This window comes from Danio aesculapii, chromosome 2, assembly GCF_903798145.1.
Source record: "Danio aesculapii chromosome 2, fDanAes4.1, whole genome shotgun sequence".
Classification (NCBI taxonomy): Eukaryota; Metazoa; Chordata; class Actinopteri; order Cypriniformes; family Danionidae; genus Danio; species Danio aesculapii.
The window spans coordinates 28954319-29026407 of NC_079436.1; the positions used below are offsets into that span (position 1 = coordinate 28954319).

General features: G+C 34.1%; 1 protein-coding gene and 1 long non-coding RNA gene across 2 annotated transcripts in view; one reads left to right on the forward strand and one right to left on the reverse strand.

Moving 5' to 3' along the window:
- Window positions 1–37032: 37032 nt before the first annotated feature.
- On the reverse strand, window positions 37033–45780 carry cahz (carbonic anhydrase). The gene is made up of 7 exons (XM_056476620.1): window positions 45661–45780; window positions 43975–44172; window positions 41837–41955; window positions 41501–41593; window positions 41338–41400; window positions 40627–40782; window positions 37033–37851 (listed from the first exon to the last, which is right to left on the reverse strand). The coding sequence occupies exons 1-7, from the start codon at window positions 45692–45694 to the stop codon at window positions 37732–37734; spliced, it is 783 nt and encodes a 260-aa protein (XP_056332595.1). The 5' UTR covers window positions 45695–45780; the 3' UTR covers window positions 37033–37731.
- A 5791-nt stretch (window positions 45781–51571) lies between these two features.
- LOC130236163 (uncharacterized) overlaps window positions 51572–72089 on the forward strand; it is a 120968-nt gene continuing 100450 nt past the window's right edge. The window contains exon 1 of the long non-coding RNA XR_008838444.1: window positions 51572–51659. This is a non-coding gene — a long non-coding RNA (uncharacterized LOC130236163). The remainder of the gene's footprint in view (window positions 51660–72089) is intronic.

Below are 72089 nucleotides of genomic sequence, written 5' to 3' on the forward strand. Positions count from 1 at the left end.
TTAACAGTCGACAGCGGCCTCTGGTGGATTTACGCAGGTAGGAACGAATGGCATTCACGAGAGAAATTTGAAATCTGAATAAGCGTACACAGCAGCCTCTGGTGGATTCACGTTAACAAATACTGCAAAAAACTTCTCCAGAAATGTACATGGGGGTGCATTTTTATAATGAGCCTGGGTTGGATATTGTATTTAAACGGAACTTATTTTGTGATCTTTAGAAAAAAAAAAAGGTTATAATTATTTAGCGATAATAAACAACTTTAGAACTTCAGAGTGACTTATCCCATAGATAATTTTGTAAAATAAAAATAAAATGAGACTTTTTTTAAATTTAATTTTGTTGGGGCCTCAAGAAGAACTTTGCTTATAACCTCCACATAAAACAATAAATAAATAAATAAAGAACCCTGATCATCATACTGTAGGTTTTTTTACGTTAAGTGGTTGTAAATAGTTTATTTAAGCTGAATTTAAACAAACAAATTAAGCTAAACATTGCTCAATTTAATTTGTTTGTTTAAATTCAACACAAATAAATTGTGTGCAACAGTTTTGCATGCAACACTTTTTTCAGTGTGTCAGTGTGAACAATCATTAACTGACTATTAATGTATCCACCATTATTTATTTATTGTATTAATTGTTTACATCATTTAATTAAAATGTTCATTGTTTATGTGAGCTCAGTAATATTGTGTTAAGTATATTTACAGATTTAGCTTTTGCTGTTCAATAGTGCATTGACATTTAGAAAATAAGCTATCGATAATAAATGCTTATGAAGTTTTAGTTAACTAATGTAGTTTATAAATATTACAAAGTACAACATTTTTAATTCATAAACAGCATCTTTTCAAACTTGCTTAATTTTACCTACACTTACTATATAATAACAGTAAATTATGCATAATTACATGCAATAACCAAAACCTTAAGTAATCTTACCCAATCCTAACCCCATAGCACTTACATGCTTAATATTCAGAAATTTATCCTGATTATAACCTTTGTTATACATTTAAATACAACCTAAAGATATTGTATTAATGTGCTTCCCAAGAATCTGAGAGCCAATTACTTATATACTTGATCAGTCTGCCCTCTGGTGGAATTTATATAGTTTCCCCACAAGCTTCCTTTTGATTCCTGACACTTCATAACATATTAATGCATGTAAACTAGAGTATGTTTACATTACAGAAGGGAATCTTCTGGCTGTCCATCAGGATGAAGTTTTATATCCTGCTGAAAATATATATATTAACATGCTTTTGTGTCTTTTCGTTAATAAAATATGTTCATGTTTGATTTTTAAACTGTCCCAGATAGTAAATATCAAAGTAAACCTAGGGCATAATGATAGGTTCGCTTGGCCTTTATTGTGTGTTGATTTGTTTAGCAGGAGAGGATGAGTAGTGTTTATGTGCACTGGGCTCTGCTCTGTATCTTCAGAGGTCTTTTCACCAAAATTGGCCAGTTCTGCTCTCACAGCTGGAGGTCGATAGCTGCTTTACAGAATAGATGGCTTCAGGGCACTGTAACTGCATCCCAGTCCCCACAGGCTCTCTGATAAACACACACACACACAGAGAGAGAGACGCCAACACACACACGTATCTCAGCAAAACAGCGGCTTTACACCTGCAAAATGAGCTCTGCCGCCTGGAACAGCAGTGCAGACACTGAGATCCAAAAGTCTGAAAATATGGGCTTTCTTTCACTTGAAAAAGTTTGTAGAAACTTCTCTGAATCTCTTTGGAACCAAAATAAGCAATTCTGAAATGAATGCAATGTTTTCAATGTGTTTAAGTTTGCTCCATTTAAAAGTTTAGATCTACTTTTAAAATTAAAATTGTTGCTGTTATTATTATTATTACACTGTAAAACCCAAAAGGTTCAAGTAACTCAAACCATTTGAGGAAACCAATTTCAACAAACCATTTAAGTTCAAAAACTAATCCTAACGAGTACTGTGAACTTAATCCATTTGAGTAAATGAAGCAATTTGAGCACAGTAAAACCCAATAAATGTAGAAACCCAAACCAACTAAGTACTGTATACCCAATAAGTTAAGGCAACTCAAACCGTTTTAGGAAACCGATTGCTACAAACCATTCGAGTTGAAAACTAATCTTTATGAGTACTGTGAACTTACTTCATTTAAGTTGAAGTAATGAGGTATTTAATTAACTCATTAACTTCAACACTGAGTTCAAAACTCTTTTCAAATGAGGAGAATTAACTTTCAGTCAATTTTGTGTTAACTACACTTGATAAAGTCGACTGTTGGGGTTTACAGTGTATTATTATTATGGCTGTTGTTGTTGTTGTTGTTGTTGTTGTTGTTCTTGTTCTTGTTGTTGTTGTTCTTGTTCTTGTTCTTGTTGTTGTGCATGTACATCTCAAGAAAAAAGAAAAAGACCAAAGTTAATATTAGCACAGACTAAGTATTTTGTAATTTATTGATTTTGTAAATTATTGATAACTTTAAAGTAAAAGTATCATCGAATAGAACATTTATTTAAAGAAAAGGATTTGTAAAAATGAGCAGCTGATTGTAACTATGCTTAATAAAATAATAAATGGACATGTATGATGTGTTCAGTTATCTTATTACACGAGTAGAAGGAAATAGTGACATGGTTTAATGTAAAAATAAACAGAATTGCAGAAAACAGGAATGGTTTATTAGGCATTGCAGAAAATACATATTAACATGCAATGCTGTGTATGTTGCAATAGTTTTTACATTTTTATTTATTTATTTATTTTACTTTTTCAGTGTTTATGAATAAATACATCATATTTTGTTACATTGTTTAAGACTGCAATAGGAGGATGCTACAGTAGCTTCTGTTGGTAGTAATAAAAAGCATCCACCAGGTGGTGCTGTTGGACATGATAATGATAAAAATTACTCAAACAACACTATCTAGCTTGACCATTTCTGTTATACTGGAATTTTTTTGTATTTTTTTTTTTTTTATTGCAGCTTGCTTTATCAAGATAAGTAAAAATAAATAAATAAATAAAAAATATCTAAATAAACAAATAAATTTTTTTCTTGGTGACTATCTGAAATAAAAGGTGAATAGTTTTAAATATTTTTGTATAGTTGTATAACATTCATAGTATCCTAAATAACATCAATTGTTTTAGTATTTGACCTAAATAATAATAATTATTATTATTATCATCATTGGGATAATAATGAATAATTATGATTGTTCTATTTATTCTTTTTATTTTTTTATTTGTGATACTAAGCAACAATGATTCATTCGGGAAAATGAGGCAAATTGTCTGGCAAATTAATAAATATATATATAGTTGTACATATTTCTGCATTTATTGAATGTTTTATTATAATAGTTTAACTCCTGTATTCCTGATAGCACTCCCTGAAGAGATAGCACTATTTATTGATTCATGACTTGATGTCTGTTACACCTTGTGAACTTGTAGCTTACCTGCTAATCTTTTATTGTGTCCAGCACCTGACCCGTCCCATATTTCACAAATATTGTCACTGCAAACAGGATTTATTTATCAAGCTCTGCCTATGTCTGTGGCCTACTTCATTGTGACCTTCTTTGAATATACTACTTCAGGCTGCTTTACTTTATAATGCGCAATTCAAGCCAGCTGATTTTTATTCAGTGAGTGCTCTGTGGTGCATTGTTGCCAAGTTCAAGGACAGCCTCTTTTACACAAACTCAAGGCTAACTGCACTGTTTTTCTTCTTCTTTTTTTTCTTTGTTTTCTTTTTCTTTCTTTCTTCTTCTTCTTCTTCTTCTTCTTCATCTCTTTCTTTTTCTTTTTCTTCTTTTTCTCATTTGGACTGCATTGCCTCTGATGTTTTTCAATGTTCAGTCTCAGCAAAGTATCTTGAAGCGGTTTCAGCTTATATAAAAGCAGTTCCAAAGGTTTCAGAATCCTTACAGGCTGTTTTTCTTCCAACATATGAATAGCAGAAACATGTCCATTGTTCAGAAAAGTTTTGAATACATTACATGCCTCTCTGTTTGAATTTAAAAGGACATTTTTATTACTTGTTTTTTTTATTTATACACTACTGTTTGTAGTCATGCTTCTACCATGGAGTTTAAAAAGGAAAAGAACGGGAAAAGAAAAAGAGAGAGAGAAATGTACAGTATCAGCTTCAATGTAAATGTACTGTCTCAATGTATTTCAAATCAAAGTACTGACTTTAATACACTTCAACTGACTTCAATACATTTTAAATCAACGTATTGGCTTCAATACACTTCAACTAGTTTCAATTCATTTTAAATCATTGTATTGGCTTCATTACATTTCAGTTGGCTTCAATAAATTTCAAATCAATGTTCTGACTTTAATACACTTCAACTGACTTCAATACATTTTAAATCAACGTATTGGCTTCAATACACTTCAACTAGTTTCAATACATTTCAAATCAATGTACTGATTTCAATACACTTCAACTGACTTCAATACAATTTAGATCATTGTTTTGGCTTCAATACACTTCAACTGACTTCAATACAATTTAGATCATTGTTTTGGCTTCAATACACTTCAACTGGTTTCAATACATTTTAAAATCAATGTATTGGCTTCAATGCACTTCACCTGGCTTCAATGCTGTACATTTGCTATCAACGTATTGGCTTCAGTGCACTTCACCTGGCTTCAACACTGCACATTTCCTATCAATGTATTGGCTTTAATACACTTCAACTGGATTCTGTCCTTGATTTCTCACAATTTAGAGTTTACACAATTGCATGTTTGTTTTTTCTTAACAGTTGCAAGCTGTAAAGTTGTTTTATATATATATATATATATATATATATATATATATATATATATATATATATATATATATATATATTTCAATTCTGACTTTTTAATGTCACAGTTTTAAGAAAAAAAGTTTGTATTGCGAGATAAGGTCAGATTTGTGAAAATGATTCAAACATGCGATTGTGAGAAATAAAGTCACAGTTCTAAGAACAGAAAGTTTTTATATTTCAAAAATGTGACTTGTAAAAAATCTTTTTTAGGTTTGTATCTACTTAATTGTGAGAATAAATGTTATGATTGCAAAATACATACTGTGAAATTATGTATTAAACTGTAAATTATGCAAATAACACATTTACACTGACTGAACCCACAAATGTAAATTTGTCAACCATAAACATTTAAAGCCTTATAAAGCGTTTTCTGAGTATTTGTATGCTAGTGTAACTTGGATCTTATTTCTCATTGTTGGGTATAGCTGTATGTTGCTTTTTTACACTGTCATATTGCAAAAATGTTTTAAAGTTGCCTTACAGTGATGACAAAGGAGGACAGTGAAAGAGTTAAAGAGGTTTGGGTCAGCTTCACCCAGCAGCAGTGTGTGTGTCTGACGAATGATAGTTGCACAACAGTCTCGCCTCAGTAGACAGCAAGAAAGGCCAGTGTCAAACAAAGAGGGGGCAGAGCGACGAGAGATGCAATGCCGGGGGATGGTGATGCGTAAGTCACAGACACCAAAAATTGTGTCCTTGTGGTCATCATGTAGACGACATCCTCCTTAAATCCTGAATCTGAGACAACTATATTTACACTCCCCGAAATAAAAATAGAAAAACTGTCACTGTGGCAGTACCTTTTTAAAAAGTACACTTCTATACTTTTAATGTAGGTCTTATGTACACCTTTGGTTCTAATACTATCAATGAACCTCAAGGTACAAACCTAAAATTATTTTAAAGGTCACCATCTACATGTAGATGACGATTTTCTATTTTGAGAGTGTATAGCTGCCAAACTTAAATTTTTTTGTTCCTACTTTAATTTACACATTCATTGACTGTTGGCACATATGGTTCCGTGGAGAACTTTTAAAATCTGTGGAGTCACTTTGGATGTTTTCACCCATGATTTTGAGTCTTAATTTAGCCACAACGTTCTCTGTGTTTCAGCAAATAGAATGATTTTTGACAAATCATGACAACTATTATTTTGACACATATTTTGGAAAAATGCTTTGAATTTTTTAAAAAATTCAACATTGCAATCTGGGCAACTTGATTAGCATTTTGTTATGTTTGTGGCTGTTTTTGCCCCATTGACTTCCATTATAACTACATTTTTTGATTGCAAAGCCATGGCACCCTATAATCATACATTCTTGATTGTTGCTGGCTGCTGATTGTTGCTCTTCACTGTTGGGAGGAAGTAAAATGTGTCGTTTGTTCTAAAAACAGCCACAAACACCGAAAGGGTAGTAAATTTGAACAGTACACATGGGTTATTACAGGTTTTATAATTATTATTTTTAATAGTAGAAAAAGAAATGTTTAAATAGTTATTTTTTACAAATATGTATTTTTAATAAAGGTACCACAGACTCTTAGTGGACCAGTTTTTCATATTGTGAAGAATATTTTCATCATTTTAAGAACCTTTTTTCATTTTTAAGAACATTGGAATAACGTAGTTCCATGGTCCTTCATTAGAACCAGCTGATGCAAATAAGAACCTTTATATTGAAGGTCAGTTGGCCAAAAAATAAACATTTACCCATTATTTACAGTACTCACTCTTGTCTTGGAAATTCTCTACATTAATCTAACTTCATCACAAATAATTCAATTGACTATCAGTTAACTACAGTATATCAGTCTAATTCCCTGAATATAATACAGTACTTCTCTGAAGTATGGTGACGGCATCCCATCAAGAAGCTGCTATCACTACCTCTATCACTCATGATCACAAAGATCTTTAACATCTCCACATTCTCACCACCTTTCTCAACTGTACACTTTTCTTTGATCTGAATGTCAACAGTCTGCACTTTTATGAACTTTAACCTCCAGAATCTAAGAAGGCTTAAGGCTAGTGCCACAAAATTGTAAGTAAGAACTGTCTTAACTTAAAAATAACATGCAGTGACATTATGTAAGTGCTCTAGAACAGTTTTAAAGAAATACCAGTAATGTTTTTTTTCTGTATTTTTTTATTTAAAAAATGCTTAATTATATTTAGTGACAACCTAGTTGTGGAGTCCATGTTGGACATACCCTTTTAAATTATTTTGAAGCTATTTTATTTTTTCATCACATTCTCAAGTCGTTCCAAACCTTATTTGGAGTTTATTTATTATTTTTATTTCTTTTTGAGAAAAAAAAGAAAAAGAAAACCAAAAGCCACTGAGATTCATTGAAAAAAGATCATTGAAAATAAAATATTGATAAAGTATTAAATACTTTAACTAGAAAAGTAAAGTTCGTTGACAAACTTTATGGTGGCTTGAGAAAGCCTCGTGTGAAAGTTTGAAGTAGTTTTAAAGTTTAAATAATTGAAGTAGTTTTTAAGTAGTTTGAAAACAGTCGCCATAGATAGATGAGTATATATAGGTTTATAGTATGGATTGGCATGTTTCTTGCTATGCAGTTGACAGGGGGTTCTGAGTGGTTGCTAAGGTGTAACTAAATGGTTACTATGGTGTTCTGAATGGTTGCTAAGGCTTGCTAGGGTGTTCTGAGTGGTTGCTAAGGTATTGCTAGGCGATTGCAAGGGTGTTCTGAATGGTTGTTAGGTGGTTGCTAAGGCATTGCTAGGGTGTTCTGAGTGGTTGCTAGTCGGTTGCTAGGGTGTTCTAGGTGGTTGCTAAAGCATTGCTAATGTGTTCTAGGTGGTTGCTAAGGTATTCTGAGTGGGTGCTAGGCAAATGCGAGGGCATTGCTGTGTGGTTGCTAGGTGTTGCTAAGCGATTGCTAAGGTGTTCTGGGTAGTTGCAAGTCAGTTTCTAACATACATTTGCATGGTTCTAGTATTAGCATGTCGCTAGCATATTTCTAGTATAAACTAGCATGTTGTTATCATGAATTTAGTATAAATTAGCATGTTGCTAGTATGATTAGTATGCTTGTTAGTATGGTTCTAGTATGGATTAGTATGTTTCATACTTAATATATGTTTAATATTTCAATGGCCGTTTTTTACATTGAAAGTCTATGGGACCGTTGCTAGGGTGATGTAAGTGGTTGCTAGGCTGTGGCTAGTAAGTTCACGATCAGTAAGGTCATCAGGGATTGCCAGATTGGTAGTCTGAGTTGAATGAGCCAACCTTAGGTCTATATGAATAATTCGTTTATGTAGTACAACAGTTGGAACACATGTTGGAACAAGCAGAGGATAAGCAAATGATGAAAAGAGTTTGTTTTTTTCGCTACTCCTTTAACTTTAACTGCACAATATGTGACTTAGACTGACATTTTTAAAGTCCACAATGAGTATTAAAGCTGATTTTGTTTTTACAAAAAAGAGCACTCACCGCAAGTCACAATAAGACAGAATGACATATTTTAACGTTGCTCTTGAAGTAATGGACTTTCTCTCAACTTCTCCATTTCCTGCTTGCAGCTGTTTATCAGTATGACTAACTCCCTGGTGTATCACTCCTTGGTCTTTTCTTTCTGTAGATAATTGATGGGCTTTGGTGGAAAATATTTCTTTTACATCTCTCAAACATATCTAGCTAAATTAGACTGGCTCCTCCCTAAAGAGAATGTTAATTGCTTTTTGGCATAATTTCTCTAGATTTGTGCTTTTTGATGTTTAGTTAAAAAAAAGTTGTATGCTCTAAGTTCAACTTCAATCACTTTGGTCTGATTGTGCTGTTGAATGCTCGCAAAATGAGCAGTAAGTACTGGCTGATGCTTAATCTGATGTTGCAAACATTCCTTTTCTTCTGTTGCAGTCAGGCTGTCCATCAGGGCTATTATTTTAACAAATTATCCCCTAAAGAAAAGGCAGTGATTTTGGAGTCAAAAGCATGATTGGTTGTAGATCTATTCCAGAACTATTACTTCATATGCTTTATTCTCTTTCCTTGACTTCCCAGTTTAAAATAGTATCATGTACAAGTAACAATATTATTTAGTTATTATAATAATATTATAATTTAATCTTCGGCCATTCTTAACAGCATAATAGTTCTTTCCATGTACTGTAGCATCATAAATCATATGTGTTATAAAATATCATGAACATAATATATGATTTTCGGTTCTCATGGTCTCCGTCTAATGTGAACTTTGAGTAACCTTTTCTAAACAAGCTTTTTTCTGGTTTGCATTTTATTTTAACTGTCCTCTAAGCTTTTCGATTACTGATATAATCTGGATTACATACAGTAATCAGATTCCAAAATTAAGTGCTGGTCATTTCAGCAGGCTACTTACAGTATTATTTAGAAAAATGTTTAATCACTTTGCAGATTTTTATAGATAACACGATTGCAAATGATTTACACATGACAGTTAATTGTATAATTTACTGATTCTTGCAAATTCTTGTTGTTGTTTTTTCTTTTCCCAGAAACAATACTGTGTGTGTCTAATGTAGCTTTGAATATTAACAAGTTTCTTAAATAGATTTTTTTATCAAGGCTTTTGAATTTTTGGGACACACAATTAAATGCATAGTAATACATTATATTAGCCACTGCTGACACATAATGTAAGAATGGCTTTCTGACCAGACTGAACTCAATAATTGAAATAACAAATACTATGCAACATAACAATAAACCAATCTGGAAAAAAGATCTTTGAGAAAGCCAGTTGGTCAGCTGTCCCTCCACTCCACTGTCGTCATTCATTCATTATGTTGAGGAGCTGAAGCTGATGAGATACAATGAGAAACAACTGTTTCGCCAAACTGAATAGTTCTAACTACTGATGAAGCTTAAAATTAGTTTTCACAGTATAAAATGTGTGTAGTTTGGGTGAAATAAAATAACTAATCAATAAAATGTGTGTCATATCAATGTAAATACATGTGAATTATTCAGAAAAACTTAAATTGTACTAACTTGATATGATATAGATATCTAGACATATTTATATGATATACAGTAGCCAGTCACATCTGTTTCTGTAATAAAGTTATGTTAAATCACAGTGAGTTCATGCATCTAACTTATTATTTTATAGCTATATTCTACTAACATGCTATGTCAGTTAGCATCGGAATATAAATTCACTTTATTTTTTTATGAAAATACTTAAGATGGCTGGAAGAACACATAGTCCTTTTTTGGCCGCAGTCATGGAAATGGTAAGTTAAAGCCTTTTTAGGCCTTTTTAGCTGGGTGTGGAGCGGGGGGAATTAGATCTTCTTTTTTTTTGGGCGGGGGGAGACTTCTTTGGCGCTAAGCCCCTTATCCCATTTGACCCTAGCAATGCCCCTGGTCCATGCAGAATGACCATGTACAGCATTTATATGCACTGTAAAAAATGCAGGGTTCTACATAATTGATTCAAGTTGACCCAACGCAAATCGATTAAGTTAACTTAACAATTCTAACAAAATGTATGTGGATTGAACATAAAAAAATTAAGTTGTCCCAATGAAATATCAAGAATTGTGTTGTTTCAGCTTATTTTAGTTAAGTAGTTTGAACAAGCAAAAAATATACATTTTTTTGAGTGTGCGTGTCTTGTGGATCTATGGTGTGTTTCTCTTTTTTTGTTTGACGTCATTTAAGTGCCATTTCAGTGTTGGTGTGATTGGTAAAATTATCCATTTCGCAGTAGTCACTCTTATGAGAATTCTGTTCTATGGATCTTGTTGTGCCTCTGATAAGATCTTTCCCAGATGCTGTTTTTTTATTCTAGCATACAAATGGTCTTCGTGTTACCTCATGTCTCAGTGAAGGTTCTGTGAAGCTTTTGTCTTGAATTTTTGGTTTGTTGTTCTGCGTTACACCCCATTCTAGGAAAGGTGCGCAACATGAAAGGTTTCTTTCAAAACAAAGAAAATATGCATTAACAAATTCATTTGGGATTTGTCACAGCTTTTACATTTCTGTAGGTCAATCATCCCACAATAATCAATCGGATGGCTCTACTAAGCAGAGCAGAGAAATGTACTCTTCTTAATCGTGTATAGTGTTTGTTATAAATGATGTATCTGTGTACTTCATTATTTCGTAACAAATTCATTTGCGTTCATAATCTTTAATCAAATGCCATAACCATAATCACACTCACATGCTGCAGCACACAGTAATTATGGTCGCTGCAGTGGAATGAACCGCTAACTATTCCAGCATATGTTTTACGCAGTTGATGCCCATCCAGCCAGTACATACTTATACAGTACATACTCATTCCCACACACACACACAAACACACTCATACACTACGGCCAATTTTAGTTTATTCAATTCACATACAGTATAGCGCATGTCTTTGTACTGTGGGAGAAACCAGAGCACACAGAGGAAATTCGCGTGAACATGCGTGAGAGAGAACTTCACAAAGAAATGCCAACTGGCCCAGCCAGTTATTTAATTTGGTGTTACCACAAACTTTGTCCATGATTGTACTTACAAGCCTTAGGAATGGATGGAGAGCTCAATGTCTGGGACCTGCTTTTGCAATCACTGACTTCCTTAGAAAATAGTGGCTAAATCAACTATTCTTTATGCATGAGCAGCCATTGAGTGGCCTACTTACAGAATATTAGTTTATAGTAATGACTGAGATTCAGGCTGGCAAGGTTGTGTTCATGAGCATGGGTATTTGGCCGGCTTAAGACTCAAATCGGGGTACATAGAGAACAATAATTGAAAGGATGGGATTTTGATGATCACTTGAAATTTAAGTCAAATGAAACTTACTGGAAACTGAAAACAAATTGTAAACAAATTATAATTAATAAAGTTCAGTTTTGCAGAAGCATGAGACTTACTTAAGAGACTTTTATGTTTGCATACAACATTAAAAATGTTACAAATGATAAAATCACAGACAGAGATTTAGGTTGACAGATTTTCTCTCTTTTCATAAATTACCCACAAATGTAACATCTTTTAAAAAGACCAGTAGAGGACTTCAGTCATGACATCAAAGCTCAAATAACTAATTGAGCCTTTTGCTCAGTTGAAGATTTTGTAATGGGACTTCTAATAGTTTATTTTTAATAGTATAATGGCCTCTTTTAATAAAAGATCAGGTAAAATTGAATTATTCACTGCATGACCCCAGGATGGCACAGTGTTTAAGGCAGGGGTGCCCAAACTCGGTCCTAGAGGACCGGTGTCCTGCAAATTTTAGCTCCAACTTGCCTCAACACACCTGCATGGATGTTTCTAGAAAGCCTAATGAAAGCTTGATCAGCTAGCCCTGGTTTGCCTGATTGGGGTTGGAACTAAACTTTGCTGGACACCGGCCCTCCAGGCCCGAGTTTGGGCACCCCTGGTCTAAGGGGTTAGCACTGTCACCTCACAGCTAGAATCTCGCTGGTCCCAGCTGGACCAGGAGGCCTTTCAGTTTGCATGTTCTCCCTGTCTTTGCATGGGTTTCATCCAGATGCTCCGGTTTCCCCCACAGTCCAAAGACATGTGTTATTGAACTTATTCTACAATGCGGAAGTGCACTCATTTTTGTGATTGTTTAGAACTTTTGAATCAGTTGCCTATGGGAGAAATGACTAGGAATAATAAACGACAGAAAACAATCAAACTACTTGCTCTACAAACAAGTGTTTGCATGATTATACATAAAAAGTAGATTAATATAATAAGAAAATATCAGTTTGTAACATCACGCAGCATAACAAGCTGTTTTTAACCTCTAAAAATGTATGGAAGTGAATGAGACTGGAAGTCTGGAGCCAAAAAGATTCAAATGGCTGCGCCCACTCGTAAGCGGAGAATAAGCTGAATACTGTAGGTGAACTGGATGGAATAAAGATTAGAAACACTAGAGTGTTTTCCAGCACTGTGCTGGGTTGTGGTAGATTGCAGATGGACATACGCTGTGTAAAACACATGCCAGAGTAATTGGCGGTTCATTCCGCTGTGGCAACCCCTAATAAAGGGGTTACCCCAAAGGAAAGTGAGTGAATTCATCCTTTTTTCTTTAACTTTTTTTTTAGTTTGATTGTTTTTTTGTTGTATATGTTCTTGTCTCAAATACACTGGTGATCCAGCTCAGTTAACAAAGTCTCTTTCCAAATGGAGAGTGAAAATAATCTTCAGAGCTGAAAAGGATCAGTGTTCAGGCTCAGCTCTGCTGCTCAGATGAAACCTGACAGAAGGTTACTTTAGATTTGTGAGTAGTGTGGCTGTGAAAACCACAGAAGAAACATTGTATGTTTAGTGTTTATTTATTTATTCTCAAAATGCTGTAAGCTCATATGTTGCTTATAAAGTAAAGCAATAAAAAATGAGGATTGTACCTACAGTGTACAGGCAGGTCACCAATCTTAGTTTAAATATTAAAATATAGATAAAAAAAGACAAACAAACAAACAAATACATACATGCATACACATACATACATACATACATGCATACATACATACATACATACATACAGTGCTCAGCATAACTGAGTACACCCCATTTTTAAAGTGAATATTTTTATCCATCTCTCAGTGAATATAGGCAATAAATTTTGGTGCGTTTAAACAAAACAGATTTATTAAACAGATATATTTATTAAAATTGTATTTTAGTCTCTAAACATATTTAGAAATTGAAAAATAATACAATTAAATTCAAGCAAAATATTGCTAAAACAAATTGTAAAATTTTTTTGCTTCTCTTGATTTTTCCCCTTTTTTTAATTTTTAATTATTTAATATTTTTATATAACATACATTTGGGTGTACTAGTTTTTGGACCGTTGTTATAAGTTATTTTTTAAGCTAAGCTCCAGATTTGGCTTCAGTACAGACTAATCTAATGCTAATGCACAAATTTAATATTGTTTAGCTATTAAAATTATGAATTTAAAAGATAGATCTGTGAGGGGTGGACTTACAGTATATATGCTGAGCACTGTACATATATATATATATATATATATATATATATATATATATATATATATATATATAGATAAATACATAAGTAACGTAACCTGATAGAAGTTAAATCTAGCAATTTTTAAAAAGACATTGTTAGTTTTAAGATATGTGCGAGTGAAAAGTATTTGTCATAAGAGTTTAAAACATGTAATATGCTTGTAGTTTTGCATATCTGGTCCAAGCTTTAGGTAGATGAGTGAAAGTTTCACGAAGTCGATCTCAAGTATCACTTTTAGTAAGCATGATAAAAAGAAAACTTTAAAGTCATAGACCAGAGGATATTATTATTAGTAACTTTATCCATCGCCATTAATGTCTCATTATCCACAAAGAGGCCTTTAGTCTGAGAAAGGCTGATTCCTGCTGAGATTGTAATGAGGTCCTTCTTCTGTGCCTTCAAACTCTATGGAGTCGGAAAATTGTCTTCCTTGGATTTCTACCTCTATCCACTGTCATTTGCAAGTTTAACCAAATAACTAAGTGATATTTTAAAGTATTTTATTGATGATATTTCATTCATTCATTTTATTTTCGGCTTAGTCCCTTTATTAATCAGGGGTCGCCACAGGGTCTTCAAGCTGCAACCCATCACTGAGAAACACCCATACACTCTCATTCACACACATATACGTCCAATTTAGCTTGCCCAATTCACCTATACCGCATGTCTTTGGACTGTGGGGGAAACCGGAGCACCTGGAGGAAACCAACACAGGGAGAACATGCAAACTCCACACAGAAATGCCATCTGACCCAGCCAAGACTTGAACCAGCGACCTTCTGAAATGGTTCATAAAAAAATAAAAACTGCTTTTGTTCTAGCTGAAACAAAACATATAAGACTTTCTCCAGAAGAAAAAATATTATCAGACATACTGTGAAAATTTCCTTGCTCTTTTGGGAAATCATTTCCCAATCAATCCAAACATAATTTGGGAAATATTTAAAAAAGAGAAAAAAATTTAAAGGGGGGCTAATAATTCTGACTACAACCAAATGTATTATAAGGTGAATTGTGTCTTTAAACGAGAAATGGCGGATCAGCTCTGCTGCCCTAAATATTCAGGTGAGTAATGATAAAGATGAGTTTTATATAGTGCACTTTAATAATCAAATATGCTTGGTTTGATTGCAATGCAAAAGTATCAAATGTTGGTTTGTGCAAATCATATTTTCATTTTTCTATTACTGATACAAAATGCAACATAAACACAAATGAGAATTGTCAGTGCATGAATGCTTGTGTTTCATGACAAATGATTCAGTTTGGAGTTTTCGTGTGGATGGTTATGTCTGGATGGTGGATGGTATGTCTAAACAGAACTGTCTCTCAAAGAAATCTCATGCCTGCCTTAATTCATATTTCTTGCTTGCAGCAACTTAGTGTCCTGATTTCAGAGTGTTCAGTGTGTGTGTTTGTGTGTGTGTGTGTGTGTGTGTGTGTGTGTGTGTGTGTGTGCGTGTGTGTGTGTGTGCGTGCGTGCACCAACCCTTGTGGCAGATCTCCATTTGGGCGTGCAGTCGTTGCTAGGATACAACAAACCCCTGTAGTTCACCCAAAGCCTTCTTGTAAATATGTACAGGACTTTAAATTGGCCAAAGATTTAGAGTTACAGAAATGCTGAGTCAGAGGTAAGGGCACTTAAATCTCCCAAATGACATTAGAAAAGACATGTATTACAGAATGAGTCACTTGAGCTAAACATATAGTCTGCTGATGTCATAGTGGAGGAAACTAAACCCTTTCATAAGAATGCTACAACCAATCCTACATTAGCATCTGTTGTATGCCATTTTCGAAGAAAAGCTTATGTTGTTTCAGTTATGAATCCATGGAGATTTTATGAGTTTGGATATTGTTAAAAGTCATTTTTTAGATACTACAAACTACTTATTCAAAATGAGCTGAAACAACACAATTCTTGAGGTTTTATTGGGGACAACTCAGTTGTTTTATGTTCAGTCTACTTCAATTTGTAAAAACTTGTAAGTTAAACTAATAACTTAATTCCTTCATGTTGTCCAAAAAAAATCGATTGTGTGAAAACACAAAATTTTTACAGTGTTACAAATTCAGGGCAGCTCAATGGATAGCACTGTCACCTCACAGCAAGAAGGTCGCTGGTTCAAGTCCTGGCAGTTGACATTTCTGTGTGGAGTTTGCATGCTCTCTCCATGTTCGTGTGGGTTTGCTCCAGGAGCTCCGGTTTCCCCCACAGACCAAAGACAGTACAGTGTGTGTGAATGTGAGAATGTGTGGGTGTTTCCCAGTGCTGCGTTGAGGCTGGAAGGGCATCTGCTGCGTAAAACATACTGGATAAGTTGTCGGTTCATTCCGCTGTGGTGACCCCTGATAAATAAAGGGACTAAGATGAAGAAAAATGAATGAATGAATGAAATACAGTGCAACTGAATTGGCCAATAATTGGTATTAGACATTAAACAATCCGTGTGGGCCAGTTAGATAGCTGGTATAAAATAAGAGTTGTACACAGTGCTACTACAGTAACATTGGCACGCTTAGTAAAAATAAACAAGAAGGCTGGCAAATCTGTTTAACATTTTGACCTGTTAATAATATTAACAAAAAACGTTTTTTAAGTGAGAATTAAGATTATCCTTTTTATTTATGTATTCATTAATTCATAATCCTTTAAGGTGATTCATGGAGGTGTAGTGATGTTGGATTGTAGTTTTTGGAAATTTATGAACTTAAGACGCAGTGCATTAGGACTTCCATTCTTATTCATAGCACTTTCATTTTACAGCAGTTTCTTAGTTATTGTCCTGAGGATAGAAATGGGCTTTTTCCCCATTCTGTGAATATCTAAATCTCTTAGTCTAAATTATATGTATTACCCCGTGAAACAGGAGATCATGCTTGAACAATTTCATGTTCCTCATCACCAATGTGTACTTAAATTAAATTGAAAAAAATAATAATTGAAATTCAAAGGGGTAGCACACATAAACTGAACAAACAGGAGATAGAAGATATTGGTTTCTGAAAAAACCACTGTGTTTACAGCTGTTTGTTATCAAAGGGAGCCGATTTCATATTCCTCAAGGGTTCCAAAAATAGTGGAATTGGGAACTAATTTGAATAAAATAGTATTTCGAATTTTCTATATTTTTTATTACAAAACTTTTTTTGTTTATTTATTTATTTACAGTGTTTGTTTGTTTGTTTTGTTTGTTTATTGTACTTGTATCTTTGTATCTTTTGAGCAGAAAATGCTCACCCTTCAGAGCAGTATACAAAGCATACCAAAATTGACCTTATCTCTGGCCACTCCCATGAAGCAATGCATATGACATAATCCAGTGTTTCCCCCAATGCTATTATACATACAGTATGCATTTAAACATACATATGTATTTATATTTGCAATAAATGTAAAAGAAAATGTGTTTATATACAGTAGATGCAACCAAGAACACAATATTTTTCCTTCTTTGTTTTTAATTTGTTACTGGCTCTTGAAGTTCTGTCCCTCATTAAAATTACACTGTACATTGTACATAGTTTTGCCTGATTTTCATATATTATTTACTTCAAATGAATGTTTACAATGTTGTGATTCACATCATAACAGGTTGGTTTGGTTTGCGGCTTAAATTACCATGGTAAAAAATATATAGAAAAAAATACTTTCGGAATCAGTGCTGCAGTAAAAGTGTGGGCACCAATTCAGTCTTGTTACAGGCAGTACAGTAGTGTGTTATATTTAATCATATTTTTATTGCCAAGTCAATGGGACAAATTATTACACCTGCATTTTCATTTGAAGCTCCACAATTACACTCTCATTTAGACTAACACAAGATTTTTAAAGTGTAAAACATGAAATGACATGACAACCTGAATGTTGTCCCCACTGTACAATAGATTATTCCTCTTCTCAGCATGCAGAGGAAGACTGTAAATGTGGGGGCAGGAGCAGTAGAACGACACTGACAGGCTGGTGCTGAAATATCCAGGTCATGTTCAGACCACTGGGAATGTTTGTCTTCTTCACGGGTCACCTCTAATGGAATGGCCTCGCAGGAAAATAAGCCATCAGGCAATGTTTCTCCCTAAAGTTAACTTCTTTAAATGCAGCGTGTGAAAAATTAATGAAGTCCTGAATGATTCACAATGAGTACTGTCAGCATGGGAAATGTATTTAAACATCTAAACTCCACCTACATCGAAAGCTGAGATTTGTTATTCTGTAGCCTTGTGGCAAACGCTGGAAATGAACTCTATTCCATCTCAAGCTAAAATAAACGTAATCGGCTTTTGGCAGACATGAAAGATAAGCATGTGGCTTGAAGATGTTGTGGCAATCAAAACGCTGTGTTGACAGATTAAACAATGACCCCATTATGCCAGACCCTCTGCATTATATCCCAGTGTATTTGCAGCTCATGATAAATGATGAACAGACAGTTGCCATGGCAACCGTCTCCAGTCAAGCATTCGGAGAGTAAAGTATGACAGAGATATAGAAATGAACAGGGGGAGGGTTCGGGACGGGGCAGAGGGGGAGAGTTTTTCTGGGTCTTGGCTCGTGTCTGGAAGGCCTGTGTTTGGCTGAAGATGCAGTATTTCATATAGCCACATATGACCGGGAGAAGTCTGAGGAACAGAGCTAATGACATGCACAGCTATCTGTCTGTCTTTACTGTGACACCGCCAAGTTGGGATATGCAGATATATTAGGGCATGCATGATTAATCGAAAAGATTTTCTTGCGCATTATGTCAGTAAAGCCGGTTCTGTAATCAAATGATAATCTCCAGCAATTGCTTTCGAAGGGAGTGCTGTTTACTACACAGAGCCACAGTTATACAGATAAAGGTGAATTGAATTGAATTGAATTGAACAGTTCTGAAAATGAAAATTTTAATTTAAATTGTGTTGCTACTACATCTGAAAGTAATATCATATTTAACTCCAATCTCACTTCATAACGCCAGTCAAATATTTGAAATAATGACTTATGCTGCGGTCACACTAGAGTTTGTGCATGCGCAAATACAGCACTGTGAAAAGGGGCAGGGTTAACCAAGAGGATTAGTCCTTAAAAAAGCAAGCGATTGGTCCATGTTTTAAATTTCTGTCCGGAGAGGTCATGTTTTGATCTTCGATTGGTCTCACGCAATCATGTGGTGCAATTTCACAGGTCAGAGTTCACCAAGCTTGAACTTTCCAACGCAGCGAACTGCAAAAACTTGTCTCACAAGCTTGCGTTTTCGGTCTGGGGCATTCACGTGCGTATGAATGGAAGTCTATGGGGAGAAAAGAGCAGTGTGACCGCAGCTTTATTGAGATGATTTTGATGTTGTATAATCTTGACGTTATATAGGATTTTGACGTTGTAATGGTCACATTGAATCAATGAAAGCAGTTAAATTTGTTAAAGGGTCACATTTCTTCTTCTTCCACTTGTTTAATTACAGTTTGCAACACAACCTGGTGTCTCTCTGCCCTCTGAACATTGTAACAGGTAAAAACAACAGTCTTCGAAGCTATATCATGCATATTAATGAAGTTGCGCTTCATTCACAATAGAGCATGCTGATTGGTTTGAACCAAGTCTTTCTCATGAATTAATGCTGAAAACCTAAAGGCGTCATGTTGTACCGGCCGGTACAGACATCCAGTCTCCACGCTGGATTTTACGCAATGATCTCTTCGCTGACGTAGCTTAAACATTTATTTTTAACCTGGAAGAACGAATTAGCTCAAAATAACGCAAAAACAACCAATTTTCACTTTTTTGTGAAATATATGTGTCCTAATAGTGTTTTTAGCAACGTGGCACATATATATGACTGTCAACATGTCAAAAAGTGGGTTTTGGTGTTTCGTGACACTTTAAATATTTGTGATTTCCTGAGACGCGTATCTGTATGTAATGTCCTGGTTTCTGGTTTTGTATATTTCAGTTCTGTGTTCATGTCACTTCCTGTTCACATTAGTTTACGCTTATCTTGTTCATCTTTGAGTTAATTGTCTCTACCCCCTTGTCAGCTTGTTTAGTTAATTGTTTCCTTGTGTATTTATAGTCTGTTGTTAGCATTTCGTTGTCATTAGTTTTTATGTCATCCCATGATATCTGCGTGTTTCACTCGTTGGTTTGTTTTAGTTTGTTTAAATAAATATTTGTTTGGCTGCATCTGGATCCTCACCTTTGTTTATTCCCTGCACTATGCTAGATGTGACAATGTAAATGTCCCTGTACCATTAAATAGTGTGCTATTTGAGGGAGCAGCCATTTGTAGTGGTGTCCAAAACTATAGTGGACATTCTGAAGTGACAATCCTGCAATGCACTGCAATAACGAGTGTACAACCGATGTACACTGTGATGGTTTATTTGGTTTTTTTTTTCTCTGTAAAGCACTTTGTGCAGCCTTGTGGATGTTGGAAACGTGCTATATAAATAAATTGAACTTGAACTTGAACTACTACAATAAGATTACATCCACAGAGGAATAGTATTGGTGTAAGTTTCTAAATAAATTATTATTTAATTGTTTAATTCAAAAAAGTCTCATTCTGAAAACGTAGAGATTGTGAATTATGTAGCCAGAGCTACATATGGCTGCATTTTGTTTTTTAAAATGAACGCTACGGGGCAGTATGATGCTGTTTCTTTTCTCACTAATCAGCTGACCACTTACCTGCATGTGGACTGCTTTCCCGCAGCTTTCCAGTTTGACCGGTAGATCGACACCTACGTGAGATGCAGAGCAGAGTTGACCGCGACAACACTGAAAAACAGTTCCAGAAAGCAGGTAAGACAAAAACAAAAGCCAAAAAATTTAATAAACAAGTAAATAACAGAGTTAGAATGTGGTAAAATCTGAAAACAAATCAGAATTGAAATTTCTCTTCCTGGATTGCTTTTGAAAACACTGCAGTTGGATTTAGGGAATGGGTGGGCGGGTCAATAGGTGCTTTTTAAAATACTATTGGTTGGATTTAGGGAAGGGGGAGGGTGTGAGTTATCGGTCGGTTGGTCAGTCAGTCAGTGAGTGAGTTAGTCAACAGTGGCCTCAGTGGTGGATTTATGTGAGAAAAGCAGGCGCGAATGGCACTCGTGCGATCTGAAAAAGGATACACATCGGCCCATGGTGGATTTGCAAGAATAAAAAATGCAAAGAAAGGTAGAAATACTCCTGGGATGTATTTGGCTCTCTCCAGAAATGTATATGGGATACGTAATCAGAATGAGCTTGGGTTGGTTTAATTACCATTCAATTACATGACAGAATTTAAAATACATCAATCATTACTTATAGACAGCTTGCTAATGTTTTGTAACTATCTGAGGGACTGACTAACAAGTTGAAATCTAAGGTTTTAGACCTATCATGCTCTAAATTAGAGCAAATTCTTAAACAAAACTTATTCTGTTCTACTTTTATTTTTTGTATGCTGTGAGGGAATGAAATACAGATTATAGATTTAGCACATGATCTAGACATACTTGTGTCTGTGTTTGTAAAGGTCTGTAAATGTATACTTCTGTTTTAGGCAATAAATTAATACTGTTGTGTTCCAAGAAATATGATACTGATAAAAAAAGAAGTTACAAATCTACTTGAAAATACAAAACATCATTTGATTTTTATAGTCACCTTGATGGCTGAATGCTTAGCATTTAATAGCATACGTTATAATTATTTACACAATGTTTATGACTCTTTTTTAAACAATGTCATGTATTATGCATTTATTGATTTCAATTCATTTGGCTACAAAATAAATGTTGATTTTTTAAAGAAGTCATGAGTTAATGTAAACAAGTAAATAGGTTAATGTGATGTAAAATTAGCACAAAACCTTTTATATTATATTATATTATATTATATTATATTATATTATATTATATTATATTATATTATATTATATTATATTATATTATATTATATTATATTATATTATATTATATTATATTATGGGGCGTCACAATGGCACAGTGGGTAGCGCGTTTGCCTCACAGCAAGAGGGTCACTGGTTCAAGCCCAGGCCCTCCGGTTTCCGCCAAAGACATGCGCAATAGGTGAATTGAATTAGATAAATTGGCCGTAATGTATGTGTGTGAATGCAAGAGTGTATGGTGTTTCCCAGTGTTGGGTGGTGGCTGGAAGGGCGTCCACTGCGTAAAACATGTGCTGGATAAATTGGCAATTCATTCTGCTGTGACGTCCCCAGATTATTAAAGGGACTAAGCCAAAAAGAAAATGATTGAATGAATATTATATTATATTATATTATATTATATTATATTATATTATATTATATTATATTATATTATATTATATTATATTATATTATATTATATTATATTATATTATATTATATTCTTTCTGTAAATAATTCATGTTTTCTTCCTGTCACTGTAAATGCTTGAAAACACACTACAAAATGTTATTACTAAATCTGACAAAAGGGTTAGTTGAAATTATTAATATTTTCTTTAAAAAAGGAAAACCCGAGTTTGCAACATTCTGTGTTGATTTGATGTATTTTTGAAAGTGCAGCAATTAGTGGTCTTTCCTGCCCACAGGATGATCAATAGAACATCACAGGGGCTATAAAGTGGTACAAATGCAGTTTGAGGTCAAATTAATGGAAGCAATTTGCACATCTTGGCATACTGTATGACAATAAATGTGCTTTCATGAACACAAAAAGTGACCCATTAGCTAAAAGAAAGAACAACACCACATCGTTTAAAGAGATCATTTGTTGCAGTGTTGTGTGTGTTTTGTAAGGGTGTGTAAAAATGTATTAGTTTCTGTTTGCCTTCACCCGGATCTGGTCTTTTGTGTTGTGGGAGCAGCTTGTGTTGGAAGGCTACTGGTTGTTGTCTGCCACCATTAGAGTGTAAGATAAGGCTTTGCCACAGCTGGGTTCATTGTACCTGCAAAATTACCATTATGATCAAAGGCATGAAAGAGATGTGGGCAGCCGGAGTCTGAATGGACAGCAGCAAGCCGAGCTCACACAGCCACACACAAAGTGCAGATTTTTTTTTACACTTTATAATATTACACAGCCATATTGTATTTTGTGTGTTTAATAATGTGATTTTCTTGATGATTAATTTGGTTTTACAGTATTTGGCTGGGTTTATGATTATATTAAGGCTATTCACAGTCTTACGCTGCTTGCAATCACCTATTATGAAGCCACATGCAGTAACTGACCTGTAGAATAAAACACATGTCTCACAACCATGCATTAAGCAAAATTAAACTGCAATTGTAAAGACTTACAGTAACATGTTGTCTTTGGTTATAGTTTGTGTAATGTACCACTCATCAGCCCAACAATGGAATCTAATGGTGTGAGTGAAGTTTAACTGTGTGTATGTGTTTTTTAGTGCTAGTGCTTTTCTATGTGCTTCTGTCTTTTAACAGCTGATCATACAATCTGTTTTCAGTGCATATTTAATTCTATTACTATTTAATCATTTTTCCGCACCCACAGGGGGCAGTAGTCTGTTTCCAGAACTTGTGATGTGCACATACAAACTGTAAACACGGCAGTGTTTAATACCATTTACTCAGTATTCGTCACTTACCAAATAAGGATTTGCTTGTGCAATTATGTCTGATAATATAACAACTTTTTGCAAATATTTGAGTAATGCAGGCATCACGGTCATGCAGTGGGTTGCATGAGAGCAAGAAGGTCTCTTATTCGAGCCCCGGTTGGGTCAGTTGGCATTTCTGTGTGGAGTTTGCATGTTCTCCCTGCTCCGGTTTCCCCCACAGTCCGAAGACCTGCGCTATAGGTGAATTGGGTGAGCTAAATTGGCCTTTGTGTATGTGTATGTATGGATGATTCCCAGTGTTGGGTTGCAGCTGGAAGGGCATCCGCTGTGTAAAACATATGCTGGATAAGTTGGTGGTTCATTCCGCTGTGGTGACCCCTGATTAATAAAGGGACTAAGCCAAAAACAATATGAATGAATGAGTAATGCAATCAAATGGACCCTTTTCACAAGCTTGTTATAACGCGTTTAACGGTCATCAGCATCTTAAGTCCTTTAAAGTTTTTAATATTTTAATTTTTTTTAGAACGTATGAACACTTAAATGTATTTATGTATGTATTATATCATGTATATGCTTCAAATTAGAAAAAAAAAAACGATTTACTGCTTGTGTGAGGGGTTTCTAATGCAGCGTCTATGGCACAGGACAGTAAATTTGAAGTTATTCTCTCCTCTGTTGTCTCACACAATTTTTTTCCTCTTTCTGAACGTCTTTATAACATCATTGTGGGGTTTTTCTTTTATTATTTGAGCAAATAAGATTGTAAAAAAAATATTTGTTGAATTCTCCCATTCACTGAGCTCTAAGTTTTCCCAACTTTGACGACTTCCGCTACTGAGAATCCCGGAAGTGTGAAAAGGGTCTATTACAGCCGGCTTCTTTGTTCATTCATTCATTCAATCATTTATTTTCTTTTCGGCTTAGTCCCTTTATTAATCTGGGGACGCCACAGCGGAATGAACCGCCAACTTATCCAGCACGTTTTTATGCAGCGGATGCCCTTCCAGCTGCAACCAATCTCTGGAACAACATCCACACACACTCATTCACACTCATACACTACTGATAATTTAGCTTACCCAATTCACCTGTACCGCATGTTTTTGGACTGTAGGGGAAACCAGAGCACCCGGAGGAAACCCACGGGAATGCATGGGAGAACATGCAAACTCCACACAGAAACGCCAACTCATCCAGCGGAGGCTCAAACCAGCGACCTACTTGCTGTGAGGCGACAGTACTACTACCTACTGCGCCACTGCGTTGCCCCCGGCTTCTTTGTCTTCTCTCTTAACTTGAATTGTTTATTTGAATTTCTTTGATTCAGTTTTTGTTTTTGTGCTTTAATTTATTGCTGAACAACCAATCAGAGTGCTCTCTTTCACTGACAGCCAACACTGATTTTACAGACTGTATCGGGGGGATGTTAGCCTGACAAGAGGCCATGTGTGGACCACGCCATTAGCTTTGTCTGTCCCAGCCTTTACATACACAAAAAGAAATATGTTACACCAAAATATTTCTGAAGCTTTAGTAAAAGTTATACTAGTTATTTTTCTCGCACCGCCATGGGTCACAGGCTTGTTTTTTTTTTTTTTGGAATGCACACAAAAGGTTATCGATGGTCTTGAAGGCATTCCTTCATCATGACAACCAAGGGGAAGAAGAATACATCCTTATATTCTTCGTCTAGACTGACAATAATGTACTGTGTAACTTTATGATCAGTTTTTTTTTTTTGATAATTTATTTTTATTGTATTCCATATGGTTGAAGAATATTTAGATTAGCTTTGAGAGGTGGGATTAGGTGCTTTGTATTGCTGAACAGTGTTTGTGTTAAGAATAAGAATATGGAGATCTATATATAGAAATAGAATAGAATAGAAGAATAGAAATATAGTATATAGAAATATAATATATAGAAATAGTATATAGAAATATACTATAGAAATTCCTTTATACAGAATAGCTTATTGTACTACCAGTCACATTGCTAGATGCCTTTGTCATCTATATAATGATGCACAGTGTTCTTATATGATGCCTTGAGGAGACATATACTGTAGTCTGTGCACGTCTTGTATCTTGTCTATTCAGACATTCTCGCATATACATTACTGATGAAATGTATTGATAGAGCAGAAAAGCCTGTAGTGTGCATGTCCAGGTGCTGGAGTGTGATTAGAGCGGACTGTAAACCGCACCCTCTCACACCCAAACACACACAGTCTTAAAGAGAGTATTCACATTTTAACACAGCTGATTAACTCATCAAATACGGCAAGAGAAAGAAACCAAAAAGGGATGAGCAATTGTTTTTAGAGAGTCAATAGGTCAATAATTTAACTATAATGAGATTTATCACTGAATTCTCTCATCTATGGTGATTCACTGGAGAAATTACAAACTTTAGCTTCTCAGAAATGGTTCTGTGGAAGAGATTCAAGTCAATGTGATTCAAGTTTATTTGTATAATGCTTTTCACAATAAGTATCATTCCAAATCAGCTTTACAAAAGGTGCACATTGTTACATCACAGTCAAAATCAGAATTGTTTTGTATTGGGTGGATAGTTTATATACCTGCAGTTATACAGTAAGTAGTGTCCTAGTAGAAGTAGATTCAAGCACAAATTCAACTTTTTTTTGTCTCTCAATGCACAAATAAAAATTACAAAACTTTAACAAATCTGTATTTCTTTCTTCCGTCACACACACACACACACACACACACACACAATTTGTTTTGTGAAAAGTGGGTACCTTACATAGGTTTCCAATAATTTTATACTGTCCAAACCGTATATTGTATTGCCCTCACTCCACCATACCCCTAAACCCAACCATCACAGGAGTGTGTGTGCAGCTTTACTCTCTGAACAAAACTCATTCTGTGTGATTTATAAGCATTTTGAGAAATGAGGACGTCAGCAATGTTCTCATATTTCACCTCCTGTGTCATACCTATGTCATTATACAGATTTGTGTCCTGATATGTCACAAAAACATGTACACACACACACACATATAAATATACATATAAATATATATATAAATATATATAAATATACATATATATATATATTTATATATATTTATATGTGTGTGTGTGTGTGTATATATATCTATGTATATATATATATATATATATATATATATATAACCCTAATTTAAAAGATTAGTGAGGGGTGTACTTATATGCGCTAAGCACTGAGCACTGTAGATACAGTTGAAGTCAGAATTATTAGCCCCCCTTTGTTTTTGTTGTTTATTTTGTTTTTATTTTAGTATTTTTTAAATATTTCCCAAATGATGTTTAACAGAGCCAGGAAATTTTCACCGTATGTCTGATAATATTTTTTCTTCTGGAGAAAGCCTTATTTGTTTTATTTTGGCTAGAATTTTTATTTTTAACAAAAACAGCAACTGTTTTATTTTACACTATAAGTTAATTTTATTTAACGATTTTATTTAAACTAAATTAAATGTTTATTTTACTACTCCTCACTGCTTGCTTGAACAATGCTGCCACACTTTAGAATAAATTCGTGTACATGAAATAAATTATTACTGGCATGCCTTTAACACAGACTAAACGATCAAGCCTGTGTTTTGTACAAATTCCTTCTTCTGCTCAAAATTCATTCCTACAGCTATGCTTAATATTGCTACAGTACATTTCTAAATAGATACCTTTTACACTTTTTTTACAGGGTGCTAACGATACTGCTTGAAATAAAATCATTTATGTATCAATTTTGTAAGAAAGTACCATTATATTTGACAAGGATAAGATTACGGAATTAATGGACAACAATCTCAAGGTCCTTCTTTGAATCTGTATTGATATTGTGTTGCAGTTGTGTACTCCCATTTAGATCTGCACAGTGTTGCCTAAATAAGTCAAATTAATTAGTTATAAATAAAAACATTAAACTGTACTAAAATGACCTATCCACTTGTTATATCTGAAAAGTAATTTAATTTCTCAAGAGTACATTTAAAATATCTATACATTTCAACACAGAGAATAGAAATTAAACTTTTAATTCTTTGAATCTGAGTAAAAATGGCCTTTTAGTTTTATTTTTTCTTTAATAATCTTTAATCTTTAATAAACAAACATAACATTCTTTATCTAACAAATAAAATCCTACATCAAATAAAAAAGTTAAACATATGTATTAAAACAAAACATTTCAATGTAATGATTCATGCATACCATATATTATAATCAATTCATTGTTTATTAAGCATGTGCAATTATCAGACACAATACATCAAAATAATTATCAGAAATATAATGCAATAAATATAATGCAAAATATAAATATGATGCAATATACTAAATAACAATAAAAATAAATTAACAATTGCTCTCCTTCTCTGAATTTTTACCATATATTTTGAAGAGCCAATTTTGACTCATTGTTTCATAAGATTGTTCAATTGCCTTGATAAATGCAACCTTATGTAGTTGAAAAAACAAATATGTTGTGCGAAATATGTGTATAACAAAAAAATTTAATTACTCTGCCTCTCTCGACTGATTTATACACAAATGAAGAATTGTTAGGTAACACTTTATTTTGATGGTCCATTTGAGTATTATCTGCTTAATATATGTTGAAACTGCTCCTTCAACAGACATTTAACTGACTATTAGAAACTTGCAACTTACTTGCAACTTACACTAACCCTAACCCCAACCTTACAGTCTACTTATAATCTAATGAGAACTAGTTGGCATGTAGATGCAATGTAACTTAAATTCAACAAACAGACAATCAAAATAAAGTGTGAACAATTTTTAATAAGCATTTAAAGCAAGTACGTTATAATTAACTAATTAAATTGCCTCAAAATTAACAGTAAGACGTATTTAACCTTTTTAGATACATTTAATTACAGTAACTAGACACTTTATAAGTTTACTTTGTAAACGTAATAATTTATCACTGCTATAAATATTCCTTCTTTCTCCTTACTGCAAGCAACAGCCTCAATTGGAAATGAACACTGCATTAGTGGCAGAACCCCTGGAGAGAGAGAGAAAGAAAGAGCGAGAACAGAACCACTTACGCAATCATGATAAAAAGATGCAGTGTTCTTTGTCTAATTGCAGCAACACATCAATTCCCCCACATGCCTGCAGTATAAATCTAACTCTATTTAGCTGGTGTCTTTTCAATTCTTTGAAGGTGGCTATTAGAACTTATTTCTCGGAGCTTTGCTGTCATGCTGATTTCTGAATCTTTAAAATATCACAGATGTGAAGTGCTTGATATGAACTTGAGGGACCCACATCTAGCGGACTTACAAACATGCACTGAAATCTTTAAAAGTTGTTCTGAGAATCTGCTTGCCTAATGTAGCATTGGGTGAAAAGGTAGCATACAGCCTGGAGATTAAATTACTGGGCTGTTATCATTCATGGTAGTTGATTGCATCATGGGTTAAGGAAATTGTTATGCTACAGACTGAGTGATCTTTTGTAGATTAGCTGTCTTCTGTAGTGTTGCATAAGAAGTTTGGTGACCCACCCTGTTAATCTCACCGCTGCCTGTTTTCTTATCTTCTGTCTGACAGTCATGTGTGTGGGCTTTCCTAACCTTGCATGACTCTAATGACAAGTTGATTACTTGTACACTGTTTTCAGCGGTTTAGGGGTAGGGGTAATGTTACCTTTTGAAATGCTGTTTATTTTAAGCTTGTTTGTAAAAAAAAATGGGGGAAAGTTTACCAAACTTTCTAAAAAACTTTGTTTTGTTTTGTTTTGTTTTTTGTTTTGTTTTGTTTTGTTTTGTTTTGTGTTGTGTTGTGTTGTGTTGTGTTGTGTTGTGTTGTGTTTGTTTTGTTTTGTTTTGTTTTGTTTTGTTTTGTTTTGTTTTGTTTTGTTTTGTTTTGTTTTTGTTTGTTTTGTTTTGTTTTGTTTTGTTTTGTTTTTCTTTTTTTTTCTTTTGTTTTGTTTTCTTTTGTTTTGTTTTCTTTTGTTTTGATAAGAATAAAGTGCTCCAGTAGGTAAACAAAAGTTTGTTTCCATAGAATTAAAAAAAATAAGACGCTTTTGTTGAACCTGTAAAGTTGCATTAATTTATCTTAATTTTAAAACAATCATGTTTAAGAATAAACTATGTGCAGCAAAATTCCATGAATGAGGGAGCTGCATCCAGCAAATGCACTGGCAATTATTTTCAACCCAGGTGCATTGATTATGTACCCCTATGTAAATTTCTGGAGAGTGCCAAATATGTCTCAGGAGCTACTTTTTTTGCAGTTACGCCTGCTATTTTTGTGTAAACCCACGAGACTCTGTTGTCGACTGACTGACTGACTAACCAACCGACCAATCCCCAAATTGACAGTGTTTTCAAAATCAATCCAGAAAAAGAAAAGCCCTCGCAGCAGCCTGATTTTTACCATGTTTCCAAACTTTTCCACATTCTCACCCTGCTATTTACTTGTTTATTTAATTTTTTGGCTTTTGTTTTGTCTTACCTACTTTTTTGGAACTGATCTTCGCCAGACTTGAACCCCGTCATCACAGTCAACTCCGCTCCATGTCACAAGTCATGGCGAGCTACTGGACAAACTGGTAACAGTGGAAAAGCCGTCCACACAGAGGTTAGAAGTCAGCTGGTAAGCATAAAACGGCATTATACTGCCCCATATCGTTTATTTTAAAGATGAAGTGCAGCCATGCATACTTCTGGCTACATAATTCGCAATCTTCAGAAATGTATATAGAGGTATGTTTTCAAAATGAGCATGTGTTGGTTACTTGGCTGTTCCATGCTCAAGGTTAAAAACCAGGGACACCTTGGAATAATTTGCTTCTCCATGTTAGCTGGCCAAAATCCTTTCTGTTTTCAAATCTACTCTTAAAACTCACTTCTACTCCTCAGCTTTTATCACCATATGAGAGTCTTATGTCTGTTTTATTTGTCCTTTGTTTTAAATGGTCCATGCTTGTACAGAACTTGTTTTTAAAAGCGCTTTATGAATAAACATTGACTTAAAAAAAGCACATCATAAGAGACCTTTAGCTCTGCCCACTAACATGGATTATAATGTGCACAGTCTTGTAACTTGATCTTTTCATTGGATTTTCTTCTCTTCAAATTAGAGTTTGTAATTTTGCGTGGCTCCTCATTTAACCAGTTGTTTTGATTTATGGTCCTGCTAAATAAAAACAGAAAGACAATTATTAAAATTACACTGAAAAAAAAGCCAAAATTAAGAAATATAAACTTTCTATCTACTTCATTTTGTGGTGTTCTTGCTAGGTTCTTGTTACATAATACTATATGTAATATACTAAAAAATGTTGGGTGGTCGAACTTGTCACAACTTTCTTTGTTCATAAACACTTGAATGTTTATATGATAAAGTATGTACAGTAGTAAAGTAGGACATTTCATACAGGTGAATCAAGAGTGCTTCTAAAGAAAAAAATCCCCAAATCTTTTCATTTGCTGTCTAATTTTTTTTGCATGTGGTAAAGATGGATGATGTTGGTGCTTGTGAGAAGAAAAGGTGGCCTGTTCTGCTGGTCATTTTAAGGTGGGGTGTTGGTTGACTTCTCAGATGATGCTTCAAAAGCCAGGCAAAATGAAACTGATCTGTCCACTGAATCCTGTCCTCAATGCTTTTATTGTTTGGATAAAGAGGCTTTCTTCTAAAGCACTCGTCCACAGTTCCCCTAATGGTGCTGTCCATTTCTGCACAACTATAAGATCATTTTCAAGAAAAAAAGAGGGTCTCATTTACTTGGTTGGTTTTTCTTTCTGCTAGTTTCAGTTATTTCTTGCTTTCTTTCTTAATTTACTAATATATATTATATGTTCATATGAACATTCCGGATGGGAGAGTGTATGGATCTTTCTCAGTGTTGAGTTGTGGTTTAAGCACGAAAAGCACTTAAAAAAAACACTTAAACTTCCTGACATAAGTCTTGTCCCTTATCCAAGTTTTAGGAACAACAAATAATAACTTGACTTCTAGTTGATCATTTGGTATCAGAATGGCTTTAAATAAAAGGCAAAGGCCTCTAGATTACAACTCTAGATTTACCTAAATAAAATATGATCATGCCTTGATTTTTTAATGATTTAATTAGGACAGTAAGGTCTGACTTTGCTTAGACAAAAGTCTTGTTACTTAACAGAAATAATGTACAGTATAGTATATAAAGTCATGGTGCAGTGGAAAAAGAATTAATATTGTGTATGACTCCCATGAACCTGGATGACGGCCTTCATACATCTCTGCAATGACTCAAACAACTTATTAATAAAGTCATCTGGAATGGCAAATAAAGCATTCTTGCAGGACTCCCAAAGTTCATCAAGATTCTTTGGATTCTTCTTCAATGCCTCCTCCTTCATCTTACCCCACACATGCTCAATAATGTTCATGTCTCATGACTGGGCTGGCCCATCCCTGAGCACCTTGACCTTCTTTGCTTTCAGGAACTTTGATGTGGAGACTGATGTATCAGAAGGAGCGCTGTGGTTTGAAATGTAATGGGTATTATATAATGTATTTATACCTCAGGCTGTTGATGTTGCCATCCTCTCTGCAGATCTCTCTCACGCCCCCATACTCAATGTAACACCAAACCATGATTTTTCCTTCACCAAACCTGACTGATTTCTGTGAGAATCTTGGGGCTATGCGGGTTCCAATAGGTCTTCTGCAGTATTCTTGATGACTGGTTTGCAGTTCACAGACGATTCATCAGAAAAATCTACCTCCTGCCACTTTTCCAAATGATCAACTAGAGGTCAAGCTATTATTTGTTGCTCTTACAACTTGACGACAAGACTTTTCTTAGGCAGTGTAAATATTTTATTTGAAGGAAATCTGCAAATATGTTAGTGGCCCACAGTGTTCATGCTCACGTGTTCAAAAAATCCGGATGAAATGTATTGCATATTTGTTCATTTTACAGTTAACATGCTACATGTGGGCCGGATTAAAATGAAAACATCTGAAAACAAAAATAAACTTACAGTATATTTAGGAATACTCAAAATGATGTATGTTCAAATAGTGTGTGAGCTGAAAGAATGAGTCAAAACTGTCGATTCATTGTCTGAACTGTTATTGTGTGCACATAGATGAGGTGGCTGAAAGCATTAAGGTCACTCATGTCCCCTGTTAGTTGTGTAGATCCACAAACACTTTCACTGTAAAAAGGAAACAGATAGTGAGGGTGGAGCTGGTCATTTCAATACTTCTTTGTCATTTTTTTTTACATTAGCCTAGATTAAGAGAGAAACTCATAGAGATGTTCTCAGAAGAACATGCACAAACATGACATCTTTCTTTTTCTCTGTGGAATGTAGACTAGCCACCACCATCCCTAGACCACAGATTGGACAAAGACTTGAATAGCAAGGTCTACCCTTTACTTTTTAGCTCAAACAACACTGATTTTCACAATGGGGTGTTATTACAGTGCTTAAAACATGACTGGTGGACTTTTCATCAGCCACAATTAAAGGTCACAGTCACACAACCTATTTACTCTCGCAACCAGAAAGACCCTCTGATACCTCCAGACTGGAAGGAGCCAGATGAGGAGCAAATGTAAAAATAGCAACCAGGGTGAGATGCAAAACCACCCATAAACATCACCAAAAAGCTAACTATAATCCATATCACTCCAAATTTGACTGAAAATCAATCTGTGGAGTCGGGACAAAGGGTTGAAAATCTGACTGTAAAGCAGAGGAACTGTTCACCATGTTCACAGGTGTTATACTGTAAATCCAGCCATGTTTTTTATGCCAGAGCAGCACAGACAGGATGCAGAAGTATAAATGCTCACAACAGCATTGACTACATGCAAGGTAGTGTAGGGTATGGCGATCAGAATTTATACTTCTATGTTGAGTGCACGTGGTAGGTCTCACATAGCCTTAGCCCAATCGTATACTCTGATGAAGACCCTGACGCAGCAGAGTACAACTACACATCAAAACAATGCAGAGAGCAAGATCTGTGCTTGGTTGACGGTAACTGTGAGGGCAGGTCGAGAGCCATGGGAGCAGAGCAAGGCTGGTGGCTTGAGTTTTTAACAAGGGATGAGTCTCTGACTTAGTATGGATACTTTTTTGTGTGTTTATTGATGATTAAACATTTACTGGTTCCTGCCTCTTTCTTCCTTAAATGAGTGTGAGTTTGAGCTACTTCTACAGTTGCATCGCACGTATTTCAAGCATAAACCCAAAGGCCAGCTAGTAAGTGCTGTGCAGATAAACCTCACTTCCGTCCTCTTACATTGTGTCCTAACTACACACAACACGAGAAGATTCTAGAGACAAGCAATTTGTCTGTTCGCAACAAATGCAACACAAAAAAACTATTTAAATACTGGCCATTCAGAGGCACAGAATAGTGCACTGCACTCCCAACCAAATGGTAAGACTTATAATCAATATGTGAAGTTTATGTATAAACTAATTTCAAGAGGATCATGTGCTTATGATTAATCACAGTTGGACCCGCATTAGCTAATACATGATTCTCCAATCAGATGATTCCTAAGACACTATAAATAGCCATAGTCTTCATACCACAGTCATCTACATCTTGAAGAATCCCCCATCCTTCCATATTCCTACCCCTTTTTTCTAGATTGGGCGACACGGCGGCCCAGGGGTTAGCACTGTTGCCTCACCGCAAGAACGTCAATGCTTCCGGTCCTTTCCGGGCCTTTCCGGGCCGGTTGGTGTTTCTGTGCAGAGTTTGCATATACTCCCTGTGTTCGTATGGGTTTTTCCTGGGTTTGCAGGTTTCCTCCGACCGTCTGACTTGCGTCAAAAGTAAACTGACTAAATAAAATTGGTACTATAGTCAAGGTCCTAGCCAACAGTATTTTTCCTCATAAAGCAATTCTTCTTGAGATACCTGAACTCAATCTTCCCTCTCGCTTTGCCGACGGGAGGGAGCCCAGGGATCGAGAATCTTTTGAGCTCAGGGCTGTCTCCCGGGACAGCATGCTGAACTAGCTTATAACCAATCATCAGCTAAGTGTTAACCCATGAAATATTAAATATCTTCAACATTATTGAAATTACAGTACATGGGCAACTGAGTGATTGATGTTGTTGGTTTGCATGGATTCATAATACTTTTATTTTCAAACCTAGTTATTTTTTTAAGTTCTCAGGTATAATATTTGCTGCAGATTTCAGCAATAAATGTCAACTAAAATGGTTTTAAAACTCACATTGTTAACATTTAATACAGAAAAAAGTACATAATCTGTACCTGAGGTGATCATTGTCATTGTTTTTTTATGTTGCTCTTCAGTTGCGACATCAGAAAATAGAAACCATTTCTAGAACAGAACTTTCCTGTGGAGGCGACGCAGTGGTGCAGTAGGTTGTGCTGTCGCCTCACAGCAAGAAGGTCTATGGTTCGAGCCTCGGCTGGGTCAGTTGGAGTTTCTGTGTGGAGTTTGCATGTTCTCCCTGCATTCGCGAGGGTTTCCTGCGGGTGCTCTGGTTTCCCCCACAGTCCAAGAGATGTGAATGGTGAATTGGGTAAGCTAAATTGTCCGTAGTGTATGAGTGTGAATGGATGTTTCTCAGAGATGGGTTGAAGCTGGAAGGTCATCCGCTGCATAAAACATATGCTGGATAAGTTGGCGGTTCATTCCACTCTGGCAACCCCGGATTAATAAAGGGACCAAACCAAAAAGAAAATGAATGAATGAACAAACTTTCCTGTGATATTGTTGCAGATTGGGAGGACAAAAACCCCATTTAAAATTGATATGATACAATTATTACATATCACAGCGTAGTTAGGATATCGTGTTATAATAGAAGAAGATGCAGTCTTTGACATCCTTGTTAAGAGTGTCTATCTTGTGCCAAAATTGCCAGTTTTACTGGTGCTATAATTATAGTTTTAACTGCATTATTTTTGTCGCATTTTATTTAATATAATTTAAATAAAATTTTATTTAATTTTATTTTTATTTTCCCCTGGAAATGCTTAATCATTCTGATTTATGCATAAAAATTATTTGACCTTACTCTATGTAATGAATGACATGATCAAATTTCATTTTCCATATAAAAGACTACTGCATACTTTGAGCTACAGAAAGAAAGATATTAATAACTCTCACGGATTAATAATTCTCACTAGAAGCTCTGATGTTGAAATGTGTTTTCAAATGATTTACAAATTGCCAAATGATTACTAAGTTTCACTTTAGATAATGCAAACCAAGATTCAAGCAAAAACATGTGTCAAGCAAAGCACTGATTGCGTAAGTAAGGCCAGACACTAACAAAGACCATTAGCTGTGTGTTAATGAGGCACTGACCGGCATCCAAAACTGTGCTCATCTGCGATGATGTGCCAGTTTTATAGATAAAGGCCTCTCTCAGCCTGAATGACAGTATCTGTGGCTAATGATCTCATTATTTCTCCATGATAACAGAGCAAAGAGTCGACATGGACAGAGAGTGCTTGACTGATGCCGATTTTCCATTTTCCCACAATTCTCAATTTTCTCTTTTGCTGCTGAAAGTTCTCAATAGAGCTTGTGCAATTAAATATTTAGAAATGGGACATCAGAAAATTATTTAAATTTTCATTTTAAACAGTGGTTAGCAGAAAATAGTATGAGGTGAGGGAAAAGTATGTAAAGTATGTAAGTATGTAAGTGAAAGTCTGAAATGCAGAACTGATTTTATTTCTAATCAAACCAAACAGTTTGGTCATCTACTATTTTACACTCAGTGTTTTTTTTTATGTTTAGCTTTTTTTTTTTACACAATTACTGGAAGATTTGTTTAGTTACAGTAAAAAAAAAAAAAAGTCAATATTGAGTTTGCTCAAGCTTGCCAAACTTTTTTAATGCATGAGGTAACCAATAAATAATGAACGATATACTTTTCCAATATTTATCAACGTGTTGATTTATAAATATACTATTGTTCATTGTTCATTTATGTTTGTTTATAATACGTTATGTTAATGTATACAATGCAAAATGTTACCACTTTGTAGCTCAGTGAAGTTACATTTTAACATTTGTTTCTAAAGAAACATTTTTGGTGAAAAACAAAACTGCTGAATATATTATGTGAATCAAACTTGTTTTTACTATAATTTTTTATCAATTGAATGCATTGTACTGAATTAAAGTACTGTACTACTGTGTTATAACATTTAACAATTATATTACAAGATAAACCACTGAAAACATGCCATATTGATAACATATAGTAACATAGTAATATAGTATATGGAATAAAAATATGGAATATTTCCATAACGTTATTTTAAAAATAAAAAAGTGTAACACAAATCTTCTGGATTAACCAATTCGGGATTAAAGCTGAATCTTTTAAACTCAAATTACGTAATCTAAGAATATAACTGAAAAAAAAAAAAATCAGGAACAGGAAAAGCAAACATTTTTTTTATTAATGGCCTGCACAGATCAATTTTTCACCACAAAACTGGCAATGTCAGCTAACAAAATCATATGGTTAGTTTTGATTTCATGTGGACCTTAATAACGTGATGAATTGTGCAGCAGACAGACAACAATAACAGGAAGCATGGTTTAAAATATATTCATTTATTGCAGATAAAATTCTTAATACATACTGATTTACATATCATATTTGTTCGCAACACTACTCAATTAAATATTTATTCTGAAATATCTAAATTATATTATCTATGGCAGGAGATCTTGGTTCAACATTCTCATAAACGATTTAAAAAGATAATCCCTTGATATTCCTCTTGATAAAAAAAGGAATCACTTTAAAAACAGCAACATATTGCTGTAAATAAGTGCTTTCCTGCAGGTATTTCAGGGTCAACACATCCCCTCAGTCACACATTGCCATAAACCCACACGAAACCATGACGATTTTCCTATTGTATAACATATATTATATAGTGCAATTCTGCAAAAGCTAAAAGAATGACCTATAAAATGCAAAGTGAAGCAGTCAAAAATGAGCTAGAAATGAAGCAGTCTCCTTATTTGTCCAGTTTACATAAAAGCTGCAGGATATAGTATGAAACTAACCACTGTTTAAGCATCTCACGATACTATTTTTCCATGTTAAGCAATCATTACATGGGCATTTATGACAAACGCAGACAGTTTTAGAAGATCAGATTCAACTTTCCTGTTGTCAGTACTGCAATGTAAGCAAGAGCCTGGATTGAGAACAAATACTGTGATGTTTCAGTAGCAACCAGTCAAAAGCACCATAATCAGAAGGCAAGTGGCATCGATTCTGCGGTTTACTTGAAGGAGGCGCGAACTTTGCGTCCCTTGAGAGCTTGAGGAGGTCTGTAGTTGTCAACCATGCAGCAAGGTGTTTCTCCTTCAGATGAGAACAGCAGGCTGCGAAATTTAGCCATCTAAACAACCGACAGACAAAAAGAGAGAGAGACAGTTAGATTGTGGTGTTTAGCGTGTCGGTGGCAGTCTCGCAGAGCCTTATTACAGCCTATGGTTGCTATATTTGGCTCAATGCTCATTCATACAGCACTTGCCAGAATTCCAGACTATTCTGACTAACCACTGGAGACTTAAAATAACCACTGCAGGCAAACGGCAGTGCCTACATCAGGGAAAGGTTATGTATGGGACATTTTGTCAAAGCATAATTTCACTGTTGATACAGTCTTGCTGAGGTAGCATTTTTAAGAAGATTTAAAACTGAATAATTATTGTTTTGTAACATATTAAACCAAAAAAAGGAAATATGAATATGCCAGCTATAGAAATTATAGGATGTAACAGGCAAAAGTATTATTTTATTTTATTTTATTTTATTTTATTTTATTTTATTTTATTTTATTTTATTTTATTTTATTTTATTTTATTTTATTTATTTTATTTTATTTTCGGCTCAGTCCCTTTAGTCATCAGGGGTCACCAGAGCGGATGCTCTTCCAGCTGCCAACTGACCCAGTCGGGATTCGAACCAGCGAGCCTTCTTGCTGTGAGGCAACAGTGCTAACCACTGAGCCACCGTTTCGCCTTTATTTTATTTTATTTTATTTTATTTTATTTTATTTTATTTTATTTTATTTTATTTTATTTTATTTTATTTTATTTGTCTATTTATTTATGTTTTTATTTTTTATTTAAAAATGGGAAGGAGGTGTTTCCTTTCCTTTTGATTTATATTTTAGTTTGCTTTATTTGGCCAGCTTACATTTATGTTTAGATTTATCAAAGAGATTGGTAAATATTAAGCACATTTTAAACATGAATCATTTCATGATATATTACAAGACTCTATTTAAAGATCACAGTGCAGCCTGAAAATACTATATTTTTGTTGTACTTTTATACTCTTACTGTTCTTACTCACTAGATTAAAATATATGTACATTTGGTATGATAACTTATTTATTTTATATAATTTAATATGTATAAAATAAGAATATTGTTTCATTTCAGCATAAATATAACACACGTGATGTAACCATGACTTTTTCACAAAAGTTTTTTGAAACATCAAAGCAGACATTTTACTTGCATTTGATATGTTTTAATCTATATAAAACCACTTGAAAACTGAATCTAATGCAAACAAAAATGAGACATCTCATCTATTGGGTGTTAGCTTCTATCTTAAACATGCAAGCCTGACTTAAATATGATATTGGCTGTCAGGCAAGCAATATATATAAGATAAAGTAATCTTTTAGAAACAGAATTCTTTTGGACCACCGACCCTCCCAGTTTCAGAGTCTGAGTGCTTTAAAAACATTAAGACACTTTCTGTGCAAAGACAGTATTTGATCCATCAAAGAGCCTCAAAAAGCATTCATTGTCTGAATTCCCTGATACATTGGACAGAGAAAGATTTTTTTTCTTTTATCGAAAATGAAGCACAAAGCCCCTAACCCCCTAGTTTATTTTTTCCCTAATTTCTGTTTAATGGAAAGAAGATTTTTTTTCAAAACATTTCTAAGCATAATAGTTTTAATAACTCATTTCTAATAACTGATTTATTTTATCTTTGCCATGATGACAGTAAATAAAATTTTACTAGATATTTTCACTTCAATACAGCTTAAAGTGACATTTAAAGGCTTAACTAGGTTAATTAGGTTAACTAGGCAGGTTAGGGTAATTAGGCAAGTTATTGTATAACAATTGTTTGTTCTGTAGACAGTCGAGAAAAAAAAATTGCTTAAAGGGCACATAGGTTACCCCTTTTTTCATATTTAATATAAGTCTTTTGTGTCCACAGAATGTGTCTGTAAAGTTTCAGCTCAAAACACTCATCAGATTATTTATTATAGCTGTTTGAAGTGTCTATATTATACAGTAGCTGGAAAAAAGTTTTTGCTGTTTTTTTGTACTGGCCCTTTAAGGCTAGTCCTCCCCGCCCACCGTTCCCACGTGTCTGTCAGCAATTTTATTTTTATTTTATTTTATTTTATAAAAAATATTATCAGACATTGTGAAAATTTCCTTGCTCCATTCAACATCATTTGGGAAATATTTAAAAAAGCAAAAAAATTCAGAGATAATAATTCTGACTTCAATTGTATATATATATATGTGTGTGTGAAATAATGTGGAACACATTTGAAACATGTGAAACGTGTATTTTGAAACATTTTCATGTAAAACCCATGAGAATAGATGTGGACATCAGTTGAAACATGCAATTACATAAAGAAATGTTTCAAAAACACAGATTTCATGTTTCAAATGTGTTTCACATATTTCATTTTTTGATTTTAACTTTTTTATTACACATGTGGAGTTTGTGTGAACTCATGTGTTTTTATTAACAATATGTGTCATTAATGCAAATGTAATTGCCTAAGAAAGTTCTGGGTTATAAAAGGTAGCTATACTGTACATGGTTTAAGGTTAGGTTCAGATGTAGGTTTAGGGATAGTATACCTAGTTATAACCTATTTCATACAGTATAATGACTATGATACATAGTTTTTATACTGTATGCGAAATCGGACTGTAAAATAAAAAGCTCTTATTAAGCTGTTGCAGTGGTGAAAACAATGCTGTAAAAATGTCTCTGTGAATTTGTGTACAATTAAAACCAAATAAAAAAACTAAAAGATAAGGACTACTGTATATAGACATCCCTGGTCAAATATTGTAACAAACATATGTGTGAATGAATAGGTGCTTGATAAAGTTACCTGAGCAGGACTAACACTTATGGGCTCCTTCAGAACAATCCAGGTGACACTCTCCAGAAGAGGAGGGGTGGTCAGAGAGCCCTCATAAGTCCAGTAGTCCAGAGAGGTGGGCAGCAAGGTTTTAGGATCAAAGTTGGCAAATGTAGTCTGTCTGCCCTGAAGAAGAAACAGATATACGTTAACAGAATAAAAACATCTGAGAGCAAGAGTTAAGAGAAAGACTAAGAGAAGGCCTGTTCACACAATGGATGATGAATTATACTAGCAGAGTTATCAAAATAAAATCTACATTTCAAATGACAACATTCCACTCTGAAAAATATTAAACACTGCACAGAAGAAAAATATCGTTGGAAACATTTTGTTTGTTCTGAACCTTAAAGTGGTTCCAATATGAGTTTTGAGCTTCTCTTCTTCTGTTGAACATTAAAACAACTATTTTAAAACATTTTAAATAGGAAGACAATGCTATTGAAGTCAATGGCTATCAGTTTCCAATATTTTTTTAAATATCTTAATATGTGTTCAGCAGAGAAAAGAATGAAAAAGGAAGATGGGTAAATAGTTCGAGAAAACTATGCAAAAAATGTTTATAATATAAATAATATTAAAATTAATTGGTGTGGATGCTAATATAGTTATAGTTATCATTCTTGGTGCAAACGGGCCTTGATTATTCGAGTTCATAACTACAGCTTTAACCTTTAATACCTTTGATTTGATGTCATCAAGAGCATCTAGAACTTTCTGAAGTCTTGGATTTGCAGCGCCGATCTGGTAAAAAGAAGCAGACATTTTTTTAATTGTTTTATGTCAGTTTATATCACTTAATTACTGTTCTGTTTTGTTTTTTGTTTTTATATAAAATCCTGACCTTGAGAAAAACTCCAACCACAGCAAGGCCATCAGGCTTACTGGCAGCTTCTCCAAAGTTTGGGTACTTTGTGTTCCAGTGAACAAGGTGAAGCTTAAGAAGGAGGAGACGTACAGTATTATGAAACATTCAGTATATGCAGGACTGAATGGACTTAATATCTTGGCACATTTAAAAGAGGGCATTTACAAATTCATAAGAGAACATCATAAGAATATTCATGAGCAGTGAGCTATAATTATGAAGAGATGTTTCAGAATTAAAATGACCTGAATCTCAACACAGCAGAATGAGGGTTGCTGCAGATTTATTGTGGGAAATAAAAAGTCTCATTACCTCACAAGGGAACTTGGTTCCAGCAATAGTATGCTCTGAGCCCTTGTCATCGCTGCTTCCCCAGTGGAAATGGAACTGTCTCAACCTGTATATCCCTGTGATGGGACCTCCAGCCAGAGCTACACACACAAATAATTATGAAAATGATGCATCCGTTCCTTAGGCAGCTCTAAAGCATTAGTCATTGGAAATGTGATAAAACTGTATATCATGGATAAATGCTTTTAAGCAGTCAAAGATATGTATTAATTGTTTTTTTATTGTTGCTTTTATTCAATCAAAAATTCTGTAAAAATATTGTACAAAATTTGCCCTATTTAAAATAACAGCTTTATATTTTATATGTATTTTAAAACAAAATACACATTAAAATGTGAAAATATTTCTCAATGTTACCGTTTACTGAATGTTTTATTGTGTACCATGACCACTTGCAAATTGTCAGTTTCTCTGAATTGAAAATGTATAGTTAATTCAATTTAATTTTATTTTTAAACAAAACTGATGGCATTTCTTCCAAACTAGAAATAAAAATGTTGTCCTTTAGAGCGATTTTTCATAAAATAACAGCAAAAAACATGTTTCATGTCTCACTTTAGATAGGAAATTACCAATGTGTTCAAACTTTAAATTCTCTTAAATATTGAACACTGTATTTCCTGTTTTGTACTCTGTCAGACTGCCTTTATAGGCCATGTTAATGTGAGCGGTCATATACTAATGTGAGCATGTAATCAAAGCAGTTGTTCTAATCAACGTTGATCACCTAAAATATCCAGTATCTGCTTTGGTCACACTTTATTTTGATGGTCCGTTTGTTGAATTTAAGTTATATTGCATCTACATGCCAACTAATTCTCATTAGATTATAAGTAGACTGTTAGGTTGGGGTTAGGGTTAGTGTAAGTTGTAATACTCAAATGAACCGTCAAAATAAGTGTTACCTCTGCTTCTTTCATCTTGCTTACAGTATAGCAAACATCTTGCATGCAAAAAATGTATTACAAGATATGCTGTTTCTGTAGAAATCTATTTTCCAAGCATATGTGTGAGTACCCTCTTGAAAGGGTCATTGAAATTCAGCACATGTTGCTCTCATTGACCAACCAGGGCACACAACATTGATATGTGGCTCTATTCTTTCTTTCATAATAGAATACATTAGCACTTGAGTACACAGAGCCCTAAGTGCCTCATTTCCACAGGCAGAGGAAGGGACACATCCACTGCTCACATTACAGTTTTACATCATTTCTAGATTTAATAAAGATAAACAGTTTGGAAACCGAGACTAAATTCTAGTAAGGCCCCCTGCTGACTAAGATAAAGTGATCAAGCACTAGAAGTCACCCTGGACTACTTAAAACTAAAGTTAATAATGGATATATTTAAAACAGGTCAGGGGATATAGTTGCATATATAGCTGTTTATACTACTGAATATTTAATGAAGAAAAATTGTACATTTTCATTTCAGCACTCAATCTGTAAAAAACAGCATTGCAGTGGGTCCAGGGATATAATTATGATTAGCATGATTATGTTAATTTGTCCACTGTAGCCAAAATATGATCCTGGCTCTATGATCCAGTCCCCAGATTGTAAAGGGGGGGATCTGATTGTCAAATTACAACATGCTGATTAATCTTACTAAATAAATTTATCTTATTAAATAAGTTTACTATTAAAATGTACTTACAGTATCATTTACTCTACCTCAAACTTCATCTTCTTTTTTTATTGAATATATATATATATATATATATATATATATATATATATATATATATATATATATATATATATATATATATATATATATATATATATACATATATATATATATATATACATATATATATATACATATATATACATATATATATACATATATATATATATATATATATATATATATGTATATATATATATATATATATATATATATATATATACATATACATATATATAAAGGAATTGTGAAAACCAGTTGCCATTAAAATCAATGGTAGGAAAATAACACTACTATATGAAAGTCTTTGGTCAATGGTTTCCAACATTCATCATAAGATTTTCGTTTTGGGTGAACTGTCCCTTTAAGATTGAGCCCAACAGTTGCATTATGCAGTATATACTAACTTGAGCTGTTGTCGTCATCAACGAAATCCACTTGGAATGAATGGCCATTATTAAGGATGCTCTTGGCAGTGGCTGGGTCATACTTCAATTTGAGGTGCTTCAGAGAAGGGTCGTGCTGTGCTTGGGTGGGTACGATATCAATGGGAGACTGGCGGGGTCCATTTGCAATAGGAAAGCTTTCTGCCCAACTCTCTGGCCCTGAAATGATATGAGCAGGAGAAATAGATTAGAAGCTGAATGCATGAAGATAAAAACACAGTGTCTAGATGCACGTTTACATTTTTTGCAAGATTCAAGGTTAGAAATTGTAGGCGGTGAGAAGTGGATATGTGCAGCTGTTACCTTCAGGAGCTCTTTTTAGCTGATTTTACATTTAGAAGTGACTTTTGTTTTTGTAGTGTAATTTATCCATGTTGTTTCAGTCATACTCTAACACTGTTTTTTTCTTTCTTTCTTTCTATGTTTCTTTCTTTATTTCTTTCTTTATTTTTTCTTTCGTTCTAAATTAAACATTAATTTAGATTTAACTCAATCCACATTTTAGTTAGCCTGAAAAACAAAACATTTTTACAGTGCTAGTTTACAGTTTGCATCTTTTGATGTACTAAATACTTTTTTTAAAATATATTCTATAGTTGTGATTTATTTGTAAGTTTTGTTTTTATTTATTGTTTGTTATTAATATTTTGTCCTACTTAAAGTTATATAACTGGCAGTATTTTTACATTGAAAAAACTATTTTACCTAACAAATAATAAAGCATCATTTTTATGATCCTGGTTACTTTAGTTACTTTACTTTCACATTTTAGCACTTTTTTAGACTTTACACTGCAAAAGTAAAAAAAAATAAAAAATTTTGGTCACACTTTTGAATTTTTGGTTATTTTGATGGTCCGTTTGTTGAATTCCAACTAATTCTCATTAGATTATAAGTAGACTGTTAGGTTGGGGTTAGAGTTAGGGTTAGAGTAAGTTGATATGTACTTGCAAAGTTTCTTATAGTCAGTTAAATGTCTGTTGAAGGAGCAGTATCAACAGATACTAAGCAGACAGTCTACTAATATTCAAATGAACCATCAAAATAAAGTGTTACCAGATTTTTTTTTTTACTTAAAGTTTTGGTTGAGTTTTTAACCCAAATATATTTTTAAACAAATCTTAAAACCAATAAGCATCTTCTAGAAAAAGTTTTTTGACAATTTTTTTTGTTTGTTTTAAGAAATACTATTTAGTAGAAATACTCAAAATTAATAATCTCTCAATGGAGTATAGGTAAATTAATTTTGTTTTCAGTTTCAAATAAGACTATTTTACGTATTGACAGATTATTTGTCTTGGTTAAAATAAAGCTTACTTAAAATTTTATTTTTATTTTAGAGAACAACTGAATTTTTTTTTTACTTATCTAAAAAACAACTGAAAAAAACGGTTTGTTTTTTGCTCATCTAGAAAATTCTTCTTGATTTAAATATTTCTAAAAAACAAGACAAAAATGTTTTAAAAAGACTCTAAGACAAGACAAGTAAAAATAAATTACAGTGTTGAATATAAATGACTGCTACGTGTTAATTAAATTAGACATTAAAGTAAGTGCTCCAGTTTTTCTCCTAAATAAAAAATAAGAATAAAACATTTAACATACATTATACAATATTAACGTTAATATCAGTAAAACTAATCTTACCGTCAGCTGCTCCATATCCCCAAGCGTGAGCCATGATTATTAATGGTTTTCGGTGTGTTCCTACTTGTACAACCTGGATGCTAAAACAACTGCTTAATTCCCCCAAACTATGTCAGGCTTTATATAGAGTTCCCCTGCTGGTGCTGGTCCCTCTCTCAGCCCAGTGGGTTTGGCCACATGCTCTCCAGGCAGCACAGGAGGAGTCAGTCAGAGGACATTTGTCTTCAACTAATCAAAATATCGCACCTCCAGAACACCGGTCACTGGCCATCGCGCTGCTCGGTTTGCTGATGCGGCTCAGAGATGCTCGAGCGCCGGAAAACAGACGGTAAACGGACATTCCTCTGTTTTCCGGCGTTCAAGATGCTGCTTCGAATCACAAACCTCTCCATTGGTTTCTTTCTCAGGTGATTTAGAAACCCGTCCTTTATCCGGGCAGCGATGCATGTTCTCTTGACCTTCCTCGTCCTTATGCGATGCTGTGTTGAAACGCAGGACGGGCAAGTGATGGTGTGCGCGGTTCTCTTGCGCAACGACTGATTTTGTAGCTTAGTTTATCATTTAAATGGTTGTTTTGATTCACAATTCTGAAAGAAAACAAAATCAGACGCAGTTTTTTTTTTTGGTCTACATCTTCTGGTACCCGTTCTCTGAAGAGCCCAGTGCTCATTTAAAGGGGCCACTGCGCCGACTATGATTAGTGGTGTTATATAAAGCATTATAACCTGCTTACTCAAACTACAAGGGCTCAAAATACGTGCTGGTTGTTTAAGTCCTACCAGATGCATTTAAAAGAGTGCAATGTTTTGTTTTGAATAGTTTCTGCTTAACACTTGTTGATTAGGAAAAATACTAGAGAAATAGACTAGGTTTTTGGTTTACTGTAGCCTGCTTGTGATTGCCAAAATGTGTGTTTTATGTCATAAATGAATATCCAATATTTAAAATGTCGTATGTAGCGGTATCACAACTTGCAAATGTCAATGGATGAGTGATATACGTCATTTAAACTCTTTGCATTGCTGTCATCTGGTGGCCGAAGTGCAAAAGAACAGTTTGAATTAAAAAGTAAAAAGAATTTATTGTTTCTTTATGATAAATTATATTTATTTTATTTAGATTTGTACATTAAAAAAACCTAATTATAGTAATCAGGAGGCATAAAAATATATATTTTTATGTAGGCCTAGCTAGATTTTGAATGTTAAAAATGTACAGGGTTTCGTCAATTCTTTTTCTTATTATTTTATTTAGTATTATTATTTTATAGTTTTAATTTAGTCTTACCAGACTTATTTACAACAAGAGTCAATTAATGTTACATTTATTTAATAAAAGGTTAAATGTGACATCAAAACTATCCTCTTAACAATTATACTTTGTTCCCGTCCTTCAAATCACTAGAATATTTTTAAGTAAAATAATTAATTTATAGTAAATTATGTAAATAAGCACAGTAGTAAGTAGAGTATGTAAATAAAGTATTTAGAGTATGTTAATATGTTACAGCATATACATACAAATGTAATTTGCTCGTTTAATTTGATGCATAAATTAAATGTGTGACCCAAATACACCCAAATACACTTAACATAAGTCAAGGCATATTTTAATTGAAAAATACAATTTTGTACGGGTGGTTTAAAAGACCCACCCCCTGCTGATAAAATGTATGTTCCATACATGAGCTCATTTGCCATATTTTGACAGCTATGTCATCATAAATTGTAAAAACAACCATCAAAGAAGGCTAACAATGAATGCAAACAATAATTTTTTATGAGTCTAACATCCATGTGCAAGAAAACACAATATGTCGAAAGTGAAGTAATCTTTCACTACAACGTTTATTCTAAATCTTGGACCTTATTCTTGAAAGAAAAGAAAAGAATGATTAAAAATAAAAAGACTTAAAGCACCAAAAGTGGCCCATATTAAAGTTAATTTTAATACTAATTAGGCTATTTTTGTTATTCATCATCTTATTTTTTTATAACAATTTTTTTTCATTTAAAACTTTAACTCCTTTTTTTCCTAATCATATGTGATGTAATAAATTTGTATTTACAAATAAGTATTTTTTTCATATTTATTCTATATATTTAGCAAATGTTTTTGGTACCTCAAAAAGTGTGATCATGATGTGATCCGACAAGCTAATCTAGCTAAACAGTGCTTAAAATGTCTCTAAAATGCAGTGTTTATAACTGCAAAAAGGTACACTGTTTGAGAAAAAAAACACCCTTTTCACCAGGCTGGCTTCAACCTGTTTTGTGTACTTTCCATAGCCTAATTGACAAGTTGTCATTTGTAATATAATGTATAAATAATTATTATTTTTTATTATTTAATGTGTATGTCCAAAACAGCCGTATATTAAATGTGTGTCTTTTGAAAAAGTTCAACTTATGAGAGTGTACTTTTTACCAAATTTAACAGAAAAGAAATTAAGGAGCCTATTTTAATCTCAATTTTGCCAACTTAACATTCACTGCTTTTGGGGTAGGCTATGTTGTCACAAAAGGTCAAGGTGCATTCTTTCCCCTGGGCAAAAAAAAGTGGACGATTTAATTTTTATTTTTTTTATCAAACCAAATCATATAAAATTGAATTCAAACTTGTAACTGATCATTTAGACCACTAGGTGTCAGAACAGAATCATGTTACCTAAAACACCCTGTATATCTGCCCAAAATTCTGAGACATCTATTCATAATCATCATAATAATGACTAGGAAAGCTCTGCTAATTCAACAGCTAAAGTCAGTGTATTATTAGAGCATTTAAATAAATAATAGCGAATTTCAGATTTCAACTATTGCAACTATTCAGATGTTTTTAAAAATGGGTTACACTTTATAGATTTACATATAATAAATACACTATAAATAATAACAATAATCAAGATATGTGATACATAACATAAGAGCTTAATCTCAGTATACAGGATTAATTGATTAAACAACATGCCGGTTAATCATTCTTTCTTCAAGAGGCCCTTCATATTTTTGATGAATGGAAATAGTAACACAAATATAATACCCCTAAATCAGTGGCTATTAAACATTACTGGTATTTTAAATCATACTTTTGTGACAAGGGGTGGAGTTTTACCTTCCACACGAGAAAAGAGAAAGCTCATCAAGCCGCAATGTAAACGCTACAATATGAATCAGCAATGAAAAGGAAGAAAATGAGCTCCTTTCATGTCACAGATGTAAATTTGGCTCCGCAGGATCAAATGCATGCTGAGTCTAACTAAGAACAAGAATGGCAGCAGCAAAAAGAGCTTATGAAACCTCTCATTTGGTTCTATTCAGTTCTCTGATTGGATGCGGGTGACATGGGCTCTGTGAATAGGCCAGATCATTTTGACCTTCTGCAGACAGGCTGCGCCGCAGGGTTCCCCATTTCACATGCACCATCGCCACCCCTGATAGGCCCTATTCAGATAGATGATCAAATATGTTAAAAGGGAACAATGCCATCTAATTGGATGGCTCCATATAATTAATGCTATTTTGAAGCCAAGTATGACATGTTGCACAGAGATTTTGTATCTTTTGGAAGTTATATTGGCCTGGATTTTTAAGTTTTATTTCCAAACTTAGAGTAAGTGCTTTAAACTATGCATATATATATATATTTTTTTTTTTATTATTATTATTTTTTTTTTTTTTTTAATAAAGTATTTATTTTTGTTTGTTTGTTTGTTTCTTTCTTTCTTTCTTTTAAATTTGTCATGGTATTTTTTGTTGCCAAATTTCAGTCTTGCCAAAATTTATTTAACATGTTTAGAAACTATTGCCAGTGTTTGTAGTAGTTCAATTCAATTAATTTTATTTCTATGGTGCTTTACATAATGTCGATGATGGCAAAGCAGCTTTACATATAGACAAAAATAAAAATTTTAAAAAAGCCATAACACTTTTTTTAGAATGTGTAATCGACTGAAACACATCTCCGCCAACCTCAACCAAGCAAGCCAGAGGCAACAGTGGCAAAGAACCAAAACTCTACCAATGAGTTAAGGAAGATCTGAAATGTAAACCATATTGCAGGTACAAATTCAGAATATGTGCAGTAGTAATCATTGTGTAATTGTTTGTTTTTATATATACGGTATATACACACACATACACACAACTCAGAATTATTAGCCCCCCTTTAAATTTCATTTTTTAATTTTTTTACATTTCCCAAATGATGTTTAACAGAGCAAACAAATTTTCACAGTATGCCTGATAATATTTTTTCTTCTGGAGAAAGTCTAATTCAACTAGGAAAAAAGCAGCCTTTAATTTTTTAAACACCATTTTAAGGTCAAAATTATTAGCCCCTTTAAGCTATATATTTTTTTCTATATATTTTTTTCTACAGATCAAACCATCATTATACAATAACTTGCCTAATTACCCTAACCTGCCTAGTTAACCTAATAACCTAGTTAAGGCTTTAAATGTCACTTTAAGCTGTATAGAAGTGTCTTAGTGTCTTAATGTCATCATGGCAAAGATAAAATAAATCAGTTAGTGATTAGTTATTAAAACTATTATGTTTAGAAATGTGTTGAAAAAAAATCTCTCTGTTAAACATAAATTGGGGGAAAAACAGGGGAGCTAATAATTCAGGGGGCTAATAATTCTGACTTCAACTTCAACCTATTTAATTTACTCATTACCTTTAACACTGAGTTCAAAACTCTTTTAAAATCTTTTCTATATATATATATATATATATATATATATATATATATATATATATATATATATATATATATGTGTGTGTGTGTGTGTGGTGTGTGTGTGTATGTATATATATATATATATATATATATATATATATATATATATATATATATATATATATATATATATATATATATATATATATATATATATATATATATATAAGCCAGTATTAAGTTAAGAGTAATAAAAGGTAGAGTATTGATGCTGGTATTTTTTTATTATTATAAATATTATTATTATTGTTGTTGTTGTTGTTTTTGTTGTTAAACTATATGTTAACTGAATCATGGCAGTTAATCTCATTTTGAGAATATATACATTCACATTTCTTAAAACAGAATGTTGTTTCGGGTTTAAAGCATCTTGCCTGTGTGTCATTTTTAAAACATTAAAATACAAAAAAAAAAAAAAAAGCATGATTTCTAAAATTATCTGCTTGTTTCTTGGAATTAAAGTTAGGCGCTGTGACAACGTAATACAATGATGGTTTGTGATGGAGCGTATCCGGTTGGCAAAATCTAAATCCTGGCATAGACTATAATCCAAATGCCACTCAACGGAGCGAAGCATTGAGAGTTGATTTAGTATAATAACCTGTAGAAATCCGGATTTCGAAAGACTACATTGCAGACATTTTGATATGGATAGTTCATCCAAAAAATAAAGATTGCTGTTAATTCACTCACCTTCAGACCATTCCAAAATGAGGGTGAACTATTCCTTTAAGTAAAGAGCCAGAATAATTCTTTATATAATGCAGTGTAATTAGGCTATAGAAACAGTGATGCGCAGATTTCTGAATTTTAATTGTTAACTAATAATTATTAAATAAACTGCACATTGTACTACTTACATTGATGAAGCTATTGAAACACACTCTCAAATCTCAAATGTTCTTCATTACATTTCATATTGAAAGAAAGAAAGAAAGAAAGAAAGAAAGAAAGAAAGAAAGAAAGAAAGAAAGAACTGTAAATTCTCGTTTCCTTTAGCGCAATGTTTCTTCATAAGAATGTGAGTGAAGTCCACTGGCCGTACTCCAGGACGCATTTTGCCAGTGCTCTGGCATCTCTGAACAGCACACGTACCTCCGCTGCAGCTCCACGGCTCGCTGTCAGGTGCGGATCAGACGGGATCCAATATCAAATCGAGCGACCACCCTTCCGTTCACTGACTGTATTTCAGAAACGTTTAAGGATTTACTTCACCACTCTTTGTTTATGAATTGTGACTGCTAAATAGCAGAAGGTAAGCTTTCGTTATATTTTGCGGTTTGTTGTTTGTTCATAAGAATCCCAGTGTGATGATGTTCTTGATGCAAATGGCATTAATTGCGTTGACTGAAACACGTCGCTTGTTTTCTGCTGGTCTCCGTTTATTTCATACCCGGCCGAGATGCCGCTTCACAGACGCTGTAAATCCAGTTTTGATTCTGTTTGTTGGAACAACGATGTTTCAAATAGCTGAACACTTCATTTCGCCAGGCACTGATGCTCCTCCGTCTACATGAGTGTAACAAAAGACCGGTGACACGGGCAGCAACATGTATCAACATTACAGCATGCGCAAAGAGTCAAATTCAGCTGCTTTCATGTTTTAGTATTGTCAAGCTGGTATATTTATTTATTTGTTTATATATTTGGCAGATCAGCTTTATCTAAACATCTGTTGCAGGAGGAAGTATTCCTGCTTTGAGAGCATTCACAGCTGTTAAGATGACAGGTGATGAGTCTTATGTGTGTTCTAAACTTGGCTTGACAAGTTGATGTTATTGAGTAAGACCTTTTTAAAAGGCACCAGCTTTATTTATTTATTTGATTATTTATTTATGTTTAATTATTTGAGATATACTTTGAGCTGCATATTTTACTGACTTTGCTTAACTTTTAATATGATACTGTTTTATTTGGAGATTCGGTTTGAAGTTTGTAATGTGTTTGAAGGGATGGCGTGAAAACAGTTCAAAAGTTTTATTTTTTTGGTGATTTATCTTGTCTTTTTTTGACTGTCTCTTATGCAGTGTTTAAAAGCAGCAATGTATTTAATTGTCATGTGATGTAGGGCTGTGCGTTTTGGGGATGATATCTAACTGCAATGTTTTTAGACCGATATTGCGATTTCATTTGTGATTGAATTTTATTGTCACGTTTCAGCTCAATAATCTGTATTAGCTTCTGCTAAAATGCAGTGAGTGGTACATTTATTCAAATTTGTTTTTAAATATTCCGAAATTAATTATTTTTTTCTCTAGAGCAAACAGTAGGCACAAATAAAATGACCTTACCTTTCTGTAAACAAGTTGAACTCAAATTAGGGAGATAGTGTAGGTTATTATACAAACAAAAAATAATGGCTATAAAAACACAGAACACTCAGCAAACTAACATGGCTGATATGAGGCAGATTGAAAAGTTTTGATTGGGCAGAATGAAAGTGTGCTCTCTCAACTGGCTAGTAAGACTGTCACGCACAGATGGCAGTCATGCATTTGCTCTGGGTGGGGGAAATTATATAATACCTATATATTCCATATTTCAGCTTCTTGCGATTAGCTAATCACAACGTTTCAAAACGTGATTGCACAGCCCTAATGTGACGTATAGTACCAGGGTTTGTGCAGAAAAAAACTACATTACCCATTGTTCTGTGCAGAAAATCCCATCTATCAGTGAGTCACCGTGAGTAAAGAGCACCAAAATTGAGTTAGCTTCACCTACTTCCTTGAAGCACTTCAAATGACTTAACTGAGGAAAACATTCTGTATAGCAATAATCTGAAACAATATAATTTTTCTATTAATTGCAAATTAGAATCTGATTTGCCATTTGCAGTGCTTTACGGGTTTAAAGTTCTTTAAAGTCTTTTTATTAGATTTTTATTTGCTTATTTGATTCAAATCAAAGTTTGTAATGTGATTCACCTCCTACCTGGTTGGTTATGATTAGGGCCAGACAGAATCTACGGACATTTTTTTTTTTTTGCTATTTCTGCAGAGAATTTTGTAAAAAAATCTGCGGCTATATGCTGAATAGTTTTGAGAGTATTGTATTTAAAAACATATAAACGTATGAAATAAAAAATAACACAATTATAACTTTTATTTAATGTTTACAATTCAAATCCAATTAGATCCAGTTACTTGGTAAACAAAGCAATATAATACTTTACAAACTGTATTGTAAATGAATCAAATGAACATTTTTATATTAGTCAATAATATTACTGAAATTAATTTAAAAATTGAATAAATATAGATTTACACACATTTACACAAATAAATAATCAAATAGTCAATGATGACCTAAAAATCAGCGAATTTCTGCACATTATTTCTGCTTTATTCTTATGAAGCTCTGACAAAGAATTTTTAAAAATCCTATATGGAAAGAATGAATGCTGCTGAAAAATTGGGTGAGCAGTAATCCACTCTATTGATCAGGGCTTTTAAATTGCTAACATGAAAATTATGGATAAAGGCAATGACAGGGATAAATGGACGTGTGTGTTTGTGTGCAAGCGTGTGTGCAAGTGTGTGTGAGTTGGTTGTTTATTATACTGAAGTGCTATATGTTTGTCATCATCTTACTGCCTGACATAAATACAGTACTATTTAGTTTTGATGTCATGCTAAGAGAAGGACAGAAAGATATATCCTGAAAGACAGTGAGGGAGGGAGAGAGAAAGGGAGAGAGAGAGAGTCTGCGGAGGTGGTGGGCGCATATGAGATTTATTAGATCTGAGTCAGTCCACTGTGTCAAGTACCCTGGAACAGTGTGATTTTTATTTTCAACAGCTTTTCCATGAAGCTTGAAGTAGCGTCTGGATTGCTTTTATTTAAAATGTACACTATATACGCTTATTTAATGCCTTTTGTCATTGAAAACAGCAGTGCGATGATGAAGTTTGCAGTATATGGCTTCTTCTGTCTCTCTGACACAGTGAAGCTCAGTTCTCCATTCCTATAGACAGAGTTACATCTGTATCGCTGCCCAGTCTAGCATCATGCATGATGATGGCATTGTTTGTTAATAGGAATGAAATAATCTAATTAGCGAGTGTTCCGTAAAGCTCAATTAACGGCAGTAATCGCTTTAAAATAATATGCTTTAAGGGCACCTTGAATGATTGGGATTTGCTCCACTGTCAAGGCCGAGTTCATTTTTATAGTCGATAAACAGTGAACCCAAAATCCATTCTGTGCAGTTTAGTCAGACTTGGCGACACAGAATGATGTGTGAAATATTGGAGGCAATTCTACATGATTTTGGAGAAACTTGAAACCACAATGTATGGTTCAAAACAGATCACGATTCATCCACAACCTGAACATACAATTAAAGTAGAATCTTATTTAATAGAGCTTCTGATTAAATGTTAATTGCTGCAGTTACAAATTAAATCAAATCAATATGATTCAATTACTTCACTTGTGAAAGTGAAAGACGTTACTTGTTCAAGTGCTGAATGAATCAGAGTTTCACTCAGTTGTCACTAGTACTGGAGCAATCTTTATTTGAAGCATCTTTCAAAAAGAGATTTACTACTGTACTTTGTTGCTACTGACATCCAAACCTTAAACATTTATTTTTGTTCTTCTACACAACACTGTGTTTAATCCCAAACCCCATTTGTTGGGTTACAGTTGAAATTGTTTATTTAATCCAATTGTTAAGCTTGACCATCTTTTACACATATTTGGGTTGTAACATCCCAGAAATTTTAAGCATGATTTAAGTATGTGTGAGAGTGCAGGGGTTTGTGATCATGACAAAACCTAAATAAAATGAATGTATATGAATTTTGTTGAGGGGGATTTGGTGCGTAAATGTTTTGTTTTATGGTTGAACAACTTGGTGAATGCTTAGGTCTATTTAACCAACAATATTGTAATGATAAACTAACTCTTACAACATCAATTTTATTAAAGGAGCCTCATGAAATGCAGAGTACACGCTAACCTTTCACCTGAAGTCCTTTGACTATAGCTTAAAAAATTCCAAGCATCGTTTTCAATTAGAAAGTGAATTAGACAATATTTTACTTTTTGTGGTGGTAACTCAGCTAGTTTAGGTATTAAAAAATAAATCAGGCTGCTGTCTTTATGAATGGAGATTGAATCGTTGACTTAAACCATTAATTAAAAACAGATTTATTCAGGAACAAAACAAAGCAGTTTTTAGCATGTGGGAAAACAACACATTTTTCTATACCATTATCACATCTTATCAAATTAAAAAAGCAAAAATGTATACTGGGACAATTGTCATTTATATCTCGAATCATTCAAAGTGTGGCAGTAGGCTACATCACACAGTAAATGCTTTTCTACTCTTTTTGTTTGCTTTTTTTCAAATACTTGATAATATCAGCTCAATCTTCACTGAAGCGGGAGTTACAGTATTGTCTAAGATAATAACTATTACACATCCCAAGTACGATAGCAATATTGTAGAGGTGTGAACCTACACTGGTCTCACGGTTCGGTTCGGTTACTATTATCATGCCATCAATTCGGTTCAATTCGATATCTCTGTGCATCACGGTGCATTGATGATGCCTTCCATACACAATTTTATATTTTACTTCACAGGCGCTGATGAGTGACACTGATAAACGGCAGCGGTTCAGTGTTGCCAGATTGGGCGGTTTTGGATAGGCATTTTGATGGGTTTTGGGCTGGAATCACTCAGCTACTGCAGCGGCGATCACTGCTGATCCATGATAGACTCGTTGGAGAACTCACGCGCTCATGTCTGTATCCAGAACTATCGCTGTAACAGCCGAAAGAAGAGGAAAAGTCATGCAGCCGGTCAAATGGGCCAGAGTGAGAGAGAGAAATGGAGTTTACTTTCATTCTTTCAATCGCAGTCAAATAGGGGCTTCTGCTGTTCAGTGTCAGTGAAAGACTGTCCAGCAAACACACATGCAGTGAAACAGTTTCTTGTGCTCGCCTCCCTCGCTATAGTAAGCTACGGTGACAGCGCATATGACTTAAATGATGTCAGTACATAATAACCGGTTATGATTATTACTGAACTGATACCGAATTGTCTGCGTCTGCATCGCGGTGCATCGAAGAAACAATTAATTTTGATACCCCTACAATATTGTGTGTTGTGATCAACACGATCTCATGGCAATTCATAACTTTTTGATTTAGTGGCTAATTCATAAGAATTCGTACAATCTCGATCGTTTCGTACAATTTAGTATGATTTGCTTATCCCCCAATGGCAGTTGGGTTCAGAGGTGCATTTTCATACGACTGAACTTGTATGAGCTAGACCCTAAACTGACAAAACGTAAAATAATTACGTTTCCTTGTGAGATCAGGCTGGTTTTAACAGACTATGAATCTGTTGCATACACTAAGGCTGCACGATATTGTTTAAGTATCAATATTACAATATGCACATTAATCACATCACAGAATCTGTAGTGTTGAGTGTGGATTATTAATTAAATTACGGGAGTTTTCCAGCTGAAATAACAAAACAGTAGATTGGCAGGTATGATTACATTGTGTATGAAATGAGCTATATAAATAAACTTGCCTTGACTTGATTTAAATATTTGCTGATACATTTTTATCAAAGGTTGATGATAGATATCATCACTTAGGAATGTTTGAATCAAGCCCTCGACCAATTAATCATAGAGCATTATTGAATGGCATGAAGGCAGGTGCACATGGAGCTGATCATTGCAGCAGAATTTGACTTTGATTCACTCAGCCTGTTTTACGTGAGCCAGTTGAACTCACGATTTTGAGCACAGTAATTTCACTGGGTTCAGAAACCCCCACTTGCTCTCTGTTTGCAGAACTTGATATACTGTACGCTGCTATTCTAAATGCCCTGCGATCTCTGATTGTTATAAATTGTTAATGTTTTAATCTTGTAATGCACTTGAAATATTGACTTGAGTTCAAATCATTTTATCGTTCGAGTTAGCTCTCTAATGTGTGCGTTTAAAAGAAACAATATTTGAAACTCTTCCCTGTTAAAACATTTTAATCTAGAGCTGTTTTTTTCTCACTGGCTTAAAAAAAAGATCTTTCCCACCGGCTTGAGGAGATTTATGATCAGATTAATTTAGTATTTTTGTAAAATGTAAGCTTTTATTTCTTTTAAGTACTGTCCCTCGTGATTCAGCTGTCTCTCTTGCTTTTAGCACAATGCCTTAAATAATGCTAATAACACTGGATGTTGTGGAGGAAGGGTGTAAGTATAGGGTTCAGAATTAGCTGCAAGACTGTGGGAGTTTGCATCTCAATGAGGATAGCTGTGTGATTTTCAGAGGTTTGCGGCCCTCTGCACTCTCAAACAGGTGGTATTTATGCTGCGGAGGTGGAGGGATGATTCACTGAAAAATGTTGTGCCTTGTATAGCACTGCTGTTACGTCACTCAAAAAAAAAGAAGGATGTGAATCACTAGAACTCACTGTTCCACGTGATGACGTATGGATGTTATATGTATGTGTGTGCGACCGTGCATGTATGTATATGTAAGATATGGGATAATATATTTGGAATATGGTATAAAATAAGTATACTGTACTTAATATAAATGTGTACATTAATATGGATGATAGAATTATTAAATTACATTTGGAAAAACAAATAAAGTGCAGAATTGTTCTTAATTGATGCATGAAAAGTGCATCAAGTGCAAAATAATCTTCAATTAAAAATAAAAATGATTTATATTTAATTTGGGGATGCACTGATATGGATTTTTTGGCCAATCTCGATAACCGATAACTCTTAAGATTTGGAGGCCGATAACCGATATACTATAGCTCAGTGATTCTTAACCGGTGGGGCACGGCCCACTAGTGGGCATCAGCGATCCTGCAGGTCGGCCACGAGATTAAAATTAATTCTCAATATTATACTATAATTTTTGGTTTTCATTATAATCGAAGTAATGGACTTTCCTGTTCTCTGATTGATTACTTCAAACTCAGCGCAAAAACAGCCTCATGATCGCGTCTGCATTTGTTACACGCAAATTCGATACTTAAATTTTAAAAACATTTAAGCGCTATGGAGCACGTTCTTAAACAGCGCTGATTTGCCATTGTGTTCACGTGCTCATTAGAAATGACTGTGATTGGCCGTGGAGGTCATCAGTTTAAAGCATTTTAAAACTGGAGCATTTTAAAGTCCCGTCAATCAGCTGGTTTATCTATAACCTCACATACGAGTGATCTGCTGATGAATTGCGGCTTTAAAACACTCCAGTGTTCATGTATCTGTAGTTACACACAGTGAACAGAGGTGAGTTGGGTGAACTGATGACCTTCATGGCCAATCACAGTAATTTTTGTTGAGCACGTGAACACAATGGCAAATCAGCGCTGTTTAAGAACAAGCTCTACAGCGCTTAAATGTTCGTGGGAAATGGACGTTTTTAAAAATTTCAGTACCGATTGGTATCGAATTCCAGTATCGTGACAACCCTACTCCTCTATAGTGCACTGGACAAGTCTGAACAAGATCGACCCACGCATGTACGCGGCAGGCAGTTTTGTAAAATTACGTAACCTATCAGCATAAAGAATATTTGTAATTGATGTTTGTATACTTCTAAAGTTACATGAATGTAAAAGTTAGTTTAAGTGATGATGAAACTGTGTGCGTGTGTGTTATTTTTGACTTTTTTGATCAATTATGCAAAAGTGAATCTGAATTAAAAACCGTAAATGAAATTTTAAGGTTGACCAATTACTAGTTCCAGTCAATTAAAAAAATAATTCTACCTCGTTTACCAATTTTCTAGTTTTATTTTGGTTTGTATAACATATAAATATTATAACTAAGCGATGTTAAATTTGTACCACTTTAACAAAACAATTATTTCCATTTATTTGTATTAAAATAAATATACGGTTTATATACAGCATTTCAACAAAATTAACCCTGTTCTGTGCATCAGTAAGCGAATTTGATAAAAATTATGTTGCTCATATCCCCAAGAATGAATACCCCATCATGTTTTCACCATCTCACACATCAACCCCCCTCTCATTATTTCTCAGTGCTATATTGTTGAAACACAGACACACACACACACACACACACAAACACTGCACACCTGCCACAGGCCTGGTCCCCTCGAGTGCTTTACTTTTCCCAGTGCACTAGTAGGTCAGATGTAGGGCAGTAGTCCATTGCAGAAGACAAAACACTGTGCTGGCAATTCTAGGTGTCCCGGACTATTTAAGTCTTTTGAAACAGTATAGGAAAGGAAATGAATGGAAAGGTGCTAGCTCGTATTACTCTGATAGCTTCACAACTGTCTTTCACACTCCCGTCAGGCTGAAAATTGCCTTGTCCCACAGAGATGCCTTAAAATAGTCAATAAAAAAAGGGGAAAACACTTGCAGTTTGTAGATCATCAGTATCTCATGTAGAATTAGACAATTTACAAATAAATATCAACATGTGGAGTAGGGCTGCACGCAATTGGAAAAATCAGACATTGCGAAATATAATTTTTCTGCGATATATATTACGATATACTGTATCTATTTATCTTGTATTTCACCAAATGATTAAATAGCACTATTTTAAAACAATTTATAGTCACACTTTATTTTAAGTTTCAATTCTTGCTATTAGCAAACCATTAAATATGACTTTTTCTTCAATAAACTCCTAATTTTCTCCTTATTAATATTATTCATACATGATATTAAGGTAGTTTAGGTATTGGGTTAGGGATGTAGAATAAGATAATGCAGAATATGTAGGTTATAAGTGCTAATAAGCAGCCAATATTTCAATAACATACATGATAATAAACAACTAGTTAAAAGCAAAGTCCCTTTAAGGCAAGTCAGTTCACTCGGCGGTCATCTTTGAAATGCCTCTCGAGCAGTATTTTTGGGCATTCAGTCTGAAGGGGGAAACATCAAATTCTCCAAAAAATGTTTGCCAAGCTTACAATTACATTACATATTTGGTATCACCAATGAAATTAAACACCCACTGTCTCATAAGTTTTGTTTCTAAACCTTTGAATCAAACAATATCGACATTTTTTCAGGTTGCCCGAGCTAATGCGCATATGAAAGGAATGAAATCACGACACTAGGGATGCAACGATTAACTGGTTTTACTATTAACCGCACTTTAATTCGTTGCAGTTAATTAATCATGAAGGCTTCTCAACGCCACGTTTCTGCATGGAACAAAACTGCAGCAACTAAACAGCTATGCCAGGGGTGGCGAACCCGTGGCTCGCGAGCCGCTTGCGGCTCTTTTACTTCTCTTGTGCGGCTCAACCTCTCGCGCGATTTAACATACATTAACCAATTGACTAATGCCCCATTCACACGGGGCTTCAGCGTGGCTCGCTGCAGAAGCTGGGAGTAGCTCAACTTTTCAAGCGCCAACGGACGCGTCAGCCAATCAGATCGCTGTATGCAAATACACCTGCTAGACAGTGGCCTATTGCTGACTGAATTTCATTTTCTGACGCTTCTATGACGATCGTTTCAGCTCTAACTTCAGACACGCCTTCAGTCAAGGGTTGACACTGAAGCCCCGTGTGATTGGGGCGCAACACGAGTGACGTGCAGTAAGTTAATATCAATCGTCATGGCAGAGTCAGGAAAGCGTACAGCTAAGCGTAAATACGAAGATGAGCGAAGAACATTTTTATCTGAATGGGAGGATTTATATTTTTTTTGTTGAAAGAAATGGAAAGCCATTCTGCTTGATATGCCAGACTTCGTTGTCACATTTTAAGGCTTCAAATCTCGAGCGCCATTTCACCTCTCTCCATTCTGCAGTAGCCCGGGAATTTCCCAAAGGCAGTGAACTTCGCATCTGTTGTGTGGCTCTTTGCAGTGATAAAGTTTTTTTTTTGGCTCATCATGCCAAACAGGTTCGCCACCCCTGAGCTATGCTAACTGTGCGCTAGTTTGAAGTTCTGAGCTTATACACCGAGACTAATAACCACGCACACTTTTATCTATGATTATATATGACTGAGGCTTTTAACTAAGGCAAGCTCGTGCAAGTTTGTTATTTCCAATGGAGGAACGCGCACGCGTCGCAACGCGTTCATGCTTTATAGGCACACCTAGGGAGCGGGAGCTTTTGTCACCGTGGAAAATGCAAATGGCTGAAGTTTGAGGAAAACACAATGAGAAGTACTGGTTTGCAAACCCACCTTAAGTTACTAATAATGGCCCAGATTATAGCGATGATGTGGTGAATGTTGATCCGCCAGCTGAGAGAGTGTTTTCGGAGAGAGTGCTGAAAGACTCATAGTGGATCAGCTGTTTAATGGCCCGAATCTCGATGCGTTGCATTCACTGCATGTTCAGGGCAAATGGCCGCTAAATGTAAAATCTAACACTACACATCATCGCCAAAGAAGATTGCCTTTACTAAGTTTAAACTGAAACTGCGGTTCATAATTGAACAGTATTGTGCCGGTGGTCATCGGCAGAATCCTGCTCTGCCCCGCTCGTGTATTGGGCTGGCTGACTCGCCCTCTTTTTTCCACAAACACAGAGAAATGTAAATCAGCACATAATGAGACTGTACATCTAAACTGACACAACCTCAAACAAAAACTTGTGATAGAAGAGACTTTTCTTCTGTTTTTTTGTCCATTCCTTCATTTATTTTTCTATTTAGTTACTGATGACTGCTTTGCAGCGTTCAGCATTGAATAAAATGATTTATTCTAATTTTACGTTTGTTTTGTAGCAGAAATATTATTTGTTTATTAAATTGACATGCATATAAAAACAATAGTGTAAAATGTATATTTCTTACTGCAATGCTTAATGTTTTTGGTGCAAACTATAGATTTATTTTTCATATTGTAACAGTAGGACTTTTTATAGCAGATAACTCGCATTCAAGCACATTCAAGGTAGCATGACAATAAGAAATGTAATTCATTGTTAGTATTATTATCATCATCGTCATCATTAATACTTTTTAATTATTAGACATTCATCTTGGATTTATTGCACAAATATCAAGAAGTCATTAGAATTAGTTAAATAGTTGTTTCTGTTTTTTGTTAGTTCGGATTTATGACATTTTCAAACACAATAAATCCTTTAATATACAATTTTTGGTGGTGCTCATTCATTTTTGGTGGGTTCTCCTAAATTTTTTACGGTGCTCCTTCATTTTTTTAAGTTTGGAGCGCTGTTACTACCAAGTAAAAAAAGTTAATTTCAAGCCCTGCAATAGACAAAACTATTTTTAATTTATACTTATGTTTATTTATTTATTCATTGTTCTGTCATTTATTTTTAGCTTAAAATAAGGAATTTTCATTTGATTTTTTAAACTAGTAGTGTTTTGAAATCAATCATGGTAGCCGTGAAACCGTGATTATTTCTCAGACTATAATTGTACAACCAAAATCTATAATCGTTGCATCCCTACACGACACCAACCTCATTTATGGCCATTCTACACATTATCATCCGCTGAATAATGATCGTCTGATTGCGCTGCTCTTCTGAAGTAATTCACAACTTGGTCTTGAAGGCGATTCGTCTTCTTGGTCTTGATGGCATTCGAGTAGTTGCTGACTGTACCTCGCATTCGTTTCATACAGATTACAAAAACAAAAAACTTTTAACATTTAAAAGTACAGGTTTAAAACTGTCGTAAAAGCACACGTCTGGTCCATGCTTCTTTGTCAGTCTATAACCGTTTTATTGACCGTTACAGGCATAAAATGTAATAAACAAACTACAAGCATAGATGAATGCAATAAAGCAAAGATAAAAGTGAGACAAACAGTGCATGCTTTAAGGTTTTGTATATTTAAATGTAAAAAATACACTGCAAAGTTAACTCAGCATATCATGCATATCTTGCGATGTAACTATTGTGAATGCAATAAATGATACATTGCACAGCCCTAATGTGGAGTATTAACCAAAATCAGGAACATTTTAGTTCTTTGACCATTTTTAGGTATATTTTAAATGTAAATTAGAGTTCATGTTGGATTTTGTACATGCTCATTTTCCATATGGGTTAAAGAAAAAAGGTTTATTAAGCATTAAATACTATAAATGTAATACAGTGTTGTTGTGGCATATTAAAAAACTGCATTTAAGGATCCCAGTGGAAGGATTAACTTAAAGTCATTATACTTTATCTCAATGATTTCAGAAATTGCAGCAAGAGGATTTCAAAATATAATCCAATTTAGAAGATCACTTATTATTTTAGATATATTTTTAAGTGTAGGTCAAATAAAGTATGTTGTTTCATTTTTTACGTAAATATATTAGATCGAATGATGATGGCATATTATTTAAAACTTTTTAAAAATAGGATGAAAAAAGGCTGTGGTAATACATTGCTCAACTGATTTCAACTGATTTTAAAAACATACTGATTGTTCAGATGATAAAAAAAATCTTTCTGAACAAATATATGTAATATTTAAATTACAAAGCTATATATAAATATTAAATGAATTTGAAAACCTTTTCATAGGAAATCACTAAATTATCAAAATGGTCTGACACTTCCTGAAAACCTTTTGACTTTTACATGTGGTCTCTCACCTTGCCTATATCACCCATTAAAAAGATCACATTTTACAATGCAAAAGGCATAAACCTTCTCATACTGACCCTGAGATGGGCAACAAATATGAAAAGCTCAGCAACAGAAGCATCTCAGCACATCAGACAAACCAATGCTGTTATCCTTCACGACCATTTGTGACAGGTCAGCTAGAACTGAGCAGCCTGTTTTGCAACTGGAATCCTGTTTTGCCAAGTCATCTCCAACACTGACAGATATGATGTTATTATTTAATGAATAAATGTATATTGTGGTCATATTCAGACTCTGCATATTTTTATTTGTTTGAATGTTTGAATTTTTTACACGTCTTCCAATGATGTCCAATGAAATTACATTCATTATAAAGACAATAAAAAACAAATCGAGTGAATTTAATTATTTAGTCTATGCTAAATGTTATTTGGCAAAACAAAGGAAAATCATGACATTCTAACATTGTGACATTAGAGAAAAAATATTCTAGGTAAAGACGTTAAATTAACCAAAATATTTTTATTACTCCATTACAACAGTCACTTTAGAGTTACTGCTGTAAAAAAGAATATTTTCATAGTTTTAAAATTAACGTGTGGCACATTTATTGTCAGACAACAAATATTTATGAAAAAAAAAAAGTATTTTAATCAGAATTATTCAACACAGGCTTTTTTGGGAATATGTTCCCAGGGCTTGAGAACCGAGATATATGTGCTCACAGGTACATATGGCTGCATGCACTGCTATGGGCAGTACTGCTGACTGCTTACCTCTGTGTGGACAGCTTTTCCAGTGTGACTGGTTTGTTTGGTAGTTTTAATAAATGTTTAAAATGTTGTTAAATATGCTTTGTTTCATTTTATTTTTTGTTAAAAAGTAAGGGTTGAGTGTCTTCTCTAGCAGAGAAACACCCTTAGACAAGGGTGAACTGGTAACTAAAACTGCAAAAAATAAATAAATAAATAAATAAAAATTCTGCATTAGTTGAACATCAAAGTAGCATTAACTATACTGTAGTGTTAACTTCTTTTACACCAATCAAATCATTTTATTTCATTTCATCAGTTATTGTAATTTTATTGTAAAATTAGGATTACACGATCAGAGTTAAATTCCATGCTGCGTTAAACACTATCCAGTGATGCTCGGTGTTAGTTGAATTCATTTTCTTTTTGGCTTATTAATTAGAGTTTGTCACAGCGGAATGAATCGCCAGCTTATCCAGCATATGTTTTAAGCAGTGGATGCCCTTCCAGCTGCAACCCATCACTGGGACACATCCATACACTCTCATTCACACACGTACACTATGGACAATTTAGCTTACCCAATTTACCTATAGCGCAGAACATGCATACAGAAATGCCAACTGACCCAGCCGAGGCTCGAACCAGCGACCTTCTTGTTGTGAGGCGATTGTGTTGCCCTCGTTTTACTCTGAAAATAATACACTATGGCAAGAGTTGATTATCACCAACTCTAAAAGAGTTAAAGAGTTGATTTAACACAACAAAATTTACTGTGTAGCTCACCACAAACTCTGTCGGACTTGTGATGTTTATCTGAGCTGACAGAGTTTAAGTCTGGCAAAGGATGGTTCCAGAAACCAGGTAAAACTCAACCTAAAGAAGCAGTGTGCAATCATGGCACAAGCACATGGCCAAGATAGCCTTTCTCTTCTAGTTTGCTTTTGAAAATACAGTAAGTTGAGTTTGGGTAAAGGGGAAGGTGGGTCAATCGATTTCAAGCTGATTATATTTATGCAGGAACAGCTGACCGACTTCTCTCATGCTACTTTCACACCAGGTGCAGAAGAAGTGTCAAGCGCAAGTGATTTACATATTAAGTCAATGCAAAGACGTTAATAGACATCCTGTGGTACATTACGCGTGAATGAGGTGGTGCAAATGATGCGATTTGTGCGAATGAAGCAGCGCGAGTTGAGCGTTTTGCTTAATTGATGCACTTAACGGGCGTATTGCATGTTTCTCGCGAAACGCTCAAGTTTGAAAATCTGAACCTCAGCGGACATTCGCGCTGCGTTAACCAATCAGGAGCTTGCTCTTGTCTAGCGTGATTATGGCGTAGCGCCTGTTGTTGGTGTTCAGGGGGAAAATCCTCCTGCCGACACCAACAACAGTTCTTCAAACTGGGCTTGGCTCAGTCGGAAGCACATCTGAAAGCTTCGATCATCCACGTACAGTTTCTGGAGAAGTTGATGAACTCACAGAGCTGGGGGTACCTCTGAATGGATTTAGTGGACTTGGACACGGCTCCAAACGAATCAACGCTGTTTTTAGTCCTCCTAAAGCACATAAACACAACTATTCTCTCAATAAAATTCATGTTAGCCATATAGCAGTGAAGCTAGTCACCGGGCAGACAGAAGCCTCGCCCATGATGCGAATCTGCGTCTGTTGTGAACACAGCATAACAGATTGAAGGACATTGAGATCAGCAGAAATGTACACAGCGGGCTCTAGTGGATTTACAAGACATGACATGCATGAGAAAGCGTACCGTAAGCAACGTATTGAAGATTGTAAAAATTTACATGGCGGCCTCTAGTGGATTTATGAAAACAAAAATCTGCAAGTTCAGAGTACATATTTCTTGGTTCTCAAAAAAGTAGACCTGGGCTCATATTCCCAATGGAATTATTGATTGTGCTTGTACACTGAGATGCTTGTTCACTAATATTTTCTAAATTGTACAGATGGAGAATATACCTTTGAAAGTTACAAACTATATAAGACACACAAATAGATTTTCTGTCAGCTGCGTATACATCTGTCAGAGCATCTGATGGGGCAAACCACTTCCAATGTTACATGTTCACTTAAGTTATTTTTTTCTTATATTTGCTGTTTATATATAGCAGGACATGTTTAAGAAAAATTAAATCATGCACTTACCATGCAGCAGCTCTCTCTGTATCCGTTGTGATTTTTTATTATGTATGACTAAATGCTCAATATACCTTTCAGCCCAAACTGCCATTTGACCTGCTTGTGATGGGCAAAGACACAAAACCACAAAGACAGCTTGGCATCAACCATAAACTCCAAACCCATCACTGTGGCATTTCAGCTGACAATCCAGAGAAGAGTCGACTCTGTGGACTAGAGTGAACTCCTCCTGTTTAATGGATTTGTTATATTGCAGATCAAGCTCCACTGGCAGAAATTAGCATCACCCCCTGTGGAGTTATTCCTGTCAGCAGCGCACATCAAATGACATGCTTCATCTGGAAACACTGCGCTTTACTTTTAATGCAGGAGAGAATAATGCTATCCTCACAGAGTTATCTGCAAAGTGCATCAGTGAATCGTACATGCATTGTACTGAGTCTCTATGCTTATTTTGAGTGAGAGCATATGTAAATATGCTTAGATGTGTACCTCATCTTTCTCTTTTAAACTGATTCATTTTTATAATAGTAATATTTTGTTTCTTTTTTTGCATCTTTTCCAGCACAGTCTAATGAAAGGTAATTAAAGATAAAGACAATAAAACATTAATATTATATATACAGTTGAAGTCAGAATTATAAGCCCCCCTGTTTATTTTTTTCCCCAATTTCTGTTTAACAGAGAGAAGATTTTCTTCAACACATTTCTGAACATAATAGTATTAATAACTCATCTCTAAACACTGATTTCTTTTATCTTTGCCATGATGACAGTAAATAATATTTTACTAGATATTTTTAAAGACACTAGTGTTGAGCTTAAAGTGACATTTAAAGGCTTAAATAGGTTAATTAGGTTAACTAGGCAGGTTAGGGTAATCATGCAAGTTATTGTATAACAATGGTTTGTTCTGTAGAAAAAATATAGCTTAAAGAGGCTAATAATTTTGACCTTAAAATGGTGTTTAAAAAATTAAAAACTGCTTTTATTCTAACCGAAATAAAACAAACAAGACGAAAAAATATCAGACATACTGTGAAAATTTCCTTGCTCTGTTCAACATAATTTGGTAAATATTTAATAAAGAAAAAAAATTCAAGGGGGGGGGGGGGGGAGTGGTAATAATTCTGACTTTAACTGTATATATTAATATTTAAGACAATAATAGCAAATACAAAATTTATTCTTATTATTATTAGTAGTAGTAATATTAGTAGTCAGTGGTCGTAAGAGTATTGAAAAGTCATACTTGAGTAAAAGTACCATTATTTGCCTAAAGTGTAGTGCACGTAGAATATCTGTTGTAAATATTACTCAATGTATGAGTAAAAAGACGTTTCAAAAGTACTCAAGTGTAGTGAGTAGTGAGTATTATGCTGTAAAAAGCTTATGCACATGTAATTTGTGTGTGTGTAAATGTAACATTCTGTAGTGCATTTGGTTATTGCCCAGCAGGCACACAATGCCATAAGACGTTAATATTAGGTTAGATTTATGTTTTGATGTCAGGTGACTAAAATTCAAGGTCTATCCAGTGTCTAAGGACAACGTTATTTTGATATCCAATAACAACATCTAATGACTTTGATATTTGGTTGATTTTAGGTTGGGTTAGAAAGTGACCAAATTCCAACGTCGAGCCAAAATCTTAAACCAGCGTCATATTGACGTCAAATACTGACATTTGTTTGTCAGGTATGGCAACTAAAATCCAACATCTGATAGACGTCATAGTGGTAACGTCTACACAACGTCAAGCTGAAACATCTTTAGACATTGATATTTGGTTGATTTTAGGTTGGACGTTGGGTTCTGATGTCAACCTGATTTTCATTTCCAAACAAAATGCAACGTCCACACGACATTGGGGTACAACGTCAATCTGATATCATGTTGGCGTCTTGTCCCTGCTGGGTGTTTAAGGCCATTTCAGTCATCATAGAGTAAACATCCGTCATCTTCTCATCAGCGACATGCATCTAAATAGTCTCTGGGTCAATGCATGAAAAGATTTTGGACATCTTGGACACTTTTAATGGTTCCAAACAGTTTGTTGCAATTATAAATTGCCTGTGTCTTGAGGTAATTCATTATGATGCGATTTACCTTCTATGTGCGATTTGATAGATTTTTTTTTTAATCCCCATCGACAAGAAAAAATAATGACTGCAAGTTGAAGGAAAATAATGGAGTTAACAGTCATTTGAGTATTTGTAATTTGTTACTTTACACAACTGGTAGTAGTACTAGTAGTAGCAGTAGTCGCCATTGTCATATTAGTAGTCGTCGTATCTAAAAGAAAGTTAAATATAATTAATTTAATATAATAAACTGTTATTGTATAAATATGTTAAGACATATACCTCGTCCTTCATTTTTAACTGATGAATTTTTTTGGACTAAAATAGAAAAATAAATGAAAATAATAATTTATTTATTTAAAATAGTTTTTGCATATTTCCCAATGCAGTCCAAAGCAAGACAATTAAAGACAAAGACAATGAATGTAATATAGCCTATTTGCTTCACATTCTTTAAAAAAATTAATTATATAAACGGTAAATGTGTAAATGTGTTCAGAAGTATACCTCATTCTTCTTTTTTTTTTAACAGATCTGAAAAAAAATTAGCCCATATGTTACCAAAAATATAAATTATATAAATGTAGACATCTGCCAGCATGTTACGGTTTCCAGTGCTCTTAGAAATGATATCCTGCAGGATTGCCGAAGGGAAAGACTATGCAAAAGATGCATGTGGATTGTTTCTGATGTGCGTTCGCTAAGTTGCTAATAGCAACATTAGCGATTGTCCAACTAATAAGACGTTCACACCAGTTCATACTTCATTTGAATTATAGTCAAATCATTAGATGCCGGTTTGCCTGGTTGCATGTTGAGTGAAACGATCAAAGCTAAACGTGTGTTACAACCACTGAACTCATTGTTGAGCTGCACAGAGGCGAGTTGCTTGGAAACAGCCCATTATACAATGTTTCACTGACACGTTTCCTGAATAGGCTATATGTATTCATTGCTAATCAGTTCTTTGGCTTTTTAATTATTTCTTTACAGACACAGACTCATTATTTTGGTCTCAATTGCTAATGAAGGTGCTAGCATGGATCTAGACTGGCTGCTTTAATGAGCTCTCCCAAGGAGGACTATGACACAAGATGGAAATGCTCGGTGGTCTTAAAATCAATGAGCTATTTTAGGTGAGCATGGGACGTCATGAATAATGTATGTAATAAGTCGGGAAGAAATGTATGATGGTTGGAATTGGGCCGTTAAAGGGAGGCTAAAGTGCGTCTTTTCGCGTCATCTGATGGAATTAGTTGATTAATGACTTTCGTGTTTGTTATTAGTTGGACAACAGAGAGTTAGTATAGTGTTCTTTTCAAAATATTAAAATATTATTTAGTCAATTTAGGCGGAACACTATATAGATTCTAGGGCTGCATGATTCTGGCTAAAATGAGAATCACGATTTTTTTTTGTTGTTGCTAAAAATCAAGATCATGATTTTCTCACGATTCTGTAGATGTTAGAGCTGCTAGACTATAGGAAAAATCATAATCACGATTAATTTGGGCATGATTGTAATCACGATTATTCAAAACGATGTACAGTTGAAGTCAAAATTATTTGCCCTCCTGTGATTTTTATTTATTTATTTATTTATTTTATTATTTTTTTTTAATATAAATATTCCCTAATGATGTTTAACAGAGCAAGGAATTTTTCACAGTATTTCCTATAATATTTTTTCTCCTGGCGAAAGTCTTATTTGTTTTATTTCGGCTAGAATAAAAGCAGTTTTAAATTTTTTAAACTATTTTAAGTTCAATATTATTAGCCTCCTTAAGCTATATATATATTTAATTGTCTGCAGAAGAAACTACTGTTATACGATGACTTGTCTAATTACCCCAACTTGCCTAATTAGCCTAATTAAGTCTTTAAATGGCACTTTAAGCTGAATGTATATACGTATATAAAACAATCAACAACAACAATCAACAACTTGTGTCACCGTCTTTATGCTTCTCCCGAACTTGAAAATATAATTGGCTGAACTGTAGAGATGCTGGATTAAGATCGCGTGAGGGGGTCGAATCGAGATCGATCTTTTTTTCGATTAATCATGCAGCCCTAAATTCTATACAGGATATAAAGCAATATAAAATGCATTGTCCTGATAAAATGCATTTGTATTTTTTTTTTCAGTCTTGTAAATTAATGTGTTTTTATTATTTAATATATAATTAATTGATGTTGAAAATCCTCTTAAAATATATAAATACAAACATCACTAAACTAAAATATAATACATTAATTGCATAGAAATAAACATAATTATTTGGTAATGTTTGCTGCTATGGAAACAGCAGCAGAGACTTAAGTAATGTAAATTCAAATTAAGTTACAGAATTAAAAAAGGGTAATTGAATCTATAGGGGGCACAACACAACATAGTTTGATATTGAGATTTGCTTTAGATTACATTTAACAATGTTCATTTATAAGAATTTTTTAATTTAGCATTAGTTAATGGAACTTGAACAAATGTTATTTTTAATGTTTTTCATTTATTTTATTTTGGGTAGATCTACATATTTTGGGAAAACCTATAAATGAGTTGCTTGTATTTGTCTTGTTGCAATGTTGTGCTAAATTACATCAAATCATTTCTTCTGTATTGTAGTGTACATTTGATTGTAACTGATAATTAAAAAGGGAGGAAAGTTGAGCAGGGACTTGGTTGTCAAAGGAAAAAATATATATAATGTGCTGCTTACAGTAAGTTCTATAAAACATATAGAGTTATTTTTATTATTATCATAATATATATTTTTAATATAGCTTTTAACTCGGAGAAGTGAAAATAATTGCAATAAGTATGGATTTTTATATGTTATTTATACAGATTCTGAATTATTAGCCCCCCATTTGAATTTTTTTTTCCTTTTATAGTTGTTTACCAAATGATGTTTAACAGAGGAAGGAAATTTTCACAGTATGTCTGGTAATATTTGTACTTCTGGAGAAATCTTATTTGTTTTATTTAAACTAGAATAAACGCAGTTTTAATTTTTTAAACACCATTTCAAGGTCAAAATTATTAGCCTCTTTAAGGTATATTTTTTCAATACTCTACAGAACAAACCATACAATAAGTTGTCTAATTTCCTTAAC

Excerpts from the sequence above, each read along its gene's own strand:
- cahz (XM_056476620.1), bottom strand. The coding sequence starts at position 45,694 with ATGGCTCACGCTTGGGGATATGGAGCAGCTGACG. Across the intron at positions 41,594-41,836 it reads GAACCAAGTTCCCTTGTGAG|CTTCACCTTGTTCACTGGAA; the intron begins GTAATGAGACTT and ends CTCCTTCTTAAG. Across the intron at positions 40,783-41,337 it reads TTGATGACATCAAATCAAAG|GGCAGACAGACTACATTTGC; the intron begins GTATTAAAGGTT and ends TTTCTTCTTCAG.